Below are 72,089 nucleotides of genomic sequence, written 5' to 3'. Positions count from 1 at the left end.
TATCATAGAGCTTGATTCATGGAAGGGAGGGATCTAATAAAAAGAAAAAGTGGTGTGAAACCATAAATAAAAAACACATAGATCGTGAAAGCTGTTCTTTTTAATGCTTTGGAGATGTTAATAATTTACTTTGCTGTGTCTTATTCAATAGGACATTTTGAATAGCAATATGGTGCCAGTTATATTACAATGACATTTTGAGACTAATCATTGAATGTTTTTTTAAAAGTAATTTAATTTTTAAATGTAGAAATGCTGAACTCTTTAAAAGACAGCATTCATTTGTTTCAGTTTTTCAAACTAGAAACTTAGAAACTAAAAAGTTATTACAGAATCCTCATGCAGGGTAAGTTATCATATTGCATTGCCTGGGGAAGCACACACTGTATGCCTTGTACAGTTGACATTGCTGAATGCCTGCTGGGTGAAACAAATCGATAAGAGAAACCACGGAACTACCACTTTCCAAAGCTACAGTAATTCATCAAATTCAAACCTGAGTTACAAATATGAAGATCAAGTCTGTATCTTCTCTAAAAAACTGTACCTTTTCCTTACAAATGAAAATATCCACAGATATGGCTGGGCTTGCCATTTTTCTTATATTCCAGTATCAGCTGTTGAGTATCAGCATAAATTAGTAATCAAAGGTCTTCTATGTGAATGTTTGGCAGCAACAGAAAGGCTGCTGAAATATTCAAAGGATTGAATGTCTTCTTTGGAATCATCCTCTGAAACAGCTGTTGACATTTGCTCTGATGGTGCAAGGGCAATTGGTGAGTAAACCTGTTAACATAAGTCAAAGCCATGACCCCACACTGTATTAGTAGTCATCAATTTCTCTACCACTACATATTGGCAGGAAAAAGAAGGCACCAGTTTTATTTAAGAATGTTCTTCAGGGGCACCTGGGTGGCTTAGTCATTAAGCATCTACCTTCGGCTCAGACCATGATCTCAGGGTCCTGGGATTGAGTCCCTGAGTCAGGCTCCCTGCTCAGCTCAAATAAATGAATAAAATCTTTTTTTCTAAAGATTTATTTATTTATTTCTTCAAGAGAGAGAGAGAGAGCACAAGTTGGGGGGAGTGGCAGGCAGAGGGAGAGGGAGAAGCAGGCTTCCTGCTGAGCAGGGAGCTCGATGTGGGACTCGATCCGAGGATCCTGGGATCATGACCTGAGTCGAAGGCAGAAGCTTGACCAACTGAGCCACCCAGGTGTCACATGAATAAAATGTTAAAGAAAAAAAAAAAAGAATGTCCTTGAAAGAGCAATAAAAAAATATTTTTAAATTAAATCTTAACTCAGAGTACATGTCTTTTAATATTCTACATGATAAAATGGGAAGCACGTCTACTGCAAACAGAAGTATGTTTGTCAGGAGGAGTAGCTCTCCTGTGATAGTGTCAATTGTTAAGTCGAAATGGCCACTTTATTCATGGAACACTATTTGCACTTGAAAGAATGATTGACAGGCAAAATTATGGTTGTTTAGATTTAGGTGTTTGGTAGACATTTTATCAAAATAAACCAAATGATTTCTAAAACAATATAATTTTTTAAGGATTATGTAGTAAAATATGTCAACATTTAGAAGACCTGCACAACTCAGTGAAGTGATATTTTCTAAATAGTTGATAGGGGTGCTACAAAATGGAATATGAATAAATGATTCACTTAAACTGCAAGAGAGACTGGTAGACCGTAGTGTCACAGAGCACGTAAAGATCATTGACGTTGTGGCTCACCTTCAAGAAAATATCACTTCTTGAGTTTTGGTGTACTGTGAAAGAAGAATTTCCAGAATTATCCAAAAAGGTATTAAAATAACCCTTTTTTTCCTCATATATATATATTTGCACGTGGCTGGATTTTCTTTAAATATTTCACAAACAACATATGGCAACAGATTGAATACAGAAACAGATATAACAATTCACTTGTCTTCCATTAAGTCAGACATAAATGAGATTTGCAAAAATATAAAACAACTCCATTTTTCTCAGTAACATTTTTTGTTTAGAAGAAAATAAAGTTACTTTTCTTAAAAACGTATTTATGTTAACAAGGAATATATTTATTTTCATTTTAAAATAAGTTAACAAATAAATATTTTTAAAAAGCCACTGGACATTTTTCTTACTTAAGGGTCCAACATTCAGTGCTGGTACAGCAAGCCTCAAAATCTTAAATGTCCACCCTTGTGATTAAAACTGTTCAATCCATAGGGTGCTTGGGTGGCTCAGTCAGTTAAGCATCTGCCTTCAGCTCAGGTCATGATCTCAGGGTCCTGGGATCGAGCCCCATGTCAGGCTGTCCCCTCCGTGGCTAGTCTGCTTCTCCCTCTCCCTCTGCCTCTGCCCATGACTCGTGCTTTCTCTCAAATAAATAAATAAAATCTTTAAAAAAAGAAAAAAAAAAGAATACCTTCTCTCTTCTATGTCCTATCCAGTGGGATCCATAGGACAACCCCACACCAGCTCTGTTTTGTGAGAACCACACTGGTTCTGGGAACATCCAATTTCCCTTTCCCCTACTATAATGCACCTCACTCTCAACATGGCCATCTCTTTGCTTTCCTGTCAGGCTGTTTGATCCAGCCCTTAGGCTTAATAGGCAAGAGTCACATATCTGTCATTATGCCATTCTGATCACCTCATGGGGACATATCAAGCTCTATGTGATGCTGTAGTTATCTTTGAGTTCAACTGAGTTAGGACATACAAGATGCTCACTCACATGGTTGGCTGTGGATGTTGACTGTTTGCCGGAGACTCAGCTGCGACTATCAACCTGAGTGCCTCCATTCTCCTCAATATGGCTTTTCCTTCTGTCTTTGGCTTCACATAATATGTTGGGTGGGTCAATGGGGTGGGGGAGGAGAGTTTCTCAAGAGCAAGAATTCCAAGAGTAAGGAAGCAGAAGCTCCCAGTCTTCTTAAAGCCTTAGGTCAGAAGTCCCAGAATATCACTTCTATTGCATTCTGTTGGTCAAAGCAGTATATAGCCAGCCCAGATTCAAAAGAAAGGGAAATAAACTCTATCTCCCCATAGAGGAGCGGCATGCACAAACAGGGAAGGAAAGAATTGATGGCAGCCATCTTTGGAGACTGGAAACTGTGGAGTGCAATCATTCTCAAGAATCCTTTGTTTTCATAAAACTGTGACTTCAAAACATGTTCAGGTTTTATTATATCAGAGAGATTGTGTAGACTTTCTGATTTAACACAGACAATTCTCTGGCAACCAGAATAGACAAATTCAGGAAAGCACAATGCCTTAAGAAGGCTTTTTGTTTGTTTTTGTAACCTGGCGTGGGGTGAGTGTACACCACCTCACTATATTCTTTATTAATATTAGTGACTAACTTCCAGTAAGTCAAAATGCTTATTTTGACTCTTCCATGCAAAATGTTTATTTTGACTCTTCCAACTTAAATATTTGTATTGGAATTTTTCAGATCCTACTGGGTGATTGGGAAACATAGTTTACCAAAAACAGGAAATGGTTTGAAGATAGTGGTGGATATGTTAAATGTATGTATTAATTACATAAAAAGTAACCAGAAATAATATTACATTTCAACTAAACTCACTTTTTTTTTTTTAAATCAAGCACAAGTATTATCTGTATAACACCTAGTTAGTAAAGGGAATAAAACCTCATTGAACATATTGCTGGGTCTATAGGATTTAATTTAAAAACTTGTTTTCTTTTCTAGAAGTTAAACTTCATTTACCTAATACTTGACAGTCAGGTAGAAGTATATGTTGACCAAATTGTCAGCATTGGCCAGAATCAAAATCCAGGTAGAAACAAATGGCCTAAATTTACTTTATGCAGTTCCCTTTATGGACCAGGCTTATCAGACAAACAAAATCTGAGACAGTACGTAATCTTTGCAGTTCCTGATCCTTCCTTGATCTCCTCATCTCTGGATTCTTCCTGTATGTTTTAGTCAAGATTCTCCAGAGAAACAGAACCAACAGGGTGTGTGTGTGTGTGTGTGTGTGTCTGTGTGTCTGTGTGTCTGTGTGTGTGTATTCATTCATTCATTCATTCATTCATTCCTTCATTCATTCACTTATTATGAGGAATTGGCTTACGTGATTATGGATCCTGAGAAGTCCCACAGTCTTCTGTCTGCAAGCTAAAGACCCAGGAAAGTCAATGGTGTAATTTAGTTTGAGTCAAAAGACTTAAAAACCAGGGGAGCCAATGGTTTCTATCCCACTCTGAGGCCAGACAACATGAAATGAGATGTCCCAACTCAAGCAAGCAGGCAGATTCCTCCGTTCTGTGCCTTTTGTTCTATTCAGGCCCTGAGTGGATTGGATATGTCCACCCACTTTAGGAGGGTCAATCTACTTTACTGACTCCACTGATTTAAATGCTAATCTCATCCTATAATACTCTCATAGACATACCCAGAAATAATGTTTAATCTAGATGCCCCCTGGCCAGTCAAGTTGACATATAAAATTGATCATCACACTCTGCGCTCCCGCTTGCTGCTATTTGTGCTCACTTCTCTGAATTTTTTCCCTTGAATCTTGACACTTTCTTGAGACAGGTTTTAAACATAATTTTCTACCTGGCTTTCAGATCCTTATACATAGCATTAGAGAGTTGCCCTCTGGTTTTATATAACAGAACTTGGCTAACAGGCACTTAGTCTCCTCCATTTCTTCTTCCTCTCTCTCTTCCTTCCCTCCTTGTTTACCTCCTCCCATTTATCTTGTCCCCCCTTCCTCCTTTGTTTATTCCTCTCTTCTTCCTTGTCTGCCTGCCTTCGTTCCCTCCCAAATATCTATTCATGTACTTAAGTGTTCAGAGTACTAATTTTGGTACTTAGGACCCAGTGACCAACAAGATGGACAAGATATTAGCCTTTAAGAAACGTACCCTCAAACACTAAATAAATAGTTTCAAAATTAAGGATTTGGCTCTAATTGTAAGTGCTATGAAGGAGGAAAGGATGCAATGAAAGAACATGATAAGACTCTTGGGATAATCTTGATGGGGAGGCAGTCATCTTCCTGGAGTAAGTGATGTTAACATTGAAATCTGAGGAATGCATACAAGTTAGTCAAGTGGACTCTGATGGGAAGTGGTTTTTCAGGCAGAGAGTAACATGTGCTAATGTCCTAGGCAGAGAGACATGGGGTGGGGGCGGGGGTGATTTGAGGAACTTAAAAAAATTCGGTGTAATTGGGGCTTATTAGAGAAAGAAGGAGAGTAGGCAAAGATGAGCCTCCAAAGGATGGTAGGAGCTAAATAATGCAGCAACTTGTGAGTGATGATAAAGCTCCTGCAGGGAATTAGGTGGAGAGGGATTAGGTATTTTGTTTTTTGTTTTGTTTTTGATTTTGATACTTGCTTTATTGTGGTAGTCTGAGGATTTCAGAGGGGAAGGGGGTGAGGATGGGTTAGCATGGTGATGGGTATTCAGGATAAGTATTTTGCCTGCATGGGACTGAATGACCACACCTGACCATTAGTGTGGGGAGGAAGAGAAATGAAAGTACAAAACTCACAATTAAATGAAACGTTTAGATAATCTTTGATTTGTGCTCACTTATTTTATAGCCATTAGTGAATAATAGTTTTAAATCTTTCAAATTGAACACGACTGTGGTTTTGTTTGTTTTTCCTCCTACCTAGATTATGCTCTGCCTCTATTCTTAACATATGAATCCCTGTTTTCTGAATTGAATTCAGAAGCTCGTTTAACTGATACATTTTTGGACTTCACATAAAAGTAAAGGAGGATCAAGAGAATACTACAGTACTGTTTGTAGTTCTCTGTTTATAAGAACACATAGCAATCAATGTTTGCACCCCATGGAAATATGGTTTCAATTTTGTCCTTGAAATATGAGAAGAGATGTGTTGCCAGCACATATTTATTCCTGCAACACATCTTCTTATTTCTGAAGTGTACAGACGTCCTATGAAGTTTTGCTTTCAATTTTTTCAAGTTTAGTTTCATTTTAATGTGATGAACACCTGATAAATTATAGCACTTGATACAATGATGAGAATACTAGCTGGAATGATGTGCCCACAGAGATGGCAGATGGACACCAATTGCCCTGAGTCTACTAAGAATATCAACTGCTGCCTTATTTATTGGGATTTATATTTGAACATACTGGCTAACTTTCAAATCTGAGCTTTGCATTGGTTAGAGTCAAAACAAGAGGCCAGGTTTTGAGGCTGGGTTTTTAGAACTTGCATTTTGAACTCTGTAGCTTATCACTGTATTGAATAACATAGCAGAAAAAGGTGATTAACAATCATGACCTTGAAAGTTCATTAGAAACATGACACATGTTCATTTGCCACAAATTTGAAGTCTTAAGTTTTATCTATGACCAACAGTATGGTCTACAAATAGCAAAAGTATGGCCAATATTAAATAGACTTTCAAATCAAAAGTCTGTTCTTGGACTTCATGTTCATACTTTTCTTTGTTTTTTTTTTTTAGCGTTTCTGGAGTAATAATAGTATACAATCCAGCATTGACACAAAGAAAACTAAAATGTGAAATATATTATTTTGGTGATTTCACTTTGGGACACAAAAGTTCTCTCATGATAAATGGGTAAAGGCCCATCAGAGTTGGCTTTGAATATATTTGGGTTTCCTCTTACCACTATTCAGTCTTACTTCTTCTCTTACATCAACAACTCATTTCATTATTATTTTATTTTATTCACTACATTACCCATATATTTGAAAATCCCAGAAAAAATTCCTTTACTGCATATCCTCAAGTCGATATCAAATTCACTGTGTGGAAGAAATTTAGAAACATTTAGAATCTGAGTGGATATAAAGGCTTTGTTAAACTTATCCAACACGGTATTTCTATTTCTCTAAGTGTTATGCATTTATATTTCTGTACAATTGGGTATTGATTTTCAGTTAAAATAAAAAAAATTCTCCTCAAATCTAGATTCTCCCATTACTTTGCTGAAGTTGTTTGCATGAAATTCATCAGTAATAGCCTACTCATAAAATCCATTGAATTTCATAATTTTTTTTAGTAGTATTTGTCTTTGTTGACCACTTTCCTACCTACCACTTACCTTTTCCCTGCCTCTGTTGTCTCATATATAAATTGGGTTGTTGTTAGATTTAAGTAAGTTAATATATGTAGAAATCTTAAAGTAGGGTCTAGTGCATAGTAAGCACATAATCATTTTTAGCTATTATTATTTTATTACTACTTGCCTTCCTACCATGCCCTACTCTGTGTTTCCTGAGAGCAGAGGCTGAAATCAAACCTGGCACAAAAATGGGTTTATTGTGAAATGATCCCAGGAAGAAGTAAGGAGCTAGAGGAATAAAACAAGGAAGGAGGAAATGCCAACACGTTTATGGTCATATCTGTGGGAGCTTATGTAATGCATTTTGAAAGTCACTATATTTGTTCATTGTCTCTAATACCCTGTTGGTCAGGATAGCTACGTGAATGTTAATTTCACAGTATTTTCAGGTTGAGAAATGGCTAGTGCCAAGCTGGTTCAGCATGTCAGAGAGGGCAAGAATTGATGGAACCAGAGAACAGGCTAAGGTGAGAAACTGTCAGGTTGCAACTGTGCAAAGCTGGTCAAAGACTGCACAGAACCGGTCACTACTTCGTGGCTGTAGTAATAGGTATGGCCGAGAGTACTTTAGTGTTCAAGAGGTATCTAATCTGCACACATTCTGGGATCTTTTCTTACCTTCCTGGCTACTTTTTCTCACTCTCTTCACATTTAGACTCCTCGTTTTATAATTTTTTTAAATCAAATTTTGTGGTATAATTCACATAAATAAAATGTACTGATTTGAAGTGAACAGTTGGGTGGTTCTGACAAATACTTATACACCTATTTAACCACTACACAAATTGAAGTCATAAATCATATGCAGTTCTCCCCCAAATTCTCTCATGCTTCTTCATAATCAACACCTCTAGCCCTGCCTTCAGGCAATCAGTGATCAATAAAGATGCTCAGCATTGTTTTGTATATATTATGGCTATTTTTCTTCTTTTGTGAAATATTCAAATATTTTGTCAGTTTTACTTCAGTTTGTTTTCTTGTTATTGAGTTGTAAGAAGTCTTTATGTATTGTAGATATAAGCCCTTCATCAGATGTATGTATTATGAATTTTTCCTGTTCTGTGGTTTGCCTTTTTATTTATCTTTAGCAATGTTATTCAAAGAGCAAGAGTTTAAAATTTTGATATCAATTTTTTTATCATATAGTTCTGCTTTTTTGTGTGCAATCAAAGAGACCTTGCCTATCCCATTATAATAGATTTTCTCCTGTTTTCTACTAAAAGTTATATAGTTTCAATTCTTATATTAGGCCTATGATACATTGCAAATTAATTTCCTATATTGAGTGAGGTATGAGTCAGGAACTAAGTTCTTTTTTTTTTTTTTTTAAACAATATGGGTGTTCTATTATTCCAGTGCCATTTGTTGAAAAGGTTACCCTTTCTGCATTGCATTGCCTTGGCATTTTTGTAAAAAGTCAATTGACCATTGCATGTGGATTTATTTCTAGATTCTTCTGTTTCATTGATCTACATGTCTAATCTTACATTAATACCATACTATCTGTATTATTGTATTTTTATACTAAGTATAGAAATCAGGTAGTATAAATCTTTGTCTTTTTAAAAATTATTTTGGCTCTACTTGTTCCTTTATACGTTCATAAGAATTTTAGAATCAGTGTGTCAATTTTTACAAAAAGCTTGCCATATTTTGTTTGAAATTACATAGAGTCTATAGGCCAACTGGGCAGAATTGACGTTTTAACAATAACGAGTCTTTCTATCAATAAACCAGGGTATGCCCGTCCATTTATTTCACACTTCTTTAATTTCTCTTAACAGTATTTTGTCATTTTCAGGGACAGACAGGTAGTTTACATCTTTTGATAAACTTATCCTTAGGTATTTTGTGGTTATGCTACTATCGTAAATGGTATTTTATAATTTTGAATTTCCATTTGTTTTTTGATAGCATGTCCTCATACAATTGATTTTGTATATTCTTATATTTTTTCATATGAATTATATCCTACAGCCTTACTAAATTCACTTATTAATTCTCATAGTTTTCTTTGTTGATTCATTATAAATTTCTAGGTACTCAATTATCTTATTTGTGAATGAAGACAGTTTGCCTCTTTTTTTAATATATGTATGTATACACTTATATCTGTATACATTTTATTTTTTTTCTCTTGCTCTATTTCCCTGACTAGGACTTTCAGTACAATGTTTAATAGAAGGGATGAAAGTAGGTATCCTTGGTTTGTTTTTGCTCTTAGGGGTAAGTAATTTTGTTTTTCACCATTAAGTATATAATAACTATAAGGTTTCTTAGATGTTCTTTATCTGGTGAAGGAATTTTCATTTTAGTTCTAGTTTAGTGAGAGTTTTATCAATAATGGGTGTTGAATTTTGACAAAACTATAGGCCCAATTTCAATACTGGCTTTCCCTTTTATTTTTAATTAAAACATTTACTTAATACAGTCATATCATTCAGATATTAAAAAGTGCTAAGTACTTCTATTCTTCATCTCCCCAGTTTCCCTTCTTTACCCACAGTTAAACACTTTTATTAATTTCCAGTATAATAGGCTTTCTGAATTTTTAAAATGTAACTAATAGAAAATGTCAAAATATATTCTAATTTCCTCCATCTTTTAAACACATAGCATTCTATAAAATGGTTTTGCACAGTGCTTTTTTTCACTTAATACACCTTAGAAAGTTGTGTAGTGCTGTTATGGACTAAATATTATATCTCCCCTCCACTTCCCCCAAACCCCCATGTGATGATATTTGGAGGTGGAGCTTTTTGGTTGTAATAATGTTTAGATGAGGTTATGAGGGTAAAGCCTCCAAATGGGTTAGTGTCCTTATAAGAAGAGGAAGAGACCAGAGCTCTCTCCGTCTCTCCATCATGTGAGAATATAGCTAAAAGGTGGCTATCTACAAGCCAAGAAGATGGCCTTTGCCAAGAACTGCATCCCTACTGGTCCCTTGATCTTGGACTTCCCAGCCTCCAGAACTGTGAGAAATAAATGTCTGTTGTTTAAGCTGCCCAGCCTATCGCAATTTGTTATAGCAACCCAAGAGGACTAAGACAGTGCATACAGAGATACCTTATTATTTCTTAAAACTACACAGTATTCTGTTGCAAGGATATACGTTTAGAAAACTAGTGCCCTTTGATGAAAATCTGGGTTGTTTCCAATTTTTTGTTGCTGTAGGAATGCTGCAGTGGATAACCACATATGTATGTCTCTTCCCATAATTAGTAACCCAGTTCAAAGGGTACATGCATTTGTAATTTTGTTAGTACAAATTTGCATTAACTTGTTATTTCTCATTATCGTGACATGATGAGACTCTTGCTCAGATGTGTTATGGGAATGCTCTGTCCTGTTCTTGTCTAGAACCTGTTCTTCATTGATTGTTCTGGCTCCAAGTCATGTGCTCTTTCTCGTTTAGTTTCAACAATGTATCTCAGAATAGACTGTGTCAGGATGATTACGCTTTTATCATAATTTTATAGTGACTGTAAAGAATTCACAATCCCTTGATTTGCTGTTGTTTCAGTTCATTGTCAGTTACTTTCAGTTGTATTTTTGTGACTAAAGCTGCTGTTGTTGCTAGATTACTATAGAAAACATACATGGAAAGTTACAACATAGAAAGATTTTTATTCTCCAGTTAGGCTGGAGAATACCTGCTATAAAATTAAGCCTTCTTTCTTTCTTTGCACTGTACTCTTTCTTTGCACTATTTCTCTTTGTCCTTGAGAAAAGGGTTATACAGTTCACTTGGAGTAGAAGGAGGAAAAAGAGTGACAAGTTCACTACTATCTAATTAATTTCCCACGTTTTGAAAAAGGAATTGACTCTATCTTCTCTCAAAAACAATCGCTTGGCATCTAAGCATGTTTTATTGAACTGTTTATGTACCCTGGGTGGAGACCATCCCGACTTCTGTTATCTCATGAAAAGGAATGACAGGAACTTTCACAAATCCAGTAGATAGGGCCTCAAATATTACTTGCCTATATGTAGAGCTGACTCTAGATTTATTCATTACATTAAAATAAATGCTAGCTTCATCTTCTTTGTACTCCCTGTGGGAAAGAACTAGAAATGGTTATGTATTCTGGAAATAACACTTCAGATGACCAGTAAATCCAAATAAAATAACAAACTTTGATACTATATTATCCTGCTTTCTCTGAAGTTTATGATAATAGCCCCTTTTCATCCCATTCCTATCATTTCTATCTTTGGAAGCACCTCTGAAGAGAGTACAAAAGGCAGAAGGCGAGATGTATGCCAGGAGAATAGAACTCACCATACAGAAGTTAGAAGTGTGATGAAATCTCTTGAAGGAACAGAACAGTATGCAAAGCATTCTTGTGTGACTTTAACTTGAGCAAATGACAATGCTATAGAATTTAAATAATCAACAGTATTTCAAGAAATGCTACAGGGGCTCCTGGGTGGCTCAGTTGTTAAGCATCTGCCTTTGGCTCAGGTCATGATCCCAGGGTCCAGGGGTTGGGTCCAGGGGTTCCCTGCTCAGCAGGAGGCCTGCTTCTCCCTCTCCTACTGCCCCTGCTTGTGTTCCCTCTCTGGCTGTCTCTCTCTCTGTCAAATAAATAAATAAATCTTAAAAAAAAAAAAAAAGAAAAGAAAAGAAAGAAATGCTACAGAAATGTAAAGTGTCAAAATATCTCAGACCCTGTTAGATTTATACTCCTCTCAAATAGTTGCGGATGTTGGTGTGAGCGAGCAAGGAGATACTTAGGGCTAGAGACTAAGTAGAGCAATAAATTCCCTCCTATTGCTTTTAGTTAAAGTGAATATGTTTTATTCATTTATTATGATCTCTTCAATGAGGAATATTTAATTGAAATCACTTTTATATCCCTTTTGTGCTAATATATTGAATTAGTATATTGGTTTGCTGACTTGAAAGAAATATTGGTTAAGAGCAGTGACTCTGGAGCTAGAGCCTGATTTTGAATTTTGGCTTCCCCATTTATTAACTAGTTGTCTCACATAAGCCCTGATTTCTCAAAGGTGTAATTTCCTCCTTGGTAAAACAGACATACAAATACTTCATAAGGTCATTGTAAGGATGAAATGAGATAATATATGTTAAACATTCAACATAGATTCCTGGCAAATAATAATTGTTTAATAAATGATAGCAAAAATGAAAAGAACAAAAATTATTTTCCATTCCAGGATAGGTGCACTAATTGAATATGAGGAAATATACTTTGAGATGATTACTTTAAGTAAAACAATTCAATATACAGCAAAACTTCTCATAGACATACATATATAGTGTGTGTATACACACACACACATACACGCACAAACACAGATACATATATGCATATATACAAAGTAATGGAGAAAAAGCACTTTAGGTAGCAAGAAATGAATATGCTTAATCCATTTATGTATGTTTTACAATTACTTATTCTAATATTTGTATCTGTTTCTATATTAGCACATTCCAGAAGAGTAAGCAATATTTCTAGCACTGCTTATTCAGAAAACACATCTGCATGTACTTTAAGAATCCATTGGGGTTCTAGGCTCCCTGTAGTCTAATGCTGTTGAGTATAACTTAGGCTGGAAATCTTTCAGGGATAGCATCATAACATATCCTGTGACTTCATGCATTATCTGGCTGGCATTGTTCCCAGTGGGACACACACCAACATGGCTGTCGAAACAAGTTAAGATGAATCATCTGAAAATATTTTAAAGAACAGGATTAGTGAGGACAGCCTACTAATTTTCATTTAAGTGTTTTGTAATATCACTTGATATTAGACCGTCTGTCCAGGAACATACCACCTGCAAATTCTATTTCTTTATTAAATCCAAAAAGTCTGACTTTGGAGTAGATGACAGAGCTAAAAGGAAATGAGGAAAACTAGAAACTTATAAAGAAGTTTTAAATGAGATGACTGAAATTATCCAGAGAATCATTTTTATCATCAGTAAATATGCTTTTCACCCTTTCCTCTTGATTCACATAAATTTAATAAAGAGAGTTAAAAAAACGTGTGCTGGCCTGCATTTTATTATGTCATAACGTTTGCATGGTACCGCTTCTCTGTTTCTCACTTCATCAGAGCTGTTTTTCATTTGGTTGGACCTCCTCAGCTGTGACAGTGTCGGAAAAAAGCATCTGTAGTTGTGCAATCATCTACTGAAAGCTATTCTGTTTCCATGTAACTATACGTCTCTTTGAGACCAAATGGGAGATGGTTAATGTTAATAAATAAGCAGTTTCTGCATAAATAAAGACCAGGCCCTGAAATCTACAGACTTGATTAATTATTTTTTTTCTGTGCCAAGCCAAATGGACTCATAAAACAAGCGATAAAGCTGTGAATTGCACACTTAGTTACAAATGCATTCAGCATAAATATGGTTTCTATTTGTAAATACAAATATTATAGCGCTACGGGATTCAACCTTAATCCATTAGAATAGAGAAAAAAACAAATATATGACCCTTGTGCATAAAGCATATTTGTGCCAAAGGACTGCAGCAATGGATAATATGTTTGTCTTTGTTTCAGATGCCAAAAATGTGCTTCAAAGCCCTGGAAGATGTGACCAACTCACCTCCTTTCTGGCCTCTCACTGTTCCTCACAAACTTTAATATTTAATCTGATCAAATGGGGACATTACATGGTGATTTTCATACTAGCTGTGTATATTTGCATGCATTTAAGAATATGGTCTTTAGAAAAGTAGTGGTACTAATTTTTTAAGAAGAGATTGCTTTATATTTCTGTTAAGTGTAGAAACTGAGGACTGGATTAAAGGAAGAGCTATGTGTTAGCTTTTATTTTTCTATTGCTATGAGGATAATTTTTACTGTTTGAATAATTTGTACAAATACTCTCTTTTACTGCAATTTTTCTCATTTGTTATAGTGAGACACAAATTCATGACTGACCACAATAACAATCGGTTGCCCTAGGTTGGATTTTGATGCCACAAATTCACCATTTCACTTTAGGATCCAATAGCTGGAGAACTGAAGTCGGGAGGAAGGAAAACCCTGTTTAAATATAAATAGCTTTGACAATCATCTGGGATAGTTACAAGGATTATGAGAAACACACGAAAGGTAATAGTTACTTTTTTCTTGACAATAGAGTTCGAAGTTTCTTCTATTGAATGTTCTACTTTACAAAGAGAAAATATAAATTAAAAAGATAAATTATTACATTTGATTTGTGGCCTTGTTTCCGTTTAACAACAAAACTACCTTGTGATAATAAGATCCTGGTAAACTGTTGTCTTCTTTTTAAAAGTCAACTACTTCTTTTTTACTTAGCAGGATATTTGGAAAAATTGACACTTCAAGGATACCCATTTATAATTAACATAAAATATAATTTTAAAAAAATAAACTGTGCCTTAAGGAATATGAGGTCCCCATTAAGAAGCCTCATGTGTTTTCTGAAGTCCTGATAGACTTCCACTGGCGATTGCCTCCTGCCCCGTCTGCATGTAATACCTAATTCATTCAACTGTCCCCCTCCGGTCTGAATCCAGTAGCTGTGTCCCACTGTGTAAACATTCGTATATTGTCCCTGAAAAGGAGGATGGTGACCAAAGCCACTTCTACACCAGTGTATATTTTTCATGCCTGAACTGAAAATGGAATTCAGTTCTCAAATCAAATGGTACCTGTTCTGTGAAGTTCTCTTCAATTTCTTAATTCCATCTCAACCTTAAATTTAGGTCTTCCTCCTTCTATAATCCTGTTATTTTATGTAGATACACATGCACACATTCATTAGAGACACAGTCAGGCTTTAATGTAGGCCCCGAGTTTGCCCGATCACCTCTTCTGTTTGGTCGTAAGACTCCTATAGGATACGGAAAATGTCTTTTTATCGTACGCTTGTTGAATTAAAAAGCCCAATTAATATGTGATGAGTAATTAATTAATTCAAAGTACTTAGAAAATTTATTTTGAAATCCTGGATTACAGATAAGTTACTGATTTGATATACTCTTTCTTCGCTCCTCAGGATCCTGTTTTCAAGCCCATCACCTACAATGCACTGAATATGATTTAGCTCAGCTAGCCATTTCATTGTGAAACTATATTACTTATGTGGTGTTTCCAAATTCGGAGGGAATTTAAATTTCTATGAGAAGTACGTGAAGTCAGAAACAAATAATGGAAAAATTACTCATAAGAAGATTCTAGGAACACAAGGTATCTTAAGTATTTTGGAGACTCTTTGAATGGGGTATTCAAATCATTGGAAGTTTGGAATCCGAGTGTTCTCTTGCTACTTCAAGACTTTTTTTGAATAAAGAGAGTAATAAACAGGTGAAAGCAAATACATGCATTTTGAAATGTTTTTATTTAAGTAATTAATACTGTATATGTTCTCTTTTGTTTTGTTGAGAAGAGAAATTTACATATTTATCTTCCTATTATATATATTTTGTAATTGAAAGCAATGCTCTTAATAACCATTAATTCGTCTATTTGAACTTGCTACATTGACCTTTATTTCCCTCAAAGGACCTAAAAGAAGCAGGAGTATAAGCCACTTAGGTGTCATAAAATCCCCAAATTGAAGAGATATGCTTATTGTTTTCTATTGCTACTGTCAACTCATTCCCTTGAATGTTAAATAGTAGACTATCTTTTTTTAGTCTTTGTTCATGCCTTTACAATCATCGCAGCTACTTTAATATCAGTGGCATTATAGTTGCCCCCAAAATTCTGTTAATTTGTGTTTAAAACATTTTAAGATCCCACACATACATACACTTTAAGAAATGAACCATCAAGATCTTATCCATGTTTGGCTAAAAGTGAGAGAACTAGCTCTCAAATTAGTTTAAGTTAAAAAAGGAGATTTGTAAGAAAGATGCCAGGGTGGACCACTGAAGGAAGGTAACAGGAACTGACAGGCCTGGACGTCAGAAACTCTCTGCTTCTAATCAGTTCTTCTCTCTGGGTGTTAGGGACATGGCTGCTGGAAATTCTGATGTCTTCGAATTTGAGCTTCGTGATCAGGAAGGAAAGAGATTCTTATCGTCTCTAGCAGGAAAATCCTCGGGGAGAACTCTGATTGGCTTACCTGAGCACATATCCCCATCCCTGGACCTATCCGTGTAGCCAGAACTAAAGCAAATTGTGAGTTATCTAGCCTGGGTCTCATGATGACCTCCATGGTCAAGATATAGGATTGTTTTTTTTAAAGGAGGGTGATGGGGATACCGGGCCAACAATGGCAATTACTACTACAAAGAGAACCCACTCGTTTTTATTTCATTAACCTTTTATGCCTCATTCTGTAATGTCATCGAGATTACAGAAAAATAGATTTATGTTAGGTGCCAAATATTTGTAATGGTGCTATTAATTTAAAGGTGGAAATATTTTGTCTGTATAGCATTTAAATATTTTCTCTAGCTGGGAATTATTATGAAAAAAAAACCACTATTGAGGCCAGATGTTGAAGTGAAATTTTAATTGAAATATTAGAATGTAATGGGCTATGAAATTCTAAAGTGAGATGCCAGACCAAGAAGAACATTTTCAAAGGAAATGTCTGTAAATGGGCTTCTTGACATTAAAAATCTCTTACTCTCATTGGGAATACAAATAACAAAGAGCAGAGAGGGATGCAGATTAGTGAACAGGCTTTTTTTTTTTTTTAACAAAATTAGAATTCCCTTTTCATTTAAGTCAAGAGAGGATTTCTAACAGGGTTACTCAGAGACTGAGCTATGGGTCTGCAGTAAGGGAGTCACAGAAATGTAGAGGTAAGGGTGTGACTAGCTATAATGGGAGTGGAATGTAGCTCCTCTGTTGGGATTGTCCTGCTATGCTTGTGTCGGAAAAAGGATGCCTAAGTGTTTTGTGCTCAGCATACATGGTTGAGAGAGAGAGACTTTTCATAGATGTTTATTAGATGGCATACAAGCAGGTCTACAAGAAGGCAAATAAGCCTTAAAAGGAGAAGCTAGAGGTGAATCACCAAACTCATTAGGGCAGAGAAGGAGTAAGCGACCACAGAAATGGGGTGCATTTGCCCTTGTCAAGAGAACTGCAGACCAGAGACCACCTCAAAAGGGGGGAGGGTAGGGTAGGACATTCCAAACAAATATAAAAGTTCCCCAGAAGAGAAAGTGTTAGCTTTAAACATCTGCCAGCTCTTGAGAGATAGGAAGGAACTTAAGACAATGGCAGTTTCATATTGTCTCTAGAGAGAAGCTTTAATAACCACAGTCAGCAAGATAGTGGCATAGGACTGAAGGCTTAAGGAGAAGAGTAAGAGAGAAAAAGATACAACATGAATACCTCTCACCACTTTATTGGCTTCTTACAACAGGCCTATAAGCTCCACATCACGGTCTGGGTGTAGCTCTAATTTTCAGTAAAGTTGGATACTTTGACTATTACATGAGCCTGGACATTCTAAGTACCAAATCAGGGCTTTGAAACCCAGAGCGATCATAGTACTTTTTATTAGTAGTAAGTGAAAAGAACAGTTATGGGGCTACTTGTGTTTTATTCTGGAGTCGAAGTAAAGAGCTCATATCAATGAATAAATTTTGGAAGGAGAGTGGATGGGGGAAGAAAAGTGTATTTCTGATTATAGTCTTTGAGTTATGTTTTTTTTTTCTTGCTGGCTTGCTAGATTTTTCTTTTTTAAGCAGATATAGTCCCTTAGCTGAATTAATCAGATTCTTAGGCTATACCTAACCAAAAAAATCCTTGTGAAGTGGTAGACCTTTTGTTTTATTTTATCACATTTGATACCTAGAAGTTCTGTGTACTGCATTATTTGTATCTGTGTGCATGTACATTTTGTGTTATCATTTAATTCTTCTGATGTCCCAATACAATATTAATTATAGGAACACCTTTGTTGAACTTGAAAATTATTTGACAGTCAGATTCGTATTATAAAAGCAATAGAGAAAAATCAACCACTAATTAGAGCTTGGAAAATATATTTTTACAGATTAAAATGAAAAACAAAATGCCATTTAAATGTTTTAATTGGTTTCGGTTTTACAACTGCAAACCAGATGGTTTCTTTTCAAGTAGTTTACAATGTCTTTGCCGAATAACTGAATTACCAAACCAGCTGTTATTATTAACATTTACCTAAACAGAAAAACATGGCTGCTATTTGTTTGCTAAAAAAGTACCTGCTTTGCAAAAGTTTGGCAAACAAATCATGACTCTACTCTGGATAGCAGAGTATTTTAATAAAATAGAGAGCAGAGATAAATAGAGGTGCACATATTAACTTATGTCCTAAAATGAATGCCAGTTTAAAATTTTAACTTATTTACCAGGTGTCAGAACCAAGCAATCTCTTGTGGATTCTTCCAATTTTATGATTCTACAATTGTAAAATCCATTTACATTTTTAATGTGAAGAGACTGTTTTTAGACTTGTTTTAAAACCCTGTTAATAATTCTCTTGAACTGCTTGTTAAAATATTATATTTTGGAAACAACTGGTCCTTGCAGAAATTTGTTTCTGATGTAGGCTGGGGCTTTCTAATTCTAAACTATGAGCAAATGTAAACTTGTAGATACCAGTTGTAATTGGAGTGTTGAATGCATAATCAGTTTTCTTTAGAGTCCGTTAAGGAAGAAGACATTTAAGGGGAAGTGATGGTGAAGAATGCTATTTCATTTCTTTTACCAAAAAGATAAATTATCAGGGAAAATTCTGATTATACAAATGACATTATAAACATTCTACTACAGTCATTTTCCAATCAGAATTTTCCTTGTAATTTATTGCTTTGGTGAAAGGACTGAAAACTAATTTTTGTCTCCCAACTCTGTGATTGGCCAGGCATTTTTATTGATGTGGGTTTGGCTTAACTGATCTCAGCAGGACTCTCTCAAACATCTATCTCTAGTCGGTTGGAGGTTCTGAGGGGCCGGTTGGTGAAGGGTGGTCAACATAGGGATGACTCAGCTCTCCTGCTGATAGCCCTCACATTTCCCCAGCAAACCAGCTCCCACGTGTTCTCATGATTCCAGGAAGGAGCGAGAGATCAAGTCACAGTGCACAAGAATTTTTCTCACCTCTGGTTGTGTCATGTTGGTAACGTTCCTTTGGCCAATGCAAGTGCTGTAGTTCAGCCTAGCATCAAAGAGTGGGACAGAATGCCCTGACTGTGATGGGAAGCATAAAGAATTGGAGCCATCCATGCAATCAATCAAATACATATTCACATAGGTTTACACTAGCATTCCTGGGTATGATGTACCATAATTTACTTACTCATTTCCCTATTTGTGGGTATTCGATTGATTCTAACCCTTTTTTTTTTGCAATTACAATCAATACTGCAATAAAAATCTATGTACATACAGCTTGATGCACAGGTATGAATATTTTTAAAATTTTGAACATACAAAAATATGTCCTCAGCACTGAGATAAAATAGCTTTTCATATTTTGTCATATTTGTTTCAATCTTCGTGAGTTTGAAGAAACAGCAACAGCTGAAGCCCCATCGTTTATCTGTCCCTCCATTTCCAGAGGCAACCACTATCCTGAAGTTGCTATATGCAATTCCAGTATGTGCTAAATATGTATGTAAAACTATACTGCTTGCTTTACATTCGAACATTTTTATATCAGTGTTACCATACTACATGTAAATTTCTACAGCTTCTATTTGTATCCAACATTATGTTTTTGAGATGTACCCATATTAATGCATGCAGATTTACTTCAATAATTTTTTAACAGCTCTATGCATCATTCCACTGCACGAGTAAGCCAGCTATTGGGAGGTGGTTGTATTTTTCCAAAGTTTTGTTGTTGCAGAGTGCTCGGTGACCATCTCGTACATGTTTCTTTACGTATGGATGTGAAGTTGTCAAGAGCAGAAACCCAGAATAATTTTTGTTTAGTAGGGGCACCTGGGTGGCTCAGTCGGTCAAGCATCTGCCTTTGGCTCAGGTGATGGTCTTGGGGTCCTGGGATTGAGCCCCATGTCTGGCTCCCTGCTCAGCTCCCTGCTCCCTCTCCTTTTGTGTTCTCTCGCTCTCACTCTTGCTCTCTTTAAAGTAAATAAATAAAAGCCATTAAAAAGTATTTCTGTTTAGTAGAGTATGTGCATTTGTTTTGCTTTTTTTTACAATCTCACCAGGAATGTATAAATGATTTGCCTTTCCTCACATCTCAAAAAACTTTGATATCATCTAACTTAATAGCTTGTGTCAATCTGATGATTCTGAAATTGTATTTCATCGTTACTTAAATTTATATTCCCATGATTTTAAGCATATTTTCATATGTTTACTTTGTATTCCAGTTTCTATCCTGTCCCTTCACTTTTTCATATAAATTTTTGGATTTACTTGTTAGGTCCCATAAAAATCCTGTGGATTGAAACTGTATTAATTTTACAGATTAATTTTGGGGAGAAACTGTCATGTTTTTATTATTCATGATTGTTATTCACAAACATTTTATAGCACTTATTTAAGACTTTTAAATGCCTTTGAATAATATGTTACTGTAATCTATAAATGTTGTACCTCATTTATTAGACTTATTCTCAGGAAATGTATGGGTTTTGTTACTATTGTAAATGATACCTTTTTTTAAATACATTTTTCTGTTTGTTGCTCAAGTAAATTGACCACTATTGATTTTATATACTGAGTTCATATCAAAAAAACTTGCTAATGTCTTTTATTCACTGAAATTATGTGCAGATTTTCACAATGTTTTTTTCTGACAAATAGTGACAATTTTCTTTCATTTCAAACGCTTCTACTTCCTTTTACCTTATTTATAATGCTGACTAACAATGTTTCTGAATTATAAGGGATTTCTTATCATGTTTTGATTGGTTATCATGTTTCAAAATTGAGTTTGTTATCTGCAGTGGATTTTGATAGATAACATTCATTAGGGAGGGAAGTTTCCTCCTATTCCTAGTTTGCTAGTGGTTTCGTTAAGTTATACATGTGTGATGAATTTTATCAAAATTGTTTATGTCTGTTGAAATATTCATATGATTTTTCCCCCCTCCTTTACAGTCACTGTGGTGAATTTACATTAGTAGCTGTAGAGAGCAAGATGGAGTCGCTCATGTCAAGCAGAGGCCTGTGTCAAGTAACGACACCAGCAGTTAAGGGCACTGTAGCTACCAGATATCGCCCAGACCAGCACCAGCTGACCGTACCCCAGAACTGATAACAAGCAGAAGCAGAGGACGACTGCAGGGGCCCAAGACTGATTAAGTCCCTTTAAAAAGAGGATTTTTGCAGCCAACTGTGACTCCTTCACAGACACTGACCCCTCTATGTCTGACCACTTCAAAAAGGCAGCTGCCGCCAGAGGCTCTGCCCGATTGATCTCGGGACAGAACTGAGATCTTTCACTGCTTGATCATAACAAGCGGTAAGTGCCCAGAGCTGACCTGGACCGGACTGAGGCCTTATCTCAACTGTGCGCCCACCAGACTGACTTTGGGTTTGGTTCTTTAGCTTTCTCTTCCCTGCGTTGTTTGTTGTATAACTTGTGTTCTGCTTTGCATGCTGTTTTAAGAAGTCAAGTTAATCACGTGGTGAAATTGTCACTGAGTTTGGAATCCTGAACCTGCTTTCTAATTATGTTAGCCTTGCTTTCTGAGTGAATAAAGCTGACCCTGTGGAGAGACACAGCTCACGTGTGCGCCTTCGTAGGGGGCTCCTCACAGTAGCTGCTACAAAGTTAATCAACTTACAGGCCAGGGCTAAATCTATTTCTTAATATGTTGCTTTTTTTTTTTTTTGCTAAGACTTTTATTTAGAATTTTCTATTTAGTTCATAAGTAAGAGCCTCTTATATTTTTCTTTCTTTTATTGTCCTTACCTAGTTTTATGTTAAAATTATACTCTCATCAGAAAAAAATTTGAAGAACTTTCCCTTTCATCTTGTTCCTCTTAAGAGCTCCCCTACTTCTTAGGTTTTCTGCAATTTCCCTACAGTGCATTTGTTGTATATTAATTCTTTTTTTTTTCCCTGCTTGTACTTTAGGAATCTGAGATTTTGTATATTCTGTCAACTCTGGAAAATTCCAAGCCATTCAAAAAAGTATTGTCTCTCCCTTATCCTCTCTGTTCCCTTGATCTGGAATCATCTTTATGTTGGATATTCTCATTCTATCCTCAACATCTCTTAACTTCTCCTTAGGAATCTATAGTTTTATATCTCTGTTCCATATTGTAGATAATTTGTTAGATTTATTTCCCAGTTTAGTAATTCTCTCTTTAGTTTTTATGCTTTTAATCACTTTAAGAATACTGATTCTCCTTCAAAGTTTTTTTCTATTATCTCATATACTTGTGGATAATAATGCTGCTCTTTATACCTTCTGCCTTTGACTAATTGTATTTTCTTTTGGATTTTTTTTGGGGTGTGTGGAAGTTATATCTTCTATTCTTTTTTAAATTTTTTCATATTTTAATATACATGCTTACTAAAATATAAAGTTATCCAATATTTCTACTTTCCTTCCCCCAAATAGAAGAATATCACACTATTTTCATTCTATTTTATTTTATTTCATTTTATTTTATTTTTAAAAGATTTTATTTATTTATTTGACAGAGAGAGAAACAGCAAGAGAAGGAACACAAGCAACACAAGCAGGGGGAGTGGGAGAGGGAGAAGCAGGCCTCCCCTGAGCAGGGAGCCTGATGCGGGGCGACCCTAGGACCCCAGGATCATGACCGGAGCCTAAGGCAGATGCTTAACGACTGAGCCACCCAGGGGCCCCACACTATTTTCATTCTGATTATTCCTCCTCCTACCTCAAACGTCGTTGTTTAGGATTTAACGTCCACCAAATTCTCCCAATTTGAATATTATTACCCCTTATGATCAATGTTTGTTTAGATTTGCTCACTTGTATGTTCATCCAAATTCTTCTTTTTGATTTTGATTTCTTCCTGAAAGATATCCTTCAGACATTGTCTCTATAAAAGCTATTGATGGTAATGACTATTTTTTGTTTGTCCGAAATTGTCTTTTACGTTGCCCTCAATTTGGAATGATAGTTTAGTTATAACATTCCATGTGGGGCCTCACTAGCTGCAGTAGTTTGAAGGTGTTATTCCACTGGCATTTGGGTGGTAGTGCAGCAAATTTTATTCTCAGCTTATTTTTCTTCTTTTGAAGGCTGCGGTTAATCTCTAGATGCATTTACCATATTTCCTTTGTCAGTGGTATCCAGTAGTTTTCCTAACATGTTTCTAGGTGCGTTTTATTTATCCTCCTTGAGATGTATGGCGTTGCTTGAAAGTAAAAATTCAGCTTTGGAAAATAGCCATTATGTTTCAAATATTTCTTTTCTTCCATTCTGTACACTCTCTCCTCCTGAACTCCTATTCTTCCATATTTAAAAAATTATTTTTCGTATTTTCCATCACTTTGTAATTTCCTCAGTTTAAAGTCACTTTCCTATTTTGCTGCTCCTAATGCCTTAATTAATTATTTAATTTTAAATAATACTCTTTTAAAACTTACTAATATTACATTTTATTTTTGAAAAAATATGGCTGGCTTCATTTTTGTAATGAGTTACTTTCTAATTTAAAAAAAAATTGGACATTTACTTTATATACTATAGTCCATCATGTTTTTATCTGATGTTTTTGAGGATCAACTTCAGATGCCTATTACTTCTCTTGTGCTTGCTGCTGCTGGTTAGTTTTTTTACATGTTCCCTAATTTTGCATTAGAAATTTATGTACAGAGGTAGGTTGGTAGAGAGAATAAAAACTTGGATTTTGGAGGAGATTGCAAGGATACCATTTTTGTCACCTGTTCTGTAGTCAAATGCAAAATTTTTCTTTTAAAACACATCTTTATAGGAGTGCCTGCCTGGCTCAGTCAGTAGAGCATGCAACTCTTGATCTCAGTGTCATGAGTTTAAGCCTGTCATTGGGTGTGGAGCCTACTTAAAAAAAAAAACCAGGGGCGCCTGGGTAGCGCAGTCTTTAGGCTTCTGCCTTCGGCTCAGGGCGTGATCCCAGTGTTCCGGGATCGAGTCCCACATCGGGCTTCTCTGCTGGGAGCCTGCTTCTTCCTCTCCCACTCCTCCCTGCTTGTGTTCCCTCTCTTGCTGGCTGTCTATCTCTGTCAAATTAAAAAAAAACAAAAAACAAAAAAAAACTCATATCTTTTTGTTTGGCACATGATTATGATAACTGAACTAATCATAGAATTTGATGATTGATTTTTGTTTGGAAAATATCTTATAGAACATAATAACAAATTATAATAGGAGGATTAATGTAAACAAAATTATTCGTATGTCACGTAGTGTGATGACAGCTTTACAAGACTCACACAATAATTATTTCCTGCCAAAATAGGAAGGCAGCCAAAACTATACTACATAATTATATACTATATAGGCAAATGTATACTATAGTCATAATACTAGATATTTCCCCTTTTCGGATCACATAATTCATAAAGAGATTAGCCATTTTTTTTAAGGTCTCAAAGCTAAGTGATAGACATGTACTCAGATTCTAGTTTATTTGACTTCAAAATCCATTCTAATCTCTATTTCTATTGACTCTCAGTAAAACCTAGTGTGTCAAAAGCTGCCAGTTATTATACATCCCTTGGTTTTTAGCTGGGCACATTGTAGCCCAAATACAAATAGCATTTTCTACCCTGATTTACACTGTGGTGTCATCATGTATCAGAATTCTTTTCAAAGGAATAGAAGTGATGTGGTATGTGTAGTTTTCAGATACTGACCTTAAAGAAAGGGGTATGTACTTCCCTTCTGCTTCCTCTTTTGTTCTTGCTCGAACACAGATGTGCTTACAGAAGATCAAGTTTAAGGATATGGCAATGTTAAAAAATGAATTTTCAATAAGGAGTAAGACAGCTTTGTTATTGTCATTGCTAGTCTCATAATACAAAAAACCTAGCTAAAACCAGTGTTTAAAATATAAACCATTTCACTGGTTTTGATGAAAATTTCAAATGAATTACTTTATCTGCTTATTAATTTATTCTTCCAGTAGAGATGCAATGTTACCACATTAAATAAATAGGAAATTACAGAGAAAAAAATCACCCATAAAATTAACACCCTTTCATTCACATTTTGTGATTTTTCTTCTGGCCACTTTTTATAAACTTTATTTTTAACAAAAGATGTATAAACTAAAACACCAATGATAGAATATCTTGATGTTTTTCATTTATCATAATTACACTATATTTTTGCATGCTTCCACCTGGTGGTTAAAATCATTGCTCTAAGTGAATGCATGGCAGTCCAAGGACAGACTATGTTTATTTAACTAGACATTTTATGTTGTTCTCAGGTTTTGCTGCAATAAATCTCATCTTATCTCCTCCACTAAAGGTGTAAAGGTAAATTTTGCAAAGTTACCACTGGGTCTCCCTTTTCTTCTCTGTAACTGAGGATAATAATAGTACTTACTTCTGGAGTTCTAGAGAAGATAAGATGTGCTCATGTGTGTTTGATATCTAGAGCAGTCTGGGCACATGGTAAACACTCACAAAAGTATAGTTATTTTTATCATATTTTTTGAATGGTTTAAGATTATTGAATAAGCCAGACTTGATGAAGTATAGGCAGAAATTAACTTTATTCTTCCTCCCTCCAAACCTGTTCTTTTTTTTTTTTTAGCTAGAAATCTCAGGATTTTACTCTCTTTCAGTGATAAACTCAAAACCCCTGTATTTTGATGATTAAAAGTTTAGTCTAGTCTCATAATTACCCATCATTTCAATTCAGTCCAGAGAAATAATAAAAACTTTAAACTTTTACCCAACTTAAAGCTTTTCTCTCCCCGTCCTTGTGCCTGATCCCAACTGAGAAGCCTGAAGTAGAAGGAAGGGAGGCGTGTTATTTTTTTCATTTTATCCTAGTTCTCCCTCCCCCTTACTTTCTAATAAAGTTACTAAATAATAAATTGTGTTGGAATTTTCTCCATTTGTTTAAAAATTCTTCCCCCCACCCCAGAAAAATGTGGCTGTTTTAGGGATAGAAGAGAAAAAGTTTCACATAGAAAGAAATAATTAATTTATTCTTTTATTGACAACTGGCAAATTGATATTATTTTATTTTCTCACAGAATCCTTAATAATTTATCCATGGGAAGCAGTGCCAATTTGAAAACTCCTTGGAGTCCCTAAATTAAGAGGAAAAAAATACTGATGATTTGATGTGGGCCTATTACCAGCTGAGGAAAATTTTAAAATTACATATTTCTCTTTCGCCCGGTTCTGTTCCAAATACTGTTCTAGTAGCAGCTCTTCTTCATAGTGTAAAAAAAAGTTACAGAAAAATTATTGTTAGCAATGTAGCTTTTGCTCCAAGTTTTGATTTTTATTCCCACTTAATATTTCCTAGCAAAGTCCATTTGTTTTGGAATACTTAGTCCTTTTCAAAGCCATCTTTCAGTCATGGAAAACACATCAAAAAGCCCAAGGTTTCTGGGATTCCTAACAAGGACTTCTTTCAAAGCCAATATCCATCATCAACACTGAAACATAGATTTGTGTCCCTAGAACCACTCCATATTCAATATGAAAAGTGGAATAATCAGTGAGGAGAAGAAGATTAAAAAAGATGCTCTTAGCTGAGCTAAACTTTTGAAATACGAATATTAATTAAGAGATGCACAAGCTGAAATTTTCCAAAGCTTCTGGAATAACTTATAAACCACTGTGTTGGTGAAAAACTGAAGTAGAGCAGGTTCCAAAATTTTGTGAAATTCTGTATCTCACAAATGATGAAGGAAGCCATGACAGAGGTATTTTAAAGTTACAAAAAGTGCTGCATCTGGCAGATTAAAAATTTTAATTTATTTATTCAAGTTTTTACTTTAATTCTAGTTAGTTAATATAGAATTTTGTGATTCATCACTAACATACAACACCCAGTGCTCATCATAAGCACCCTCCTTAATACCCCTCACCCATCTAGCCCATCCCTCACCCAACTCCATCAACCCTCAGTTTGTTCTCTATAGTTAAGAGTCTCTTATCGTTTGCTTCCCTCTCTTTTTCCTTCCCACCTGTTCATCTGTTTTCTTTCTTAAATTCCACATATTAGGGAAATCATATGGTATTTGTCTTTCTCTGACTGACTTATTTTGCTTAACGTAATACAGTCTAGTTCTACACACATCATTGCAAATAGCAACATTTCATTCTTTTTGATGGCTGAGTAATATTCCATTACATATACCACTTTATCCATCCATCTGTAGATGGACATTTAGGCTCTTTCCATAGTTTGGCTATGTTGATAATGCTGCTATAAACATTAGGGTGCACATACCCCTTCGAATCTGTATTTTTGTGCCCTTTGGGTAAATACCTATTAGTGCAATTTCTGGGTCATAAGGTACTTCTATTTTTAACATTCTGAGAAACCTCCATACTGCTTTCCAGAGCGGCTGCACCAGTTTGTATTCCCACCAACAGTGTAAGAGGATTCCCCTTCTCCACATCTTTGCCAATATGTATGTTGTTACTTTTAGCCATTCTGACGGGTGTACGGTGATATCTCATCTTGGTTTTGATTTGTATTTCCCTGAAGATGAGTGATGTTGAGCATCTTTTCATGTGTCTGTTGGCCATCTGTATGTCTTCTTTGGAAAAATATCTGTTCATATCTTCTGCCCATTTCTTAACTGGATTATTTATTTTTTGGGTGTTGAGTTTGATGAATTCTTTATAGATTCTAGATACTACCCCTTTCTCTGATATGTCATTTGCAAATATCTTCTCCCATTCTGTAGGTTGTCTTTTGGTTTTGTCAACTGTTTCCTTTGCTGTGCAGAAGCTTTTTATCTTGATAATGTCCCAATAGTTCATTTTTGCTTTTGTTTCCCTTACTTCTGGCAATGTGTCTAGTAAGAAGTTGTTACAGCCGTGGTCAAAGAGATTGCTGCCTGTGTTCTCCTCTAGAATTTTGACGGTTTCTGATCTCACATTTAGGTCTTCCATCCATTTTGAATTTATTTTTGTGTATGGTGTAAAAAGTGGTCTGGTTTCATTCTTCTTCATGCTGTCCTGTTTTCCCAACACCATTTGTTGAAGAGACTGTCTTTTTTTCCATTGGATATTCTTTCCTGCTTTGTCAAAGATTAATCATGATTATAATCAACTTAATTTTCTTAATGTTCTAATAAAACAATGTGTCAAAACTTTTTGCAAACTATAAGATTCTACTTACTATAAGATTATACTTACACTGTTAACTATTATTAACACCTTTGTAATGCTTTGCTAACAAGCACAAAAGCACAAGTCAGAAACAATCTTCTAAATTATTCATTTCATTTAAAATGATCCAAAAATGTTTATTCACATGAATACATTATCTAGTACTATATTCCATATGTGTGCATTAGTACAATATATGAAAAACAAAACCATTTTTCAAGATGTTGTCAAATACCAGAATGTATTGTCAATTATATTTTAAATTTTTTCTAATGTAGCTTTCTTAGAGAAATATGTTAATGAAATTTATTCAGTAAACATTTTAAACTATATACAATATCAGCTAAAACATGAAATATCTCAACATTTTCTTTTTTAAAGTATGTTTATTGTAGAAAATTGGACATTTAAAATAATAAAAATATCATCCATATGCTCATTATCTAAAAACTAAGTTCATATTTTGGTATGTTTCTTCTCAGGATAGTGTGTGTGTGCGTGCACGTACACGTTTTTCAATATTCTTGGGGTCATATTATATTTAACTTGGTATACACGTATTTTTCTCCCACTTGACATTAACATCACCTTCTTCTAGGCTTAAATCTTTCATAAATTATTTTTAATATGACCATGATAATAGTTAACTGAATGTATGTGTCCAAATTTCCACATTAGATATGTTTTTAAAAATATTTTTAAAATATCTGTGCATGAAATAGATTTTATATTTAAGAAAATTGTCATAGGATAGATTCTGAAAAAAAATGCATCCCTATTATAAAAGGATTGTAGCAGACATCAACAGATGTCACCAACAAAAAAGGCAAATATTCTCAAAATTTATATTTATAATTGTTTCTCATATACACCAATGCCATAGAATGGCATGGGGGGGGGGAATCTCTTGTAATTTTCTTTGAACAAATTTTATTTTTGTAAACGTCAAAGTAAACAGCAGTTGCAAAGGGGCTTTGTGATTTTTCAATCAGGGCAAAATTTACAGTAGAAAAACTAGTTGGGATAAAGAAGGGGGGGATATATTTATCCTTCTGGTGTTAATTTTACTCCTGTCCAGACCTTGTTCTTTCTATCTGGATTCCCTTTTACTTTCCCTGGATTTGGACCTAGGGCTGTTATCACTCAAGACACTTTCAGTTTTGGGGGAAGATTCTAGTTTTGTGGATAGGGTTTCAATAGCTGTCTTGTGATTTTTCACCCATTGAATCAAAGGAACTTAATTACTGAAAAACCATGAAAGAAAAGAAGAATGTTTTGAAAATTTAGGTTGCAGTGAAATTTTCCAGTGTTTTATTCTGTGAAGGTGAAAGTCTATAAAAAAAATAAAAATTTTTTAAAGGAAAGCAATTGAGCAGAATTTAAACACTTCTATTTAAAGATAGTGTAACATGTTGGAAAATGAAAACACCAGAGTTAATGCCTTAAATTTTCCACATAAACTTTTTTACTTTGAGCCATTCAAGCTCTCTGATCATTTAATTCCATGTACAGTAGAAATAATAAGACCCATACCAGCCCTACCAATACCATAGTTTTGTTAAGATCAAATAAGATAATATGTACAGACATGTTTCACTACAGCATTAAATACAATTATTACCATCATACTCTACTTAACTATTGTTTCAAATGTGTAAAATTTAAAAAAAAAAGTGTTCTCATTGTAGAAAGTATGAAAAATGCAGATAAATTGAAAGTCCTTTTTGAATCCTATTCTCTGGCTTCCACACACCTACAAAAGTGTCAGAAAGAATTATTTGTTGGAATTACTTGTTAGTTTGCTCTAACGGTACTGTCCAATATGGTAGCTACTGGTGACATGTGGCTAGTAAATGTAAATGGCATTTAAATGAAATTAATATTGTTAGTCACACTACCCATATTTCAAATACTCAATGGCCACATATTGCTACTGTATTGGACAGAGCAGATATAGACCATATCCATCACTGAAGAAAGTTCTATCGAACAGTTCTACTCTAGAATCAAGTCCAGGAAGCAGAATAATGCTCCCCCTCCCCTTAAAGATAGCCATGTCCTAATCTCTAGAATCTGAAAACGTTACCTTACTTGGCAAAAGAGGCTTTGCAGATGTGATTAAGTTAAGGATCTCGAGATGAGAAGATTATCCTGGATTATCTGGGTAGGCCCAATGTGGTACCAAGGGTTCTTAGAGAAGTCTGGCAGATCAAAGTCTGACAAAGATGTGTTGATCAAAACAGAAGGTAGACTGATGTGCTTTGAAGGTGGAGGAAGGGGCCTTGAGCCAAGGAATGGAAATGGCCTCTAGAAGTTAGAAAAAGTAAGGAAACAGACACTCCCCTAGAGCCCCCTGAAGGAAGGCAGCACGGCTGACACTGTGATTTTAGGATTTCTGACCTGCAGTCTGAAAGATGGTAAGTTTGTACTGTTTGAAACCATTAAATTGGTGGTAATTTGTTACATTAATGCTAGGAAATGAATACATACAACAACAGGTACTTCCATTTCCCTCTTAATGAATATCAACTGACTCCAATTATTTCTATAGTAAATAAAGCGACAACGTTTTTCTATATGTAGAAGCAAATATATGGTGAAAAGTGCTATAAAGAAAATAAACCACATAGAGGGTTAGATGTTCATCTCAGCAGGGATATGTGTAGTGTTAAGTTGGTAAATGTTTAACAACTTCCTTTCCAGAAAACAAAAACAAAAACACCTTAATTTGTGCATTTGCCAATTCCAGTGGTGTAAATATTTTTGGCTACCAACATAATGTCACTGAACACAGTGCTGCGAAGAAAAATCAGCTTTTGCACACTGTTGGACCTGTGCATGTGTATGTGCACATGTATGTGTCTAGGTATCTATGTGTATACATGTGTGGACTTTCTATATTAAATAGGAGGTCTCTTTGATACTTGTCAGAGCAGAGACTTGAAGGAAGTGATGGAGACACTTATACAAATAAGTGAGGAAAAAGTATTCTTGGCAGAGGGAATAGTAAGTGCAAACACCTGATTGGGGGAGTGTTGGTGTATTTGATGGATTTCAGGTGTATCTGAAGGCTATCAAGGAAGCTAATGCAGATGGAGGAGAGTGAGTTGCTTAATTGTGGGAGATACGGTCAAGGGATTCATTGTGCATTTGTAAGTGTGCTCATACTTGGTGGGCAGGTAAGGCCTCAAGTCATTGTAGGATCTTTTATTTTGATGGAAATGGAAGGGGTTTGAGGAGAAGAGTGATATAATCTGAATTAAACCTGGCTCTTCTGTTGAGGATAAAGAGAAACAGGCCGAGGCACAGTCAGGAGGGTGTTGCAATAATCCAAGCGAGAAATGATGATGACTTGGCCAAAAGTGATCAGAGACTGCAAATAGAGCTGAAAAAATCTGATGAAAGATTGAGTGTGGGGTGAGAAAAAGAGAGGAGCCAAGGATGATTCCAAGATTTTGGCTTGAGTAATTGGAAAAATGAAAGTACCATCAACTGTAATAGGGAAGTTGGTGTAAGGAGCAGGTTTGGGAATAGGGGCTTATCAAGAGCTAATTTTGGATGTGTTAAATTTAAGATGACTCAAAATTCCAGTCCAGTGGAGAATTGGATATGCATGTCTAATTAGGAAAGTGAATTAGTTGGAGATGTAAATTTGGTATTCAAGGTCATAATACTGGGTGAGATCACATAGGGAATGAATGTAGACAGAGAAGAAATCTGAGGACTAAGTCCAGGGGTACTTCAGAATTTAGAGATAAAGAACACAAGGAGAAACCAGAAATGGAGAATGAAGGGCCATCAGGTAGGAGGAAAAACAAAAGAGAATAGCATCTGATTAAAGAAAATGTTTCCTGGAAGAAAGAATCATAAAACCCAACAAATACTTCTTGTTAGTCAAATAAACTGAAATCCTAGAAGTGACCATTGGATTTAAAACATAATTATTAATTACGTTGACCAATACAATTTTGTTAGAGAGATAGGTACAAAAGTCTGATTGCAGTGGCTTCAAGAGAGAATGGAAGAAAAGGAACTGGAGACATCAAATTGAGCCAACACTTTCTAGTTTTTCTGTGAAAGGGCAGTGACTAAAGTTGGACAAAGAAAGAGTTTTTAAAAGGCTAGCTATTACAACAGGTGTACAGATGAAAAAAATTCAGCAAAGAAAGAAAATTTGTGAAGCAGAAGAAGAGAGCATTGTCAGAGAATGTCCTTAAGAAAGGGAGGGGACTGGGACCTAGGGCACAAGTGGGATGGTCATCTTAGATGGTTCATCTGTGAAAGTAAGTGGGTAGATGTGATAATGGGAGTTTGTGGAGTCTCTATGGGGTGCTTCTATATTGTTAGGTGAAGCAACGCCATCAATTGAGGGTGAGGATGGGATAGGAGTGAAGGTAGGTTTGAGGAAAAGAATAAGTGAATAAAAGACCTTAGGAAATAGCAAAAGATTGCAGGCAATACTTAAAGCCCACTTGAATGGTCCTGAATTTAAATTGAGACCAGACCCAAACCTGTCTGTGTGTTTTTCTTAAGCCAATATCAGTGCATATATGGAAGCACAGAATAGACTGAGATTTTAATTTAAGCAGGGTTAGGTCTGTCAGATGAGTATAAGGGGGGAAAAGAGAATGGCTAGAAAGCTGAGGAGAAATGCAAGGGCATATTCTAATAATGCACAATGGACCAGAGGAGGGAGGATAAGGAATAGAGAAGGGGTGGTGGCCTGGTAGGGATAGAAAGAAAGAGACTTCTATCCCATCTAAGTGGCATCTAAGAATTACTGGATTTGGGACACTGGAAGGAATGAGTTGAAAAGATAGATGAGGTTAAGGAGTGAGACAATTGATGAGAATATGGAAGGGTATGGTGTTTGGTAATGACAAGCCCTAGTGTATGACTGCAGGAGTGGCTGATAGGGTGAAAGATAGCATCACAGGCAGAAAGGAGGTCTTAGAAATGGGAGGCCAGATAGGGAAGGATCATCTGTGTGGATATTGAAATCACAATAATTACTACAGGTATAGTATTAGAGATAATTACAATGAACATCACAGTGATCTCAGTGTGGTCCTCAGACTAGCAGTGTCAACATGACCGGACTACCTAGAAATGCAAATTCTCAAGTCATACATACCTATTGAATCAGAAACCCCCCGAAGGGTGCTTCATATGATGCACGATGAAGTTTAGGGACTACTTGTACTGGTAGCACAGAAGATAGAAAAGTTAATTGCTTGGAGAAATAACAAGGGTTTCACTGAGGTAGCATTTAAACTGTATCTGAAGTTATTGCAAGGTTAAGTGCTGGGGGCCTTAATATGAAAGGGAGCAGCGTTTGTAAAAAACAACAAAAAAGCCAGAATCATGAAGAGACCTCGAGTAAGATCAAGTGAAATTACCTAAAAGTGTAAATTGTTAGCTATTAATATTAGAAAATCATGCCTTGCTAGGAAGGCATTCGTTCTTTAGGAATCCTGATAAAACACCACAAACTTCTATTCATCTACTTCTTAGTCCACAGGTATTAGGCTCAGGATATAGGATAAGTGTAACTGCCTTGACATACCAACATTTTCCGCAATTTCTCAACACTCCTGTGAAACACAGGAGAAATAGTTCCAAAGCGCAGATACAATACAAATGGCGATTAAAGGAAGCCTCGGCATTTTTAGGACATCACACGGTCCCCACCGCGGGTGTTTTCAACGAAAGCCGGCGCTCCGGGGGCGGGGCTCGCGCCGGGCTGACGTCACTGCCGAGCGCCGGCAGCGCCCTTTTGGCGGCGGATTCAAACGTTTGGGCCGGGTTTTTAGGGCCTGAAGAAGCGTCGTAGCGGCTGTTTCCTGCTGTTCACTCGGCTGTGAATTTCTGTGCAGTGCCGGGAGGATCTCGGAAGCTAAGGAGGCTGGTGCCCGAGGCAGAGAATGGCGTTCTCGACCACAGTCTCCCAGAGAAAGCATATAAAACGGAAGGCTCCCCGGGGCTTTCTTAAGCGCGTCTTCAAGCGACAGAAGCCTCACCTTCGTCTAGAGACAAGGGGCGACTTACTGGTGAGATCCTGTCCCTTCTTTGGCTGGGAGTGGAGCAAGAGGGATGTAGAGGAAATAAACCCCAGCTTTTATTTCGCCACCCCTAGCAAGTCTAGCTCCGTCAAGCCTATGTCTAAGGCGTTTCCAGCAGTGACGAGGCAGGTTTGCCCCCGCCTGACTAGTCAGTTCATATTCCTGACGCTTAGTTGCCTGGGGCCCTCTGAAATGTGGGTATCCGGACCTTTTTTACGAGAGGCTATTAGCCACATCATCTTAAGGGGAAAAGTAACTTTGAGTTCCTGCTTATAGCTTTTAAATATCACTTTTCCAGAGCATAGTCTGGTACTGCCCTTAATGTACTTGCGAAAGGTATGAAACGTATAGTTAAAAATAAATTTTGGAATTTAGGCAGGGTCATATTTATTTAACTATTGTAGAAGGCATCACTGACGTGCCTTTTACGTGTGTGCCTCCTTCTTTGCCTTCCTCCCTTTTTTACGTTGTTAATCAGACGTATTTCCCTATATCCTGTACTTTAGCTTATTAAAGAACCCTGATTCAAGTTTACTTGTAAATAATATGCTTTCAACTGTGAATTCATTTCCCTAGGCAAATAGAGCACCTGTTAGTTGAGTATTCAAGGCAAACCACGAAAACTTGTTTATCTGACTCATAATTCCTGCAGCATAATGCTCACTTAATAGCCATAACCAAACCACTGTATATTTCTGTGTTGAAATAAATTCGGAGTTTTTATGTTGAATGCCTGGAACATATATTTCTCTAGCAGAATAAACACTCTTTCCCTAGGTTTAAACCATAAGAGGTACCTCGTCTCTTTTGTCACAAGAGCTTTTTGAGTAAATGAACCATTATAAGTGGGCACCTAATTTCCAGGAAGTCAAGGTAAAGAATTGTTGGTAGCCAGGGCATATGGCGTGGAGAGTGTCTTCAGAATGCATCACCAATTTGTTTTTAAGCTCCATTGGGTTTTTCCAACTCTCTTCTTTACAGCCTCCCCAAATTCTCTACTGCCTTCCCATCTGTTGCCTGCAAGTGCAGCATTTCTCTTTTTGCTACACTACTATGGAATTGTCTTTTTCCATTATTTGGTCTTTGAAGCCAAAACAGCTTTCTTAGAAAAGTAGCTCTTCTATCTCCTTCCCTTCTTTTCTTAGACTCTGTAAGGAAAGATAATATAGTTGACCCTTGAACAACCCTTGAATGACCCCTCTAACCCACCACGGTTGAAAATCCACGTGTAACTTTTGGCTCCCCAAGAACTTAACTAGTAGCCTATTGCTGACCAGAGCCTTACTGATAACATAAAACAGTTAATTAACACATATTAACACATTATATACTGTATTCTTACAATAATGTAAGATAGAGAAAAGAAAATGTTAAGAAAATCTTAAGAGAAAATGCATTTACAGTACTGTATTTTTTTTAAAAAATCTGTTTTCAAGGGTCAACCTCTACGTACTGTTTTGAATATCCCCCACCCAGTGGTGATAAAGGTAACAAGTGAACTGGATTAAAGTGAAATTGATCTGCAGAACATTTTCAGGAATTTATTCTGGAGTTTTCTTTGGAGCTGGGGCTCTAAATGGAGAGGAAATGTACCTCCTCAGGAATATCAGATTACCAGCTGGTGCAGATTGTTTGCCAGAAATTTCTCAAGTAGAGTCCTCCCACATCCACAGCTGTCTGCCTCAAAGTGACCCAGGGACACCTGGGCTGTATTGTGGAGTGGGATTGTGATCCAGGTGGTGTGGGAAAGAAGAGGAGTTGCAGTGGTAGGGGAAAGGAAATTCTTTCTGTTAACATCTATTCCTAGGTTGTATGCTCATTTTTGGCTTGTGTTGCTTCTCTCACTGTCTTGTATATGCCATGCATCACCCTGGTTTCTTTGCTTATGGTTTTCTGCTTACCTTTGACACTTCGTAATCTTACTCAGCAAGTGTCCCACATCATCCATAAACTTTTCTACAATTAAAGCAGTCTGTTTTCATCTCTTTTTTTCTGAACTTTGATAGCAGTATAAGAGTTACATCATACAATTTAGCTGTTGAGACTCTGACAATGTTCTGTAAGTTTCATATGTCCTTTTGTCTCCCAGTGTGGTACGCAGCTTCTTGAGAGGAAGGAACCATATAGATCTGTTTGTGTCTCCCATTACCTTTAATACAAAACTAATCTACTTTTATGCTGTCTTTTGTTATATTGTATTTCTTCTGCCTGAAAATAATCTCATTCTACTCTACTTGGCAAACTCCAATTTCAAAATCCAGTTCAAATGCCAGCCACTTCCTGAGTCTTCCTTAATCTTAGGACCAACTTTTTCTTTCTTTATCATCTATTGTCACATGTTTTTCTTTAATTTCATGTGGGTCTCTCATTGGATGGGAACTTTGAATTGGGAACTTTTTGTATTTCTAATGTTTGGCATAATACTTTGAACATTGTGAGTATACAAATAACGTTGGGGATGCATTGTAACTAATGTGGGTTGATTGTTATTGCTAACATTTTACTCATAATTTCTTTGTGTTATTTCATAGTTCTTTTGTACCGGCTTTTTTTGTTTTATTTTATGCTTTATTTGATTGTATATCCCCAGGGCCAGTACTGTCACAGGTGAGTACATCAGTTAATCTGAATAAATTGTTCAGCTTTTTCATGGCTCAGTTGGTTTTCAGATTTCTCACTGAGGAAATATCTGGATGCTTATGGTTTATGTAAAGGTCAAAAGTCCTATGATGAAGGGAGGAGGAAATCAGACTGGCCAGTGTTTTGGTCAACCGACACTGTTAAGGAATGGATAGTTCTTTGTAAATTATCTTTTGATTTACGTTTCAAGCAAGGTGGTTTTTTTTTTTTCCCAAGTAAATTTTTGATGGAATGGCCTTTTTCAAATTTAAATGTCTAGCTGAATACCTTAAAATTTGTTTTTGTTTTGACTATTTTAATTTAAACCTTAGTGCAGGGGCACCTACTAGGCTTAGTTGGTTGAACATCCAACTCTTGATTTTGGCTCAGGTTGTGATCTCAGGGTCATGAGATCGTCCATGCTCAAAAGGAGTCTGTTTGAGATTCTCTCCTTCTGCCTCTCTCTGCCCCCCCCCCCCCCATGAGCTCTCGCTCTAAAATAAATAAATCTTAAAAAAACAAAACAAAACCTTAGTGCATTTGAGTGGCACTACTCAATTAACTATTTTATAAGAGAGGGTTAGTTTGCTTAAAAAAATATCGTGATAGTCAAAAATTAATATTAATTTGTCTCAGAAACTATGGCTCATGCTTATGAAGAAGAAAAGACTTTTCATGTAGGTTAATAGGGTGAACCAAGTCTCAAAACAATGTGGGTTTTTTTGTTTATTCCCTTTTCATTTTTGCCTTTCATTTTTTCAAAATTGAAGTATTGTTGATGCACAGCATAGTGATTCAACAAGTTTGTATGCTATGCTCACCCCAGGTGTAGCTACCACTACCGTACAGTGGTATTACAATACATAGACTGTATTCCCTAAGCTGTACCTTTTATTCCCATGGCTTATTCATTCTATAACTGGAAGCCTGTATCTCCTACACCTCAACCCATTTTGCCCATCCCCCCCACCCCCTCCCCTCCAACACCCATCAGTTCTCTAGAACAGTGTTTGTGATTTATTTGGGATTGACTAAAAAAAAAATTTTGTTTTTGCCTAATTTGGGGAGATATGGAGGAATCTTTTGTTCATGCAGTGATAATTGTTGACTACCTACTATATATTGTGCCATGGACTAAAGATCACTGAGGATACAGTGTTGGGGAAGATAAACATAGTTCTCATCCTCATATTTCATTGAGGAAGACAGGTGAGAAATTGCTGCATGGTGTATGTAGTATGTACAGTGGTAGGAAGTTCAGGTTGCATAACCTTACATACTGGGGGGAGTTGGACTTTTCAGAGAAGTTTACAAACTAGTAGGCTGCCTGTAAGTAAGGTTCTATTTGAATATGGAAAGAAGTTAAAAAGACTTACTACAGAACTGTAAGCTGAGAGATGAAACTGGAAAAGTCTAGTCAAGTGGGGTTTAGTATTAAGGAATTTATCTTGGACATATCTGGAAGCTATTTATCTTTAGAAGTAGGAAATCTAGATTAACAGGAAATTGTGCCATGTTACGGAATGTTTTTGCTGCAATAGGAAATGGGATGTCATTGGAAGTTTAAAAAAGAATTGAATAACGTGGTATTACATGAGGAATCAGAATTGGGTGCTTTACCCTAGAGTTCTTGTGAGAAATAAAGAACGCTGTGCATCAGAAAGGTACCAAAGGTGGATGTCCTTCCATAGGTTCTTTATCTTATTAAATTTAAATTCTCAAACTCCTGTTTTTTCCAGATATCACTAAAACATTCTTAAAATTCTATAACCATCCACTAAAGATTTCTGCATAATATTTTAAGTTTAAAACGCAACATTACCTAGTTATTTAGTGTTGAGTGAACTGTGGGGGCGTGGTTGTATGCAGTGCACATTGTGAATATTAGATGAGTATTGTTCTAACTGCAAAGAACATGTAATATATAAATCACCAGTATATTAAAGATACTATCTAATTGTACCTAAATAGTTAATATTTATTACTTATCTGCTTATATTATCTATTTTAATTTCTTAAGAGCCTTAAAGATTATTAATAGTAGATATGATTATACTTTTCACTTCAGTAAAGTTAACATTTCAATTATTACATGTTTTTGAATAGATATTTCAAATTAAGTATCTGGTTAAAAAATCTTAAACCCATGGATTGTAGAATGAGAGATGATTAGCCTTAAATAGTTGTTGATATGTTTTGTTTTTAAATTTTTGGGAAATTCCATTATAAATTTAAATTTATTTGTAACTGGGAGCAAGAATATTTGCTACTTAATAGAGTCCTACATAAGCTTTGTAATTATGCTTTACAATAATGTTGTTATCTATGGCCTTTGGTAAGCCTTATATATAGCCTTGGTTCATGTATTGCAGTAACTAAGTATCTTTTGTATGGAATTTAAGTTGGACTTATATTAAATCGAATTCTGTGTTACTTAAATAAAAGTGAATTGACTTAAGCACACTAGTAAATATACAACAAATTTTGGAATCTTTTATTTTTAAAAATCATTATTTCAAAGCATCAGTGTTTGAGTTTAAAAATCCTTTTGAATTTTCTCTTTTAAAGGTGCATCTGAATTGTTTACTCTTTGTTCATCGGTTAGCAGAAGAGACCAGAATGAATGCTTTTGAGAATAAGTGTGGAGTCATTAAAAAGGAGCATGTACAGGCTGCAGCAAAGGTAAAAATCTGACTTTTCTTGAGCAAGAATTAATTTTAAAAAATATCATCTAGTATATCACTTCTGTCTGCTTTGGATTCCTTATTCAGCTTTGTTGATTGACGTTTGGCTCCCCTCCCCCCAGTTATGCTGGCACCCTGGTATAGTTAACAACAGAGTTGGCACGGATTAGGCCCAGAATGCTAACCAGTTATCAGCTGCTGTTTCCCTAGTGGTGTAACTCTTGCCTACGTACAGGGCAACCTAGGCAGCTGCCTACAGCTGGGGGATGTTTGGCTTTCTGTGTTAATGGGTTTAATTATGGAGATTTTCTTTTTCTATATGTATATATTATGGATTTCTGATGGAAAGATTCATGACCACTGCTTTATCATTACTTAAGGGAAATGAATGTTTAGTTGCTAACCTGTATGATTCATAGTAGGCTATATATAGTTGAGAAGGTTTATCACCATGAAATTTATAAAAACTTCTTGATCATTTAAAATTTTCCTAATTACTTATTTTGTTTTGAGATTTGAGTGACTTATGAATCAAATCACTTATATAAGCAGAGAAAGTTGCTTCTTACTAGTATTTCTATATAATGTAAGAATATGATGCCTAGGATAGTTTTTTCTAAATATGTCTCCAAGATTATTATTTTCATTTGATGTTAATAGATGGCCCACCATAAAAAGTTTTGGGGGTCAGATAAATTTAGATGACCTGTTGTATCTCTTTGAATAGTCACAGTGTTATATAGAGAGCTTGTTTCTAAAATAATATGCAAGAAATTGGCAACCATGGTTGACTGGGGGATGATGTGGGAGAGAGACTTATTTTTGACAGTCTACCTCTTTGTAGACTTTTGTTTAATTTTTTTTTATTTTGAAATAATTATATACTCAAAGAAGATGCAAAAATAATAGAGTTCCCGTGTACCTTTTATCCAGCTTTTCACAATGCTCTCTTCTTTATATAACTATAGTTATGTAAAGTTATGAAAGTTTATGAGAAACAGAGATAAAGAAACTTGTTGAACTCTGTTTAACTTAGCATCCTAAAGATTTGGGGACATAATATACTCAGCAAATTTGGGTATGTCATACTTTCTTTTGTAGTGCTCATGCTAACATGTAGAACCAGAGAAGGACAAATACTGGCCTGGGATATAGACCTATGGGCTCTGTGGAAGTCTAGAAATGTGCATGCCCTGGTACTGTTTTAGGGGCTTCAAATTTGCTTATACCCAATATGTTTCTAGACTATTAAAGGGAATATAAGTATTTTTTTTTCTGCAGGTAAAAGTAAGGCTTAAGAGCTTGAAGAGTGTATGTGCGTATTTTAAATTTAGGATTTGTTTTTATTGTAGGTGTACTTACCTATAAGTAGATAAGTTCTTTAAAGAAATTTCTGCGTATATTCTGGTCTACTGCTTCCAGTCTTTCATAGCTAAAGATCTGATTTTATTTTATTTTATCATGGGCTATATGTTTTGAAAATTGTCTACATAATGAGGTGTTTTTGTTTTTTTGTTTAGCATATGATGACTAGTCTTTGTCTCTAAACTGATATAATTGTAGCTCAAATGTAAGAAATTTGGTATTACAGATTTGTATTGCTTTATAGTTGTTAATCCCTGATTTATAATAGGATTTTTGACTTTTGGAAAATTCTTTAACTCCCTAGATTACTGAATTGTCTACGAACCTCAAGTTGGGGACCATTAATCTGGGTACTTTTGGCTTATATTTGAAGAAATTGACATTCAGAAGTGACTATAAAACCAGATTTTGAGAATTGCTTGTTTCACATTTTTTGAGAGAAGTGGACTAGTTTAGGGGAAGCCTAGGACCATTTATAAAGCAAAAGATTCCATAATCACCTTCCATATTGGGTTTTATAAACTCAGAGTCTTGCATATTATGCACATAAGATGATTTAACTTTTTGTCGAGGAATTCTGTTTTATTTGCCTTGGGTATAATATGAATCTTCATTTTTCCCCCCCCTCACAGGTAATTCTAAAGAAGAGCAGAGGTTAGAAGTCAAAGAACACATTTTTGAAAATTATATGATGTATTATTTTAGGTGGTAACAGACCGTGAAAGCACTTTTCACATATCAGCTAAGATTGTGTATTATTAAAGTATTGACTAGTTGAGGGATGCGTGTATTTGTGTGTGTGTATATATATATTTTTTTATTTATTATTTTTTTTTTTTACTGATACTGGAATATCTCAAACACATGGGACTATATACCCTTTTTTTTTTTTTTTTGAGGAATTGTTTCATTCACTCTCCGTGACCTCATTTTACTTCCATTTAGTCGGTATTACAAATGTTTTACATAACAAAAATGACATTTTACATATGAGGTAGTTTGAAGTGATGTGTTAGAATTGTTTATAAGGATTTAGATTTAGTTACAATTAACTATGGAATCAATTTAATTTATGAAGAAAGACAATGTGCAGTCAATCTAGGTACATTTTAATACTGATTTTAACTATTTAATGCCATCACATAAGCAATGCAGTTTTTACTTCACAACATTATTGACATTTCTCAACTAGAAACATCAGCAAGGTGTTTTCAAAACCTGTTTTTCTTTCCAAGCCAAAAAAATAATAGAGCAAACTGACTTATTTTAAGTAGGTTTAATAGATGGGTGTTTCATTTCCCTAAGGAATCCTTTAGAAATTATCTGATAGTTATTTTTATTCCCCAGTGGTTACACCTTAAAATAGTTATAGTATAATACCCAAAACAGGAATTTGATATTAGCACCGCGTGGGTGTAATTCTGTACCATTTTATCATGTGTAGATTTGTGTAACCACCACTGTAGTCAAGATACAGAGCTATTTCATCACCAGAAAGTTCTCCATCATCCTGTCCTTTTATAATTAACACTTAGCCTTCTATGGACAACCCTCCCCTCCAATCCCTAAGCCCTGGCAATTGCTAATCTCTTCTCCAGCTCTATAATTTTATCATTTTAAATGGAATCATACAGGTAATGACTTTTGGGGATTTGTCCCCCTGCCCCCCCAGCATAACTTCCTTGAGATCCATCTAAGTTGTTGCATGTAGCAGTTCCTTTTTATTACTGAGTCGTATTCCATGGTATTTATGTACCACAGTTTCTGCAGCTATCCACACATTGTAGGGCATTTTGATTATTTCCAGTTTTTGGCTATTATAAATAAAGCTTCTATGAACCAATGTGTACAAGTTTTTATACAGATAAAAGTTTTCATTTCTCTGGGATAAAAGCCTGGGAGAGTGATTGCTGGGTTGACTGGTAAGTTTATCTTTAGTTTTTAAAGAAGAAATGGCCGAATTGTTTTCCAGAATGGCTATACCATTTATACTCTCATCAGCAATTTATGAGAGATCCAGTTTCCTCACATTCTTGTAAACATTTGGTATTGTTATTTTTTATTTTAAGCTGCTCTGATGAGAGTGTGTCTCGTGGTTTTTTCCATTTCCCTAATGGCAAATGATGTTGTATGTATTTTCATATGTCTATTTCTCATCCATTTTTCCTCTTTGGTAAAATGTTTCTTCTTTTGACTATTTTCTATTTGGATTGTTTGTTTTTCTAATGTTGAATTCTAAGAGTTCTTTATTCTAGGTATGGGTCGTTTGTCAGATGTGTGATTTGCAATATATATATATTTTTTGTTGCCTTTTACCCTCTTAACAGGGTCTTGTGAAGATCAACAGTTTTTAATTTTGATGAAGTCCATCTTAATTGGGTTTCCCCCCCACCCTTTTCATGGTATTGGTGTAATGTTTAAGGACTCTTAACCAAGCCCTTGGTCCTGAAGATTTTTTCCTATATTATTATTATTATTATTATTATTTACAAGTTTTATAGTTTGTTTTACATTTAAGTCTATTTTGAGTTAACTTTTATATGAGGTGTGAGGTTTAGGTCAAGATTTATTTGTCTGTGGATATTATTTTGGCACCATTTGTTTAAAAGACTGTATCTCCTCCATTGAAGATCTTTTGCACTTTTGTCACAAATCTGTTAGTCATACTTGTGTGGGCTTTCCTGGGTTCTCTGTTCCATTACTTTGCCTCAGTCCCTCCACTAAAAACACATAGTCTTTATTACTGTGGCTATATAATCAGTCTTGAAATCAGGTAGAGTGATTCCTCTCACATGATTCTTGTTCAGAATTTTTTTTGGCTCATGCTGGCTTCTGCAGCACATACATTAGAATCGGAACTATACAGAGAAGGTTAGCATGGCCCCTGCGCAAGGATAACATGCAGGTTCTTGAAGCATGCCATGTTTTTAAATGGCTATCTGAGATAAAGACTTAAATGCTTGTTGAAAACTGGTAAGGAAAAAAATCGTTTTGGCTCTTCTAGTTCCTTTGCCTTTCCAAATAAATTTTAGAATGATTTTGCTTGTAAAAAAAAAAAAAAAAATCTTGCCAGAATTTTGATAGGAATTGCATTAAACCTGTGTATCAATTTGGGGAGAATTGGCATCATTATTATGTTGAAGCTTCCAATCCATGGATATGGAATGTCTGTATATTTACATCTTTGATTTCTTCATCATTGTCTTGCAGATTTCACTTTTTATCATTTCCTTTCTGTTTAGAGAACTTCCTTTTGTTATTCTTTTAGGGTAGGGCTGCTGGTGACAAATTTTCTTCATTTCCTTCATCTGAGAATATCTTGATTTCCCCCATCATTCCTGAAACATATTTTCACTGGATAGAGAATTCTGGTTTGACTGTTCTTTTGTACTTGAAAAATGTTGTGTCATTTCCTTTTGACTTCCATGCTTCTTGATGAAAAAAAAATCTGTAATTAATGCATTGTTTCTCTGGCCTTTTTCAAGATTTTTCTTTTATGTCTTAGTTTAGAAGTTTGATATGATGTGCTGTAGCATGGATGTCTTTGCATATATTCTATTTGGAGATCACTCTGAATCTTTTTTTTTTTTTTTTTTTTTTGCCAAATTTGGGAAATTTTCAGTCATTGCTTTTTTGATACTTTTAGCCCCATCTGTCTTCTCTTCTGGGTCTCTAATGACATAAATGTCAGATTTTTTTTTTTAAGTTCCATAAATTCCTGAGGCCTTTTGGGGGTGTGTGTGTGTCTATTTTCTTATAGATTGGGTAATTTCTATGTTCTGTCTTCCAGTTCACTGGTTATTTCTTCTGTTTCGCCATTCTGTTGCCCCATTTTTCCCCCAGTTATTAAACTTTTTAGTTCTCAAAGTTCCATTTGTTTTTTCTTTATATCTTATATATTTGCTGAGACTTCCTATTTTTTTTTCATTAAGTGTGTTTGTAATTACTCAAGAATTTTTATGATGGCTCCTTTGAAATCCTTGTTTGATAATTCTAACATCTGTGCCATCTTGGTGTTGAAATTTGCTTTTTATTATTCAGTTTGCAATCTCTATTCTTGGTATTAAGTGTGATATTTTTTATTGAAACATGGACATTACAAGACTGAATCTTAAATCTTGTGCTATATCAGGACTTCTCTGGCACCATTCTAGTGGATAAAACATGGTACTACCTTGCTACTGCTGGTGAGGATAGAAGTCACTTAACCTCTGTTGATGGCCAGTGATGGTGAGGGAAGGAGCTCTCTCATTATTGCTGGGTAGAGGGTGGAAGTTTAGACTCCCCACTAGGTCTTTGCTGATACCATCCTGGTTGGGAGAGGGAGGAGGCACCTTATTACTGCTATTCACCTGTATTCCACTGATGTTGTGGGAAGGTAGTCATGTTACCCTTGAGCAATGGTGAAAAGTCCCAACTTGACTAGACTCTAATACCATCCAATGGGGAAGGGATAGAGTTTTGTTACCACAGCATGAGTGTGAAATACCAGACTTATGAGGTCTTCACTGAGTGAGGGTATACTCTCATTACTGCTCAGTGGTAAGGGTCCTGCCTCTCCAGTAGGTTTCTGATACCTCCCCAACAATGAGAGGATGGGATTCCTTCTAACTGCTAGTTGTGGATGAAATTCTGGGGTCAGGATGAAATTACTACCTTCTTACTTGGTCTTCTCTGACACCATTCTGATAGCAGGATTTAGAATGCTGCATTATGTCCCAGTAAGAGTAAAAGTCTAGGCTGTCTACCTGATGGTTGCTGAAGAGGGTGGGGAACAGAAGCTGCCGGTTTTATCTGTGCTCTGTGGCTGGAACAGATTGGTTATTGTCTAAAATTTTCTGTTTTGCTAGGATACCCCTTTTCTTGTCTTTTGGTTAGAGAAAGTAGGTTTTTTGGAGGGTTTTTTGGTTTCCCAAAAGCTCTTGTAAGTAGCATATACTTGGGTTTTGTTCTTTTATCCAATATGATAATATTAGTAATTGGAGTTTGTAGTCCATTTACATTTAATGTAACATTGCATATTTGGGTTCATAGTTACTCTTTTACTAATTGTTTTCTATATGATGAAGCAGTTTAAAGTGCCTTTTTCTTTTTTTGTTTCGTTTTGAATTTTATGGTTCATTTTACTTTCTCTTGCCCTAGTTATACATTGTTATACTAGAGATTATAATATGTATCATTAACTTCTTATACTATTTATTAATATCTTTATGTGGTCTTTTACTAGAGATTACAGCATGTACCTGTGACTAATTCTAGAACCTTAGAACATTGTAATTCCATTTACCTACTTCTGTCTTTTAATTATTTTAATTTTACGTATGTTAAACCACACTATAATTATTATTCCTTGAAATGCCAGTATTTAGTGTATATTTATATCTACCTTCATATCTACCCTTTGATCATTTCTACAATTCTATTTTTTTTCCTTTGGAATTTTTTTGAAATTACCTGAGGAGCTCCGTTCAAATATTTTCTTTAAGTGTCTATTTCTTGGTAATAAATTCTGTTTTTGTCTGTGAAAAAAATTCATTCTTTTTTTAAAGATTTAGCTATCCGTTAGTAAGAGAGAGAGCACGCACAAGCAGCAGGAGTGGCAGGGAGAGGGAAAAGCAGGCTCCCCGCTGAGCAGAGAGCCTGATGCAGGGCTTAATCCCAGGACCCTAGGATCATGACCTGAGGTGAAGGCAGACACTCATCCAACTGAGCCATGCAGGTGCCCCAAAAATTTCATCTTTAAATTTGAAAGATCTTTTCATTAAGTGTAGAATTCTAGATTGGCTATTATAGCACTTTAAAAATGTTATTCCGTATTTTCAGGCTTTCATCATTTTTTGAGAAGTTCATAAGACTTAGATCAATATATCTTTTTTTTTTTTTTTTTTTTTCCCTGTTACCAAAGGTTTTCCTTTCTGGTTTTCAGCAGTGTTAGTGTGATTATTTTCCCTAGGTTTGTTTTGTTTATTTGTTTTAGTTTTTATTTCACTTGAGGTTCCTGAATTTTCTGAAAATAGGGTGGTACCTTTCATCAGTTTTGGAAGATTCTTAGTCGTTATCTTTTCAAATATCGATTCTGTTTTCTTTTTCCTCTTCTGGGATTCCAATTATGTATTATCATTAGACTTCTGTAGGTGCCTCTTACTCTTTCTTTCTTTCTTTCTTTCTTTCTTTCTTTCTTTCTTTTTAAGATTTTATTTATTTGAGAGAGAATGAGAGCATTAGCAGGGGGAGGGGCAGAGGTACAAGCAGACTCCCTGCGAAGTGTGGAGTCCCTTTGGGCTAGATCCCAGGACCCTGAGATCATGACTTGAGCTGAAGTCAGATGCTTAACTGACTGAGACACCCAGGTGCCCCATCTCTTACACTCTTATTATTAGACTTCTGAAGGTATCTCTTACACTCATGCTTTTTACATTGTTTTTTCTCTGTCCTTTAGTTGGATATTTCTGTTCACTTGTCTTTGAGTTTACTAATTTTGTCTTCTGCTCTGTTTCATCTGCTCACAAACATATCTGATAAGTTCTAAATTGCAGATCTTTTTTCCCCTTGAATGCCTGCATCCGATTCATCTGTTGAAATTCTTAATTTTTACCCATCCTTTCCTCTATTGTCTTGGACATATTAATTGTATTTTAAGGTAATTGTCAGTGAATTCCAATATTTGAGTTAGCTGAGGTTTTTTTTCTTCCTCTTTTTGTTTTTTCTTTTGGTTTTTGGTCATGTAGTTATGTCTTATGGCATGCCTAATAAATTTTGCTCAAATCTAGATATTTTATTAAAAGTTATTCTCCACAGAGGGGTCATTCTCTCCTGCACTATGCAGACAGTGGTGGCTCATCACCTTAATCTAATCAGCGACTATGCTAACTCATGGCTGAGTGGTAGTATGGAAGAGATTCAGTTCATCTCTTGTTTGCCCTTGGTCTTCCAGGTGTTTTACCTGGGAGCTTGATTATGTGTTTTAGTGGCTCTTCTTCTGACATGTACTGAATGCTAATCTTTGACACATGAGACTGCCAAAAACTCTGCTTTACTTTTCAGAATCTCCCACAGAGGCCTAAGAGTTCTGTAAAGGCCCTGAAGGAAAAACTGACCTTGTAATCCAACATACTACATCTCCATTAAAAGCTCTGCTAGAGCAGCCTGGAGTCTCCTTTGTTAGAATTGGTAGACGCCTCCAAGGTAAAATTCGCTGCAAATATTAGCTTACTTTCTTAATGTTCTGGAGGACTAAGACTGGAGTCCTAGTCCTTCCATTTCTTGTTGCCTTAGCAGATCTTATTTGTCTTCATAAATGGTTTCTGTGTATTTTCTAGTTTATTTTGTTCTCAGAAGGAACACTGGTTGGCCATAAATTTACTTCAGTGAGGGTGACCACCTGTCCCAGTTTGCCCAACTGTTCAGTTTAGCACTGTAGATCCTCCATCCCAGGAAACTCTTCATTCACAGGCAAACTGAGACAGTTGGTCACCTTAATTCCAAGCCATCCAGGAACAGAAGTTAGTAAATTTAACTTAGCATGAAACTAATATGTAGGAAGGTACTTTTGATAAAACTCCTGTGAGAAAGACTGCTTTTCACACTGAGGTTGTATGTTAAATTAGTTACCTTAAATTGTTATGGCCAATATTTTCATGAGAAGGTGTTTCAGGAAAATGCAAATAATTATTGTTTAGAAATTATATGTATTAGAAATTTTTAAAAGATCATCTAATCATTATTTTGTTAATCGTTCTAAGCAGAAAGTTGGTAAAATCATTGGTTTGTCTTTGAAATAGTTTTAAATGTCTCTTCCTTAGAGTTGGTTATTTTATACAAACTCTTACTTTCATTTGTCTCTTTTTTATGTGTATTTTATGACTCTAAAATGTTTTTGATCAGAAACTTTTGTGTCTAAATAAAAATTCATGCTGGCCAGTATATACTGTGTTAAAGCAGTGGGCTCAGTGCTCTTAGGGCTTCATAGCTAATAACCACCATAGAAAAGAGAGGCAGGGGAACACTGCGCTCTTGGAGATGTTGTATTCACTAACCTCAAGAAATAATTTGTTTCATTTGTAGATGCTGTGTCTTGTTTTACTGATATTTAAAGTTTGAAAAAATAAAGTTTGTCCACTACAAAGGCGGATGTACTTATTAATGGAGGTATAAGTTTTAAAAGGTTAGATTGAATATCCTGTATGTGATACAATTTTGGGCAATTAATTACCGGCCTTGTGATAGTTCTCATGCTGTCTTAAATTGTATTTCAGTTTATATTTTTAATTGTCACTTTATATTCATTTCTGATTTTGCCCATAGGATATAAGCTCTTCTAGGGCAAGATTTTCTAATTATTTAATCCCTCCAAGCCTATATGCAGATTTTTATTTAATTTCTAAAAGGACTGTATTTTCAATGGGCAAGGCTTGATGGAGATGTAGTTTCAGTTCTTTCAGTTACATATGGCCAGATATGCATCTTTATATATATATCATGACCTTACCAAACTCCAAAAATAATCCAGAGGATAGAACTTTGCTGCTTGTTTTAAGAAATCTAGATGACTGTCTTGATCTGCCATTAACTACACTTAAAACGTAGCTCCAGTTTCTGCCTCTATGAAATTAAGGACTTGAAAGCAGTAGTTTCTAACATTCCTTCTAACTCTTCAAAAATAAAAATAAAAAATAGAATGGTTTCTGAGAAAGCTAATATGGAGAATGTTCTATTTGGATGTATCAGAGCCTTAACTCGTGATCTGAAGTCCATGTACCATCATGATTATAAAACTTCTGAGCACCCTAATATCTTTAATTTTGTTTGCATAAAAGCCCAAAAGAGAGAAACTTTTTTATTGGTAACATTTCTTAAATCTTTTGCATTTAGTTGTTTTTCCTATGTTCTCTTCATTTCTAATTATTCCCCTGTGATTTTCTTTAGTAATTGTACTGAAAACAAGCTTTTCAAAGTTAAGATTCATACCCTTCTTGATTTATCTAAAACTACATATGATGAGGAGAGGAAAACTGTTAGATGTTGTTTCAAAGGTGTATCTTGGTGAGGTTGGGATGATTTTGGCCTGTATACTTAAATATTATTATAAAAACCTTTGTAGTTAACATAGAAGTGTATTTTAAAAGAAAAATAGCTTATGTCTGTTAAGTCTCAACTCGAGGATTCTTTGTGGACTCACAGGCACTGAAATCTCTTTCTTTAATGAAGAGCAGCACTACCTGAAGACAGTATACTGCTAAATAAAGAGTATTTGGGATTTGTATGTTGACTTCATAACAACTAGACCAGCTGGGGGGAGTGTTTGTGTTCATATTGGAGGGATTTCATCAGCTGTCCATCTGTAATGGGGTGTAATAACCACCACGAACTAGGTGGTTCAAGTGCTGTATTTGGGCAGCAGAGTTTTGTTTGACACACATAGTTTTGGTGTTTTTAATTGAATTAATTACATTTTAAAGTTAAATTTCACCTGCAAATTTAATTTCTGCCTTTTTTTTAATTGGACAATATGGCAATTATACATCCATAATCAGTTGGGATTATGTAGCTTCTTTCAGATGACAACAATCTTTTGTTCACTCCACTTAATCAGACCTGCTTATTTATGTTAACCCTGAACCTCTGTAAGCATTTATGTTCACAGCCTATTTGAAAACTTAAAAGTTGGCATGTTTCTTGACATTCCTGGCCAATTATAGTGGCATGCCCTAGCCATGACTCAGTTATGTTCTCTTTCTCAGCATGGTATTTTCCAGAATTTTCTCAAGTTTCTGGTAGCAATTAGCTTGTACCATTGGCTCCAAAGCTTGTTCTAAGTCCAATAGTAGCAGCCAAGTCCTTAAAGAATCTAGTCTCTGGCAAGAAATTAGGGCAAAGTGTTAACTCATCCAAGCATATCTCCCCCATCAACCTTATCTCACCCATGTAAAAGTAACTCAACTTTAAGATTCCTTGTATCCATGTAAGTTGAATTAAAATTTATGTCCAATTTGCAGTTTCCTAAGGCAGTTTCTTAGACTTCATGTATATATTGCACAGGCTATACAGGATTTGCTTCTTTGTATATTCAGCACCAAAAGGAAACTTCTCAAATTGTACTCATCTCAATAATGTCTCTTTCCTTTATGATGCTGTACCAGGAACCATAATAGCACACAGTTAATTGCCTTGTACTCAATCCATTGCATCCTGACTCCCAAGAATTTGACAGGCCTGGTGAAAATGCATTCTAGACTTAGTTCTATGGTACCTCTTAGAGTCATCTGGTACTAAAACTGAGGTCTAGAATTCTAGAGTGTAGCCCTGCAAAATGTGCTACTGTGGTTGCATCAGTTGGGCACTCAGTTATACATTTCTTGAATGGATGAGTAATGAAAGTCACTTAAAATCGACCACTTAGCCTAGTCTTTGCTGTGTCACATTCAAGAAGACAGAAACCTGTTTTCAAAGGTTTTGAAGAATAATGCAGATAAGACCTCTTCTATTATCCATTAAATGCACAGTATAGGGTTTTCTATAGTATTTCACCCAGAAAGCTTCTAAAATTTTTCTTGAGATAGATTTTCCTTCCCTATTTATGAAATCTGCTAAAAAGTTTTTGCTGCTTTCACTCTCCAGAGTAGTGTCACCACCATTTTTTGCCCTCAGTGTTTACTAGCTCTTTTCCTGCGTGGAACTTTCAGACATCCTAATTCTTGTGACCATATGACCCTCTATGTTTGGTGCTGTCCCCACCCCCCCCATCCATTCTAAATGTCATTTTCCAATCAAGGTTGCTTTTCTCTTCAAAATCTGCTTTTGTGAATGGTTGAATAAAATTGTTCACTTTATTGTATGTCAAAACTCGAGTGAAGGAAATTTGTTTCTTCTTTCTCTCCAACTCTTTTTCACCCAGCCAGCCAGAATTGAGAGGCATGAAAGAGGAGAATTGCTGAAATAGTATGGGACATATAAAGTAAATTTAATACCCAGGCAAATCAAGACTGAGTAAAACCAGGTCAAAAGACACCCCATCTGCATGATGGTAAAGGTATTTAGTTCTTACTAGAATCCTATAAAATAGATGTTATTTACAATTATTCACTTACATCACAAATCAGGAAACTAAGATTCAGAGAGAAGTAACTGGATGTGCTCATGATCATGCTCAAAATTGCCTGTGGCTAGCAATTTTCATGTAGACAAAAAGGCTGAAGGAAAAGGTCCTGGTAAGTCTTGAGACCTGGTTGTGAAATGACTGGAATTTTTATATTTCTTAATTTTCAAGTAGAACTACAGACTACTGGGGATGGTAGCATTATAATGAACTCAGATCAACTGGCCTAATCTTACTTTAAATACTGTAAACTTAGGGGTCAAAGATGATTACAATGGAATTGTGACCTAAAGAAATATTTTCAGAAATTTATATAAGTTGGGATTAAACCACAACTAGGATATCACAGTGTAAAGAAAAATAGTGTTATCTGTATATAAAAATATGTACTTATGATGAAGATCTTCTGAAGCTACCATTTAGGGATTTCAATAACAATAAAGCAAGAAAAAACAATCCCTGTTTTGGTTCTCCCTCTGATCCATAAAGCATTAAATGAAAATGAGCATTTTTATGTTTTGTGGCTGTAGGAGTTCCCCCTGCTGCGCTCCTCCATATTTTGTGGGTGATGAAATTCCTTAATTGTGAAGTCCAGATTTCTGATTAAGCAATTGTTCTTAGTGGGCTTTTAAATCAAATTTTATCTCTGGGCTTTGAGAGTTAAGGCTGCCAAGATTTGAATAAAGAAAACATTCATTTTGATCCCTACTGACTTTAATTTTAAGGCTTTGCAGCTGTAAAACAAATACTAAAAATTCAAATTTGAAAATAAAGTTGGGATTTTGCTATTATTTTTATATTTACTATGAAGGGAAAACCAGTGCAGTCTAATTAATGTATAGTTACATTTGATTTGTATTATAAGATGAAGTTAGAGCCGTGAAAATAATTTTTTCTTTTATAAAAGTTTTATTCTATAGTTATTTTCAAAAAATTATTTTACTTTTTATATTATGAAGCCCATGATATAAAAAGAATACATATCTTTCAGTAATTTCCTTGCATAAACAGTTTGGCTAATGAAACGAAATTTTCAAGACTGCAGGATTCAATTATTTTAGAAAACTTGTTGAAGTTTTAGTTATAACTTAAATCATTAAAGTTTCTATTTTTAAAATTGTCATATAGTATTTAAGTATACTCTACCTATAATATCATGTACTTATAAATACAATATACTTAGCTACAAATCCCAGTATGGAGCACTTGGGGGATGAGAGGAGGTGGGTTGGTGAGACAGTCAGATCAGTAAATTGATTAAATTCTCCTAACCCTGTAATTTTGTGCATAGAACACCCTCTGCTATGAAAATTAGATGTTCTTAGATTTTCATTGTAACTAGACTATTTAGTGCCCAGAGGGAAAGAACATTCCTAATTCTAATGAAATAATACCTATTTGTTGTCAGTGATATATCTACATTTTTGATCAATTTAGATTTTAAGTGGATTAAGTATTAATGAACCATACTTGCATAGGTATCTTTGAGATCTAATAATATCTTTTGAGTGTCTTCTTAGGAATAGTTTCTGAATTTGTAAGTGTATACCATACACTCAATCATGTCGGGTATATTCATTTATTTTAGTACTTGCTATGTGCTAAGCACTCAAGTAGAGTGAAAGAGGAACAATATCCTTGCATATAAGAATACCATTTAACTATTTATATGAGGGTTTTAACTATAGAGTTTGCTTAAATATTTGTACATATATATACATATATATGTTTTTGTTTTTTGGGGGTTTTTTTTTGTAAATCAAGGTCATAGTAATCAGAAATTAAAGCAAATTATTTGAATCAGAAAAACTTCCTGAAGGTGTTTTGTTTTGTCTTTTTTTTTTTTTTGGCAGGGAACACCAAATTCAAACTGGGTGGAAAAGGATAATGGAGGGTTGAAAGTTGGCAGAAAACCCATAGGAAATTGTGCAGATGAGGAAGGAACAAACCATAAGATGAGCTCAAGATTAGAGTGCAGAGGCATATATGGTGAGACAAGAGATTATATGGAAGGCTTCCAAATTGTGGGAGAAGTGAACCATCAGGAATTTAGAGTCAGTGCAGGGGACAGGAGGTGGTGAGATTCTTTGAGTGGGCTTATAAGTAAAGAAAACATTTTCTATTTTTTGTTTTTTTAAGATTATTCTAATAACCATCAGTAGGTTAAGAGATGAGAGAGAATGAAACTACTTTGAAAGCTATTGCAATGTTCAAGTATGAAGTAATTACATAAAAGGTTCAAAGTTTTGAAATAAATAGGAGATACTAGATCTGGGAGAACTCACGAAAAGAAAGAATTTATGTAAAATCTTTTGTATAGTGTCTAAGTCATTTCAACTTGTAATTTTAACCAGTTAGAAGTAGATACTGATAAATTATAATTTTGATTTAAACCATGATATAGAGGACTTTGGGGGAAGTAAAGATTGATAATGGAAATCCCAAATATAGCAGACTAGGCAGAAAGAGGGGAGTGGCAGTTTAGGACTACTACAATGGCTTAAATGTTTCATTAGGGTCTTGGACTCCATCTTTTCTCTCAGTCTTTGTGGTGAAGGCCTTTCTTTATATCCCCATTGTTTCAAAATAGCTGCTGCATTTCCACATATCACTTTTGTGTTCTGAACTAGAGGATAAAAGAACAAACAGAAAGGGTGGTACCTGTATCGGAAGAGAAGGAGCTTTTCATCCTATTGACTTGGACTTGACATACAACTACTACTAGTTGCAGGGGAGTCTGGAGGAAATGATTTTTTTAACTTAATTGACAAAAATAATTGTATATACTTAAAGTGTACAATGTCATTTGACATATATATTGTGAAATGATTACCAATATCAAGATAACACATCCATCACCTCACATAGTTAACTTTTTTTTTTCTCTTTGAGGGAGAATGCTTACGATCTACTTTTAGCAACTTTCAAGTATACAATACTGTGTTATTAACCATAACCACCATGCTGTACATTAGATCTTTAGAACTTGTACCTTTAATCGACATCACCCTATTTCCCCCTGTCCTCCTTCCTTCCCTGGTAACCATGATATATTTTCTCTTTCTAAGAATTGGCTTGGTCTTTTTTCTTTTTTTTTTTTTTGAAGATTCCACATATAAATGGTATCATACAATATTTGTGGTGTATACATACACATTTTCTTTATCCATTCATCCACTGAAGGACTTTTAGGTTGTTTCCATATTTTGGGTTGAATACAACAATGAGCATGTGTGTATAAATATCTGTTTGAGATAATGATTTTAATTCCTTTAGATATATACCTAAGAGTGGGAATTCTGGATCATATGGTAGTTCAATTTTCAGTTTTTGGAGGGTCTACCATACTGTTCCGTTAATGGCTACACCAATTTATGTTTCCACCAATAGTGTATAACATTCCTTTTTTTCCACATCTCCAACATTTGTTATCTCTTGTTGGCAATAGACATCCTAACAGGTGTGAGGTGCTATCTCATTGTGGTTTTGTTTTGTGTTTCCTTGATGACTAGTGATGTTAAGCAACTTTTCATATACCTATTGATCATTTGTATGTCTTCTTTGGAAATATGTCTATTCAAGTCCTTCGCCCATTTTTTAATTGGTTTATTTGCTTTTTTGCTATTGAGTTGTATGAGTATTTTAAAATATATTTTGGATATCAGATACACGATTTGCATGTATTTTCTCCCATACTATAGGTTGCTTTTTCAATTTATTGATGGTTTTTATTGCTGTGTAGTAGCCCTTTAGTTTGGTGTAGTTCTACCTGTTTATTTTAGCTTTTAGTGTCTGTACTTTTGGTGTCTTATCTAAGAAATAATTGCCAAGACTACCAATGCCAAGGATCTTTTCCCCTATGTTTTCTTCTAGGAGTTTTATGGTTTTAGGTCTTATGTTTATGTCTTTGATCCATTTTGAGTTAATTTTTGTATAATGTAAGATAGAGGTCCAGTTTCACTCTTTTACATGTGGATATCCAGTTTTCCAGCACTATTTATTGAAGAGACTTCTTTCTCTATTGTGTGTTCTTGGCACTTCTGTCAAAAATTAGTTGGCCATATATCTGGGCTCTCTCTTCTGTTTCACTGGTCTGCGTGCCTGTTTTTATGCCAGTACCATACTGTTTTGATTAATATAGCTTGAAATCGGGAAGCATGATGCCTCCAGCTTTGTTCTTTTTTCTTACGATTGCTTTGGATATTTGGGATCTCTTGTGATTCCATACACATTTTAGGGTAGTTTTTTGTATTTCTGTGAAAAATGCCATTGGGATTTTGATAAGGATTACGTTGAATCTATAGATCACATTGGATAGTATAGACATTTTGACAATATTCTTCTAAGAACATGGAATACCTTTTTGTGTCTTCAGTGTCTTTCAGTGTTTTATAGTTTTCAATGTTAGGTCTTTCACTTTCTTGGTTAATTTTATTCCTAAGGATATTATTGTTTTTGACACTGTCTCTCTGAGCACAGAGTTCTGTCATTAAAAGAAGGAGAAACATATATTAGGTAGATGTCTGGCAGAAGAGTTGTTTTGTATAACCTAAAAATTCTACAAAAAAATATATTAAACCATAAAGTTAAAAACCTTAACATATTGGGCTGGATTTCTTTCAGTTGTCTGAATACTGATTCAGGACATTTGTTACTGTTTTTGATCCTATTGCTTTCTCAAACTATGTGGCCAGATTATACCCGGGAGAAAAAGTAGAAAATTCATGTATTCTGAGGACCAATTTATAAATATGAAAACTATTACATAAATATGTGGTTTCAAACATCTTTAAATTTGATTTAAATTTATATTCTATGTTTATAATATTAAAAGTTAATAAATTATATTTTCAAAATTGTGTATTTTATGCTCTTTCTAATACCTGTGATCCCAGATGAAGGTAAGCCTTTAAAATAAGTGACCAGTATACTCGTAACAATTTTATAATACGAAATAAATGTAGCCAGATTATCGGGTATACATAGTACTTGTTCTCCAATTGGTTTGTGACTTAGGTGCAAAATTGTATAGCTAAAGATATTTAGCCAATGAAATCATTGAATTTGCCAAATATTCTTGAATGTTTTAAGAATGAGGCTCTGAAGCTATGTGGTTATTTAAAATGTATTTTGGACAAGCCTCCAATGATACAAAAGAAGTTAAAACATATAGCCAAAAGATTGAATCACTGAAGTGCGGAAAGAACCAGCAATAAGCTTGCTACATGTCTTTTCTGGAAATGCAATCATTTCATTGTTACTCACACAAGTCTTCTAAAGTACTTTGGAATATCACGGATAATATAGATTCTATACCCTTGGGTAGTAAAATAAAATGTTACTCTTAGTTATTTGAAATCTTAAATGTTATTCTTTTTCTAGATGCAGCTGAGTAATTTTTGGGTTTTTTTGGTTTCTAAGGAAGGCCTCAATTATATTTTCTTCTTATTATAGTTGAATAATTATGTAACAATTCGTCACATATGAAAAATAATAAAAGTACATGATACAAATAATATCAAAATAATGTTTTAGATTCTGAAACTTGTTAATAATATAGTCCTCAAAGGTTTTTTATATATAAGGAACTTATTTTAAAATAAAATTTTTTAATTTTTATTTTATTCTAAAACTTCCAAGAGCCAAAAGAAATTAGATGGGCCTCTAAAGTACTTAGTCTGTGGACTAGATAATAATCAGTACCTATAATTTTGGGGACACTGCGCTAGAGAGTAAGAGACATAAAAACCATAAAAACACATGCCTTGCCCTTAAGACGGACAGTTTTTGATATTTAAAGCCATTCCAGTCATAAAAATCTATGCTGCTCAATGTCCACAATAGCTAAATCGTGGAAGGAGCCGAGATGCCCTTCAACAGATGACTGGATTAAGAAGTTGTGGTCCATATATACAGTGGAATATTACTCAGCTATCAGAAAGAACGAGTTCTCAACATTTGCTACAACATGGACGGCACTGGAGGAGATAATGCTAAGTGAAATAAGTCAAGCAGAGAAAGACAACTATCATATGATTTCTCTCATCTATGGAACATAAGAACTAGGACGATCGGTAGGGGAAGAAAGGGATAAAGAAAGGGGGGGTAATCAGAAGGGGGAATGAAACATGAGAGACTATGGACTATGAGAAACAAACTGAGGGCCTCAGAGGGGAGGGGGGTGGGGGAATGGGATAGGCCGGTGATGGGTAGTAAGGAGGGCACGTATTGCATGGTGCACTGGGTGTTATACACAACTAATGAATCATCGAGCCTTACATCAGAAACCGGGGATGTACTGTATGGTGACTAACATAATATAATAAAAAATCATTATAAAAAAAAAAATCTATGCTGCTAACGTGACTGCCTATTTTGGTTATTGCTGCATAACAAATCACCCTAACTTAATGGCTTAAGACAATAGCCATTGATTTGATTATTTCTCATGATTCTATGGATTGGCTGGGGCTCAGCTGGGCAGTTCTGGTTTCACTTGAAGTCAATGTGAGGAAGAGCAGGTAGGTAGTGGAGGCATTTTTTGGAGGTCATCTTTACGAATAAGCTACTTCAGTGGCTGTTTAGTGGTCTAGGCCTTAACTGCTGTAGGAGTTATAAGAAATAGAGGATTCTCTGGATTTGGGTGACTGAAGAATTTTCAAAGATTAGCGAAAGCTTTTCCCTGAGTCAAAAAGCCTGAGGACAGAAGGGAGGTGGTTGGGGTAGAGTGGCAGGCAGTGGGGTGGATTATGGGATCCTCCAGGAAGAACAGCATATGCAAAAGTACCCAGGAAAACAAAGTGATTAGATTTATAATAGTTTAATAAAATATGACCCAAAATAATAGTTATCAGAGCTAGCATTGCCTGTTTCAATTAATGTAGAAAGGACTGGTAAAAATGCATAGAAAGTAGGTGTTTTTAAAAGGCTGATGCAATTCTAAATAAGGAGCATATCTAACAACAGCAAAGCCATTGACTCTTTAAAATTGAACCAGTAATGGGCTTAGAAATAAGATGGTAAAATTTGATTTGAAAGAATTTTCTGTTGGTTTTCATCATATGTGAGATTTTATTCAGGTAGGTGGACAGTGCCAGACTAATGAAGCATGATACTTGAATATAGGACAAGGAAGAAAAGACAGGTGTGGACATGGCTTGGGAGGTTTGCTTCCTGGATGATCCAGTTTGATAGCGCACAGGTTCATAGCAATTGAGCTTATATTCATCAGCATTGAGGTGAAAGCTGATAGCTCGGAGAGCAAACATTACGAATCTCCTGAGAACAAATAAATCTTGACCTTAGTATAGTTATGTATGCTGTGAAATAAAAGTCTAGGGTAAATTCTTAATAAAGCAAATCGTTACAACTGGTCCCATTTGGAAATTTAAGTAAAAAAATCAACTCCATGTATATAATGAATAATTCAATTCATTCCTTTTACACTCCTGCGGATTAGCTCCTGTGTGAATAGCTCAATACAATGATGTATAAACTGTCCTAATTTTTAGGAAGTTTTATTAGTCTGGAACTTATATTCCTGTTACTTCCATGCATTGGCACTATTTCTGTGCTCTAAATGAATATAAATGTCTTCCACAAGATATTCCTACATCATATGGAAAAACAAGGATTCCCACTGATCAACTCTTTTTTTGCACCCCAGATTCTTCAGTTATTAATGTTATGCTGAAGTTTTCATTATCCTCATTCATTCATTCAGCAGACGTTTATTATGTTTTATCTATGAGTTAGATTCAGCTAAAATAACTCTTGAACTATAATCTCCAATATGAAAAGGAGTCAGCCTACAGAAGATCTAGGAAGAGAGAGTCCAACACAAAGCACAAAGGCCCCAAAGAGGAAATAAGCCTATATATTCAAGGAACAGAAAGTCAGCCTTAGAGCATGCTGAAGATGATGTGAGTTAGGTCACATAATGTGTAGCCTCAGAAGCTATAGTTAGGATTTTGGAGTTTATTCTGAGTGGGAAAGGAGGACATTGGAATGTTCTGAGTAGAGAAGAGATGTGACCATAATTTACCTTTTAAAAAGATCATTTCTGATTCTGGGTAGCGGAAAAACAGGAATAAGTGTCAGGAAGATATCAGGAAGCTATTACAATAGTCCACAATGATGATGGTGATCTGTATTCGGTACAAGTGGTATGATTGATGAGAAGTTGGATGCTCTCTGTCCCTCACTGTCTTATCCATTCCATCTTTGCTCTCCGCATATTGCCCCTCTCATCTCATTTTAGGGTGACAGTTGGTGAGTGCCTCTCTGGGCCTCACAGTTCTTCACTTCTTTTGTTTCAAGTCCTCTTTTCTTTCCTATTTTACTTCTTCATCTTTTGTTTCTTGACCATTTTCTCTCACCCCCCCCATCCCATTCCTTCTGATTTTTCCCATTTCTCTCTCTTCATTACTTCTGCTTTATACCTTCTTAGCAGTTTTCACATCTTTAATCAATGCTTGGGACCTAGGTGGACAAGTGTACTAGGCAGCCTACCTTGTTCCTGAGACAAAATGAGCATTTTTCAAGGTCAACATATTCCATATTGGGACTCCAATTATCTCTATGCTTGTATTTATTGCTACATTAGTAATAGTAGGCCAATCTTGTCATTCCTATCATTGATATTCAGAGGTAGTAATGCAGGAGCCTGTCAGATATCTCACTAATAGTAATAGAGTTGACCGCAGGGGTTGGGGACAGCTAAGGGAGCAGACCAGAGTAGATATTGCAGCTGAGGTCTTGGAACTGGGCATTTCTTGGGAATGTCCACTGTCAGAATTTCTATGGCTAATTCTATCATACAAATCATGTTTTTAGCTTTATTAAAATACTTAAATATTCTTTTAAGGCAAACTGAAGGACACATAATACTTTTTCTTAATCGCAGGAATTGACAGCAGGGAAGTATTTACATGGTGAGTATTACATGGTGCCACTGATAAACGGAGAGAAGAGTACAGAGTGCCTTGTGCTGATGGGAGCATCCTGGTGCTTCTTTGTGTCTAGGTTGGGGCTATAGTTTGGTACACTTGTTCTCATTTTGACAAAGCCCCCATGAGATTAATTATATGCACAGTTCACCCTATGCGCACACATAGGTAAGGTAAGGGTGATCCGTTTTTGTAGGTGAAGGAACTCAGCAGTATATCTTGAAGAAGGTGACAGTTAAGGACCTTGCCAGATATTTTAGCCCGTGTGAGTCTGTTTTGCACAAAATTGGGACTGTTAGGAACTTTTCTCAAAAACACTTATACTTTTAAGAGATGTACTTTAGGTTTTGATTTGTTTTGCATAAGTAAACCACATGTTAACATACCACTCACTTTAAGAGCACTATCCAAACATCACAAAGTCAGTTCCAAAGTCCAGACAATTTCCATTCCCTCTGTCAGAAAGCAAATAACAACAAAAGACTTATTCCAAACATAAGTCAACCAGAACATTGGAGAACCTTCATAGTAACTTGCTTTGTACAATAACTTCAGGAAATTTTGTGAATAACCCACAGTGGGGAGCTCATAACCCCATAATACTCAGAACATTTTGCCCAAGTTATACATGATGACAAGGTAAACATTTGCTTAAGAACTCCTTCAAAGGGGGAAGTGGTATGAAAACCAGGGGTTACTCTTCCATCTTTGAAACCCTAAATTAGCTATAGTGTTGACTGTACCCAGCACCCTTAGGGTCCTAGCACTGCAAGTTATATCATCTTTTGGTTCAAAGAAAACAGAAATTTACCTTTTCCACCAAAATGCATCTAATTGTTAACCTATTGGAATGAAGGTAGGAGTAGGTATGCATGGATGATAGGTGCTGTTGTTTCTGCTTCTTTTGTACTTGGTATGTAAGCATTTGTCTGCTGGCTGCTAATGACTCCATAGCTAGATACGATTATTTAAATATTCCTTTAGTACTTGCCTGCTGAAAAGCACATGATCGATCACTTGTGGAGTTTTTCAGCATGGATGCAATTCACAATAATTGTTACAGTGCCATAAAACCATGGTACACTGACTTCGTTTTAGTAGTTTTATACTTAGCTATAATCCCACATACAAGGGCCATTAAAGTTAAAATGTCCCTTGAGTTTCTAACATTAAGTTTATTTAAATCACTACAGATGGAAACACAACAAAACAAAAAAAAATGTACTGGTCTTAAACACCATCCCTGAATAAAGTAAAACTATAATGATACTTTATCATAGTGTTTAAGGACTCCTTCTTGCTGTGATATATTGCCCAGTGCACATTGGGAGCATAAAACAGGGAATAGTGATTAATCTTAATGTTGAAAATATGAGCCTGAAGTCCAGGAGGTCAGAGCTGTGTCTACACAAGCTCCATAGAATGTGGAATGTCAGACATATCTATGTGACAATTTGAAAATGTTATTCCTGATTCTCATAGTTACACTCCTCAGAGGAAAAGGAAATCCATCTATTCTTTATGGAAAAAGGTCATGTATAAGTCTGAATAAAGAAGAAGGAGAGGTTAGCTACTAGCATTGTAAACAGAAATACCTTGTATATAGAAACTTAAAGAATTTGATTTTATATTAAGTACAGAAAAACATTTCTCATTATTTTGTTATATCAGTGAATTTTTTTTTGATAGATAAATAATTGGCACTTTAATGTTTGACCTTTTTATGCTGGTTACGTCCTGTGTTAACTCTTACTGAGATAAAAAAATAAAGATACTGAAGAATGAATCAGTTATTGTAATTAATATATCCATTTAATAAGCATAGAGCACCAGCTTTGTACCAACTTCTCTCTCTCTGGAACATGGATTATACAAGTAAGAGACAGTCTCTGTCTCCAAGGAGCCCCAAGTGCATGAAACAGTGCAAGCTCCCATAATCCCAGGAAACAGTTTTTTGTTGGAAAATTTTAAGACTAAATCTTAAACTATGAGGTGGAGACCTTACCTTTCTCTTACAAGGTGGTCCTTCATGGAAAATGGGTAAGTTTATTGGAAGAACACTAGAGGAGATTTTCTAATACTTGAGCCTGAGGTCTACATAATACATGCCTTGGAAATAAAACAAAGATACTGGCCTCCAGTGCTGTCAGGTTAGCTTTTTAGGTGAATTTACTGCTCTTGATTTTTATTATGCTGCTCTGCTTCCCCTCAAACCTATACTGGTTTATTCCAACCAATGTGGTCTGAATTCCACCCAATGTTTTGCTAATATTTATCAGTGCTAAACTCAGTATTGCTTGATAAGTCAAATTTGTTGCAAATCACTTCCAGTTGTACAAATACATTATTTACTCATAACTGGTAAAAACTCCATGATGTCATTAAATGAGTCGACATATTCATGTAATTACCTAGGCTGGGAATCTGGTTAATCGTGATTATTCTGGAGAAAGAAAAATCAAAAGAATTAAAGTATAATTCTGCGAAAACTATAATCTTTGACAGTTATAAAAGTAGACATTTTTCAAAAACCTGTTTCGTTTTATTATAATTTTAAAAAATTTTCAGTTTCTTTTTATAAAGTCCCTATAAATTGTCCAAAGTTTGGATGGATGTATTTAAATATTTCAATCAAAGCTTGGCAGCTGATGAACTGAACCTAGTTTTATTACCAGTTCCAAATGACCCACCCTTTAGATTGAGTTCATGGGTTATGCCACCAACCCCTAAAGTCATGGATGTAGTGACTCATTGTCAGGGGAAATGCTTGTGGCACAACTCCAATTTGGAACAGAGACCGGCAGTTGATTTCAGCTTGGGAACAGAGGCAGGGAAGGAGCCAAAGTCCAAGCTGAAGCTGGAATAAGGCTGTCATAGTACTGAAACACATCCTTCCGGATTCACTGGCTGTTCTCAAATTGTGTATTGAATTGAAAGTAATGAGACCTCAGATCTGGTACTGATTTAATCCTGAAGCATACCTATGAGCTTGGTGATGAGCAATGATCCTGCTGTTGTCTCTAATGCTGGTGGTCATGGCAGAAGGGGCTCCCTCTGCTTTAGCTTGAACTGTCACAAAAGTCATAGAAAGAACTGATGAAAAAGTTGGTAAATTCTACTCTGGCATGTGACTGTTGTCTCAGGTGTCTCCTTGAGGACATGGGCAGGGGGCACCCACTGTCTTAAATCTGGTCACATAATGCATAGTAGGCACAAAATATTTCGTTAATAAATAAGGATTTATTAAGCTCCTCTTATGCACCAAGTATGGTGTACCTAGTATACAGGCATATAATAGTGGCTTCCACATGTGTGATACATGTATCATGAATTTGAAGTATGGGTTTGTTGGATTTATTAACTTCCTAAATTTAATTTTTTTAGATTGTTCTGACATAATGATAACAATAACCTAGAAATCTTTAGGAGTCACTGTTTGTAGACATATTAACTCTCTCTATATTATCTTAGAACCTTTTAGTAGCATCTGAGTCACTTCTGTTGCCAACAGTACCACCCTTAGGCAGAGGGGCCTCATACTTCTTTAGAGATCTAGTTGATTACTGGATATCCCAAGCACACACATACAATTAATAAAGTACATGTGAGCAACTCTGTTACCCATGATCCAGGGTCTAGCCCTGATAGAGCTTAAACTTCCTGCACCTGAAATCTTAGGAACCTTAAACATCCTGAACATGCATTGTCAAGACTAATGTCTTTCAGGCCCCAGGGAAATGCTTTTCTACTTCCCCCCTCCTCGTGTTCTTGAAACAAAAAGCGACTGTATGTAAATGTGGTGAGTTTATGGATTATACTGCTGTTCTTTGAAGATGGATATGGCTTCAATGTGTGGGAAAGATTTTTTTCCTAGCTTTATAGAGATATAATTGACATATAACATTGTATAAGGTATACAACATGTTGATTTGATGAACTTGTATATTGCATTATGATTATTACTATAGCATCAGGTAACACCTCTATCACACATTCAAGTGGAAGGAACACTTAGGTAATTAGATAAATTGTTAAATCTTTCTTAGATAGCATGAATGAAATAAATTCCTGTTAACCAGTAGTACATAACATATATATATACCAGTAGTATATAACATATATATATATATATATATATTTTGTGCTTTTGTGTTTCCGCTTGATTCTGGGGTACTTACAGATTAGCATGGTATTTACATTTACATGAGGCAGCTGAAAAGTGTTATGCAATATTTTACAATTTATATTTCACTTAAATTTCTGTATATGTATACACGTGATATGCCTACAGCATATCAGATATAATTAGATTGATGCTGAGTGTTAGAATTGCTAATTGTTTTATTTTTATTAAAATATTTAATAAAATATTGAATACATTTAATTAAATTTTCAAAAAATTTTTAGCATTATTTAAATATATTTAAAATTTTGATATGAATTATAATTTGTACCTTGCTCCTAACTTTCAGTAGATGTTGAATACTTTAGAAGAATATTTTTGACAATATACATGCAAGATAATATTTTGATTTTTAAAATTACCTTAATTAACGTTTTTGTAAAAATATTCATATTTTGTACACGTTTATGATTGTATTTAATTTTTAATTCTTAAGTGACTGCTTTCAAAATAGCACAGACTAAGAATCTTGAATAATGTATTTTGCTGAAATGAATGTAAGAAAAATGATTTTTAAAGAAGTTTATGAGTTATATAGTTCTAGTACTCAGTCCACTCACAGACCACTTTTACAACAATACTTTTTTTTAAAAAAGATTTTGTTTATTTACCAGAGAGGGAGAGGGAGAGCACAAGAAGGGAGAGCAGCAGACAGAGGGAGAAGCAGGTTTCCCGCTGAGCAAGAAGCCTGATGTAGGACTTGATCCTAGGACCCTGGGATCATGACCTGAACCGAAATCAGATGCTTAACTGACTGAGCCACCCTGTCATCCCAACAATAATACTTCTTAAATTTAATTCTGTTCTTTTGCTGTATTTAAGTCATATATGAAAAAGCATAGCTTAATACATTTATAAAGTTGTGTTTCAGAGTAGGAAGATAGAATATATTTTTATTTAAAAGGTACCTTGATTTATAATTTTTGAATATATAGAAGTATGTTGGCCTCTATTTGTATTCTTGCCCCTGGGCTCTCAAATGTTAGGGTTCATCAGGATTCCTTGTTAATTGGTATAGACTGTACCATAGAATGTCAATGTTCCAACATTTTCTTTTTTATGAATTATTGCAAATTTGAAATGATTTAAACAAATATCTTTCAAGGGCTTACTTTAGTTTTTTAGCTGGTTTTATAATTCGCAGTTCTGATGGCCACCACTCAGGGGACTGTCTCTAAAGGCTTGTTGTGTGGCAGGAGCTCTGTAAGAGTTGCCAGGGGGTTACTGTGGGTGCAGAAACTGTGTCTTTGCCCCTCCTCCACCATTGCATCTAACTTTTCTCTTGCCTGGCTCTATTCTGTTGATTTTGCTGCAAGATCTTTTCCTCTGATTTTCCCGTTGTATTGGTGATGTTTCTGGGCAGTTGGCCAAGTTTTTAATTTGGCATCACCTCAAAATTGCATTTGGTACTATCTCCCTCACACTTCTCCACTCATAGATCTTCCCAGCCTATCATTCCTAGCTCTCCGGTGACCATTCCATCCATTTCCCATATTGGGAATGAGAAGAAGAGATAGTTTTGTAAATAAGCTAACCTGTCATATAACCAAATTCATTTGGTAATGCCTAAAATCCATAAATCAAGAAATTGCATTGTAAATGCATTTTTTTGAAATACAGGGTTTTATTAGATGTAAAAGTGGTTGTACCTGGGGAGTGAGATTCAGTGTTAGAAGACGTGATTTATCATTTTATTTTATTTTTTAAAGATTTTATTCATGAGAGAGAGCACGAATAGGGGGGTGGAGGAAGCAGAGGGAGAAGCATGCTCTCCACTGAGCAGGGAGTCTGACGAGGGGCTGGATCCCTGGACCCCAGGATCATGACGTGAGCTGAAGGCAGACACTTAACCAACCGACTGAGCCACCCAGGTGCCCCTAATTTATCACTGTAAACCCGTCTGATTATTTTTTAAACTACATACATGATCTACATTAAATTCAATTAATTTTTGTTTGGTCTTACATCCTTTAATAATAAGAGCTCAAATCCAGTCTGTGTGATCAGATGCGAAACAAAGGTTTTCTTCTATCCTACTTATAATATCTGCTTTAATCAGACTGTTTCACTGTCTCCCAATTATAAAATAAACATCCAGTGTATATCAATGGAGGGAGAAAAATCCCTGTGAAATAAATGATGTCAAAGTTGTCATTCTACTGCAATGCCCCATCCTCTCCTCAAACTAGCAGTAGCTGTTTGAGTTAAAGCAGCATAGGCCCTGTACTGCTTGACTGTATTAGATTCTGTCCTCAGAACATAATGTCCTCAGTTCCTCAGTCAATTTCCACTGTTCTTTAGATCCATTCCTGTACACTGTATGCTATGTCAGTCTATGCACATTCCTGGGCCCATGCTTCACAAATAGACAAGATCTTTAAACAGATTAGTGCTTATATTTTTAAATCGATTGAATAATTAGTGTACATTAGAGAAAAGTCTCCAATTGGCTTTTCCTTTTGTTTTAAAACAATTTGTTCTTTTATTCAACAACTTTTTTTCCCCCCACTTAGCTTCTCCTAGGTAGATACTAGGGGTACAAAGATGAATAAAACATGGCCTTGATACTAGAAGAACTCATAGTCCAGAAATAATTGTATTTCATCTTGATAAGTATTATGGTTGTATATAAATAAAATGTGGGAGCACAAAAGTGGGAAGCAAAAAGATTAAAAATGACAGTTGGAGCAGACTTTTTGGAATTTAGTCAATTTCATAATAGTATTAAATATCATTATTTTAAAAATAATTATAATTTACTACAGATAAATTATAACTTTTTAAATGACTGAGTGATTTATTTAGAGAAAAACCGAGATAAGGAATTTACTATCTAGTGAAAGAGTAAGTCCAGACTATGAATTCTTAATTTTAGTTATGATTTAGGTAACTAAGAAAGTGATTTTCTAGTTTTTCTTCTTTAGAAATACATTCTAAATCTGTTTCCACTTAGAATTTTCTTTCTTTCTTTCTTTCTTTCTTTCTTTCTTTCTTTCTTTCTTTCTTTCTTTCTTTCCTTCCTTCCTTCCTTCCTTCCTTCCTTCCTTCCTTCTTTCTTTCTTTCCCTCCCTCCCTCCCTCCCTCCCTCCCTCCCTCCCTTCCTTCCTTCCTTCCTTCCTTCCTTCCTTCCTTCCTTCCTTCCTTTTTTTCTCTGTACTAGCTCTCAGTGAATTGTACCAGTCTTTTTTAGACATGAAATCTTCCCCAGACCAGGCCACATCCTGGTTACTCTCCTAAATAAATCACAGTGAAAAAAGTGAAGTATGAAAAAGTTGTTGGAGGAATCAAATAAATATAAATTTTATGTTTTATATCCAGTGTACCCTGATTTTGAATATTATATGCAAATTCTATAAGCGAGAGTTGCTATTTATTTTTTTAGTTTGGTTTTCTAACTAAAAAACATAACTTTTCTATCTTCACATAAAATATTATTTTCAACAATTAGTACACTTATCCTTCTCTAAATCAGCATCTAAAAAACAAACATGTCCCTACCTGAGAATTTTAAGGCTAACAGCATTGTTTTATGGACAACTGCAAAGAAGATGTGAATTAGTCAATATCATTAATTTGTTTTAGCAAGGAGTTAAGAGTCTTCCTAAACCAATAATTAAGAGATTTCCAACTACTCTGAGGTTTACATAAACTGCTTTGGGGCTATTAGTCATTAATAGGTATACTTGTCGAAATGCCTAGATGAGTAGATTTGATCTGTAATGATAGTTCATATGTAATTCAGAAGGGCCAGCAAAACTCCCTGTGTCCATTTTCCTAAGTGCCAACCACATGTGTTTTTTCCTTACTACTCTAATATAAGCTTGAATTCTAGACATTATGAAACATGTTAGCCAGACCCCTACAGACTTTTAGTAAACAGAATTGAGTGTAAATAATATTTATGACTGTAGACTACTTGGCTGAATCCACCTTAAAAGACCATTTCATTCTGCTTATACAGCAATGTTTCACTATCTACAGTAGCACACATGCACATATACAAATTACACTCAGGCTAAGCCAAAAGGAGAGACGAAAATGTAATTCACCAAGGAAAGAAATGTATAAAGGAAGGTGACTAAACTGAGACTTCATACAACTGTTTATTTGTCATAAAACCATCCATGAGCTAAGATATAAGCATAAGCATTAAGTGAATGACAGTTGTTTTATTGTATTTTCAACGTTTTTAGTTGTATCTTAAAAAATACCAGATGCTGCTCACATGATGCCAAACATATGGCTTTTGGCCGTGCTCTTGTGATCTGTAGTAGATTGCTATAATGTACAGGGCAGGAAAAAAACCGATTTACAGATAGCCCTGGCCTGAGTGGCTCACAGCTGGATCTAATTTCACTGAACTGATGGCCTCTTCCCTCCAGCACCTTCTATTTTATCAAATGCCACATATTGTTTTTTTGAAGTGGTTCTTGTTGTCCTAGTGAATACCACAGATGGATAGCACACAGGACATTTGGTTGTCTGTTTTCTGACTAAGGTCAGGATCTACTGTTGTTCGTGTTTGGGTGGAGGACGTATTTCATGGGACTGCCCTCAAGAAATTTAATTGGTTTCAGCTGTCTAAGAGGTAATGTATAAGACGTTGCTCACTTGGTTGACATACTTAAGGCCATTATAGTCATTTAGGTTCTTAGGCACTAATATGGTTCTTCCCAAGTGTGTCTTTGTATCAGTTACTAAGCTGATATAGCTCCTGGAAAGATGAAAAGGGTAAGAAGGAGAATGAATAAATGCTAATAATTATTCAATTTAATTATGATTGCCTATATATTTTCATGTCTCTCCTACTAGATTTTAAGCTTCTTGAGAGTATAAAATATGTCTTGTTCAAGACTTAGTAGCCTGCACATAGCCCAGGGGCTGGTATGCAATAGGGACTTAAATATTTGTTGAATGAATAGTTGGAAGAACAAGCATTCAAAGAGTTTCTGTAGCTTTGATAATTACGGAGGGAGAAGATAACTAGAATATAAAGTGAAGTATATCATCAAGGGATTCACAAAATAAAGGATGTAAATTATGATACTATATACCTAAACATGAGGGTCAGGGGAAAGGAGAAAAGAATGAGTTCAAACTTAAGTGACCATCAATTTAATATAGATTGCTATATGCATAATATGTTATACATAAACCTAATGGTAACCACAAATCGAAAACCAGTAATAAATACACAAAAAATAAAGAGAAAAGTATCCAAGTATATCACTAAGGAAAGTCAGCAAAATGTGAGAGAAGAGAGCAAAAGAAGAAAGAAACAGAGAGCTATGAAAACAACCATAAAACAAATAACAAAATGGCAAGAAGTACATACCTATCAATAATTACTTTGAATTTAATTGGACTAAATGCTCCAATCAAAAGAGATAGGGTGATGGAATGGATAGAAAAGCAAGACGCATCTGTGTGCTTCCTACAAGAGACACATTTCACACCTAGACATATGCAGATTGAAATTGAAGGGCTGGGAAAGCATTTGTTATGCAAATGGCAGTGAAAAGAAAGCCGATGGAGCAATACTTATATTGGACAAAATAGATTTTAAAGCAAAGACTGTAACAAGAGACAAAGAAGAACACTACATAATCATAAAAAGAATAAGCCAACAAGAAGATATAACAATTGTAAATACTTATGCAGCTAACATGGGAGCACCCGAATACAAAAAACAGCTAAAGCAAACATAAAAAAGTAACTGATAGTAATACAGTAATGGTAGGGGACTTAAACACTCCACTTACATGAATGGATAGATCATCCCAAAAATCAAAAAAGAAACAGTGGCTTTGAATGACACATTGGATCAGATGGACCTAACATATATTCTGAACATTCCATCCTAAAACAGCAAAATACACATTCTTTTCAAGTGCACATGAAACATTCTCCAGAATAGATCATATGTTATGCCACTAAACAAGTCTCAAAAAATTAAAAAAAGATTGAAGTCATACCACGCATCTTTTCCAATCACAAAGCTATAAAACTAGAACCAAAGAAAAAATCTGGAAAGAACACAAATACATGGAGGTTAAAAAACGTGCTACTAAACAATGAATAGGTCAACCAATAAATAAAAGAGGAAATAAAAATAATACATGGAGACAAATGAATATGAAAACACAACAGTCCAAATTCTTTGGGATGCAGCAAAAGCTGTTCTAAGAGGAAAGTTTACAGTGATACAGTTCTGCTTCAAGAAGCAAGAAAAATCTCAAACAACCTACCTTATACATTAAGGAGCTAGAAGAAGAAAAACAAAACCCCAAACCAGTAGAAGGAAGGAAATAACAATTGGAGCAGAAATAAATAGAAACTAAAATATGATAATAACAACAACAATAAACTCCACAATGGAACAGATCAATGAAACCAGGAGCTGGTTTTTCATAAAGATGAACAAAATTGATAATCTTTTAGACAGACTCAGAGAGAGGAGAACTCAAAATCTGAAATGAAAGAAGAGAAATAACAACTGACACCATGGAAATACAGAGGATTATAAAAGAATGTTACGAATGACTAAATGCCAATAAATTGGACAACCTAGAAGAAATGGATAAATTCCTAAAAACACAATCTCCCAAAACTGAAACAGGAATAGAAAATTTGAACAGATTGTTTACCAGCAATAAAATTGAATCTGTACTCAAGAAAACTCCCAACAACAAAAGTCCAGGACCAGACTTCACAGGTAAATTCTACCAAATATTTAAAGAAGAGTTAATACCTATTCTTTTCAAACTATTCCAAAAAATAGAAGAAGAAAAGCTTCCAAATTCATTTT

The 72,089-nt window shown here is 35.2% G+C and overlaps 1 protein-coding gene, 1 long non-coding RNA gene and 1 other non-coding gene across 3 annotated transcripts; all 3 read left to right on the top strand.

The window, feature by feature from the left end:
* The first annotated feature begins 13,889 nt into the window (after nt 1–13,889).
* On the top strand, nt 13,890–21,755 carry LOC123001338 (uncharacterized). The gene is made up of 4 exons (XR_006410134.3): nt 13,890–14,209; nt 15,123–15,313; nt 16,078–16,249; nt 21,149–21,755. It is a non-coding gene; the product is annotated as an uncharacterized LOC123001338 (long non-coding RNA).
* A 12,338-nt stretch (nt 21,756–34,093) lies between these two features.
* On the top strand, nt 34,094–41,847 carry CENPW (centromere protein W). Its single transcript, XM_026504761.4, has 3 exons — nt 34,094–34,375; nt 39,575–39,688; nt 41,688–41,847. The coding sequence occupies exons 1-3, from the start codon at nt 34,250–34,252 to the stop codon at nt 41,712–41,714; spliced, it is 267 nt and encodes an 88-aa protein (XP_026360546.1). The 5' UTR covers nt 34,094–34,249; the 3' UTR covers nt 41,715–41,847.
* A 2,030-nt stretch (nt 41,848–43,877) lies between these two features.
* LOC113259693 (U6 spliceosomal RNA) lies at nt 43,878–43,984 on the top strand. Its single transcript, XR_003317670.1, has one exon. It is a non-coding gene; the product is annotated as a U6 spliceosomal RNA (small nuclear RNA).
* Nucleotides 43,985–72,089: the final 28,105 nt, after the last annotated feature.

The sequence above is a fragment of the Ursus arctos genome, unplaced genomic scaffold, assembly GCF_023065955.2.
Source record: "Ursus arctos isolate Adak ecotype North America unplaced genomic scaffold, UrsArc2.0 scaffold_13, whole genome shotgun sequence".
NCBI classification, from domain to species: Eukaryota; Metazoa; Chordata; class Mammalia; order Carnivora; family Ursidae; genus Ursus; species Ursus arctos.
The sequence above is the reverse complement of the archived record's forward strand: the minus strand, read 5'-3'. Positions and strand labels throughout refer to the sequence as shown.

What these genes read in the sequence shown, in the direction of transcription:
- CENPW (XM_026504761.4), top strand. Translation starts at nt 34,250, where the DNA reads ATGGCGTTCTCGACCACAGTCTCCCAGAGAAAGCATATAAAACGGAAG. An exon ending in AGACAAGGGGCGACTTACTG is followed by an intron (nt 34,376 to 39,574) that starts GTGAGATCCTGT and finishes TCTCTTTTAAAG; the next exon opens with GTGCATCTGAATTGTTTACT. An exon ending in ATGTACAGGCTGCAGCAAAG is followed by an intron (nt 39,689 to 41,687) that starts GTAAAAATCTGA and finishes CCCCCCTCACAG; the next exon opens with GTAATTCTAAAGAAGAGCAG.